General features: G+C 38.3%; 1 long non-coding RNA gene across 1 annotated transcript; it reads right to left on the reverse strand.

Moving 5' to 3' along the window:
* Nucleotides 1-17,619: 17,619 nt before the first annotated feature.
* Nucleotides 17,620-55,742, reverse strand: LOC142100060 (uncharacterized). Its single transcript, XR_012678679.1, has 3 exons — nt 55,663-55,742; nt 21,701-21,762; nt 17,620-19,324 (listed from the first exon to the last, which is right to left on the reverse strand). It is a non-coding gene; the product is annotated as an uncharacterized LOC142100060 (long non-coding RNA).
* Nucleotides 55,743-72,089: the final 16,347 nt, after the last annotated feature.

Below are 72,089 nucleotides of genomic sequence, written 5' to 3' on the forward strand. Positions count from 1 at the left end.
TTAATGGATATAGCCATGGCCCATCCAGTGGCATAGGGAAGGCCACAATGGATATTGCACAGGACCTTGTATTTGGCTGTTCCTGCAGATAATCTTCTCACATTATTAATGCTTATACTATCTTAGGGTCATGGCCTAATGGCAAGGGATGTGTGTGACATAATTGAGCAGGGAAATATGTCAATGGGGGTGTGGTGAGATCTGGAAATATCAAAATAATTAACAGAAAGTAGGCAATGAGATAGAAAACACAACCCCTAAGCATAACCCGTACAGAGTGATAAAATTAAACTATATCTAGTATATACATCACACTCTCCCCTATGCTTAGTTATTGTTCTATTAATCACTTTCCCTAGTCATTGTCACTTAATATACCAAGAATGATCACAATGACAATAACCCTAATATCAGAAACCCATCCTAGATGACCCTATATTTATATCAAATCTCTCCAACCATGTTCTGCCTAGTTTAATTATATTGCCCTTATTTCAAGTCTAATGTAAAAACTACACCCACCATTATAGCTGACCACCCATAGAATAATTTAAATGTCTTTCCTGTGTTCCCCATTTGAATAGAATATTAATCGTTACATTATGACTCAATTGTCTAAAACCATAACAAATTAAACTTAAATATCCCATGTTAAACAAAAGTTCATCTTGATGTCTTTCCAAACATTAGCTATTGAAACACTTCCTCTTTGCTTAACATTTCCTGCAAGTGCTTCCTTGCAACATTTATATTTAATAAACCATTTTTCAATTCAGTTCTTCCAGCCACAAGCTAACAAATACAAAGCTTTGTTTTCAGTGCTGCACAATCTGTTAATGTTTATGTTTTTTAAAAACATTTTTCAGTATCCCTACAAATATTTCTTTGGCATCTACCATAGAGATACTCTGGATACTAATGGTACTCTGAATATAAAGGGTTTTCAACAATATTCAGCTTTTAGCCATACTTTGTGATAAACGCCAATCGCAGATTTTGACAATAAATGTGAAAAAATGTTTTAAAGTGTTCAGTGCCAAAGAATGTGACATCTGTTTATGAGTGATACAATTAATCAGATGCCACCAACTGTTACACTGAATGTGCCCTTCCTCTTCAATGCTCCTCCACAATCACTGTCAAAACCATGATTAGCATTTACATTAAGAGGTGTGTACAACTCCTTTATGATTTAAATAATGTGAGGGGTTTATTTAACATTAGTGGGCAGCACTCTTTGGGAACTAACATTGTGTATCGCAGCATAACGCAGTGATTTATAATGTCGTATTGGCGGTATTTCTCAAATCTTACCTGCCCTCCGATAGTATACGAAGATCTCCCTCCTCTACATTAGAGGATGGGGTTTCGTACTCTGCATAACGTTGGTGCACAGTGCAGGGGCGGATCTAGACTTTATGTTTAGGGGGGCGATTTTGCATAATCACGCCCCTCCTTTGCTCTGATTGGCTGGCCTGCGTTAACCCCGCCTTCCGCCCGTGATTGTCACCGCCCCCTCCCGTTTTAATCGGCGGCTGGGACCTAGCTTTTTGCTGCTAGGGGGGGCGAATGCCCCGATCGCCCCCCCTGGATCCGCCACTGGCACAGTGCTGCAGTGATTCCCTGATCCCTCCTATATCTACTGTGTATGCACCTGCAAACATTCGCACATGTGCAGTTTAATGCTTTAGACTGCGCCACTGACAGTGACTTCTATTATGAGTATATAAAAAAAGCTGTCTAAAAGCTCAAGGAGGACTGGGGGTTAATGACCTCTCATTAGTGTTGCCCTGTCTACTCTCATCCCCTACCGGTATATGACACATACTCTATGTCCCTCTCTTCCAATATTTCCCATTCTAGTATACACTGAAGTTAAAGTTCTATATGCATCAACAGAAAATATCTGTGTTTGTGCAATTGGAAGGGTCATTGGTGAACTCTGTCCAGGATGATATGTAAAAGCTACTTCTTTATTAGCATCTGTAGATCTAAGGGGAGGTGCGTACAGCCAGCTGGGGAGGGAACCAGAGAAGCTCCTACTTCTCTATTTTCTACTCTCTGTGGCAGCCCTGAACTACTAACTTGCTAATGGCATCTTGAGATGGCACTAATTTTTAACTGCTTGCAGAGATAAGCAAAGCTTTTCTCCCCTTGATAAATTGTGTCAGTTCACAGTATCCATAAAGGTAATCTGCGTAAATAGGTTAAGGCAGGAGAAATCTCCAATTTTTCCTGCGTTAACCCTTTGATGAATAAGGAGAAGACTTGTGATAGCAATACTCTTGGCCTATCGCAGTTTGTTAAATAGACAATTGCAATGTACAGGGAAGATTTATTGTATCTAAGACATAAAATATATAGATACAATTCCATTATTCCGACCCCTTCTTCTTAAAATTAAAATAAAAATTCAGATTCTGATCAACAATTGACATTCTTCTGTAAAAAAATATTCACTTCCCTTTCCTAAAATAAGTATCTGGTACATCCCTAGTAAACCTTGAAAGAACATTTTTTTTAGTTATGTGATATTTTAAAATCTAATTATCATTGAGGGTAAAAATGTGTGTAATTGTGGAGAAGTAATTATATCATCACATTTTTAACTCTATGGTCATTTAAAGTTAATCTTTGCCACTACCTCAAAAAGCATCAATATCGTATGTCCTTTATCAAGGTTTTACTTTTTTACTTGTTTTATGCAAAGCCGCAAAAAATTGTATAACGAAAGTTTGTCACTCACAGGGGATGTATATGCAAGAATAGTTCTGGTACCCAAACATAAGGGTAGACAAGTTTCACCAGATAGCCGGCACACTGCCAACCAACCACAAATGACTGCCAACAATTTTTCTGCTATATTTGTTTGATCAGATTTTGACTACATCAGATCAAAGATGTGAGGAACGAGTTCTTCAAACAAGATATATCAAATTTTCATAAAGATTATTTCTGATAAAGACCAGGGCTATGCATGAAACATTGTGTAAGACATAGGTGCTCAAACCCAGTCCTCCAGAGATCCCAAAAGCATGAATTGTTGATAGCTCTTGAGGACTGAGTTTGAGCACCTTTGGTGTAAGGGGTCTTATGTAAAAAAAAGCTGATTAAAAAAGCAGTAAATAAGTGAAGCTATGTATATTTTAAAAGTGTATTTTATTTATTTATAGTAGATGTATCAGGTGCGGGCTGGCAGATGTCAGCCCGGGGGGCGCACGCCACCTGTGCGGCCGCATCACACATATGCATCACATTTATCGCCGGTTTTTACCGGCGATATTGCTTCTGGTGGGCGGCCACCCGGCCTACCGGCCTGCCCTAACAACTGTAATTCTGAGCGGCCCGGGGGGGGGGGGCTGCCCCCCTGCCCCCGGCCCAGCCCGCCCCTGAGATGTCTAAGTGTTCTACAGATACCATATCCTAAAGAACTTGCTTTAATTTATGGGTGAATACCCTGAGTGCCTTCAGCAATCTTTGATTGTGTGCATTGAAATGTCTGTGATGGGGGCTGGATGAGGATATGTACTCAGGCTGAAACCAGTATTTAGCTGTTGATGTTAAACCTTGGAAAAATCCATTATTTAAGAACCAGGGGCCTGGTTCATTAAGGATCTTAACTTGAGAAACTTCTTATTTCAGTCTCCTGGAAAAAACCATGTTACAATACAAGTGGTGCAAATTAGTATTTTGTTAAATACTGACTGTTTTTTCATGTAACACACAAATATCAACTTTAAATTTCAGTGTATGAAATAAGCTATCAAGTATTTGTGTGCTATATGAAAAAACAGCCAGTATTTAACTTATGTGCAAAACAAAATACTAATTTGCACCTCTTGCATTGTAACATGGTTTTGTCCAGGAGACTGAAATAAGAAGTTTCTCAAGTTAAGATCCTTAATGAATCAGGCCACAGGTCATCATTGCACCATAGAACCCTGGTTTAGAGCAATAGACTGTGTGATATTAATTTTGCCTGTACCCACCTCAATTCTAGTATTTATGGGTAGACTTACAGCATCAAGGGGACACATTTACTATGTGATGTAATTGGAGTATGGCTGGAAACACTAAACACTGCCTGTAAAATGTACATTTTACAGTCCAATGTGGAGTATTGTTAATATTTTCTGGGACAGTTTAAAAATGTGAATCATCTCTATTTACCAAACATGCATATTTTCAGCCTTTCAGTATCAATAGTGGATCTAACCATTCTTCAGTAAGAAAGAGGACACCTAGGGGTATATTTACTAAACTGCGTGTTTGAAAAAGTTGCAATGTTGTCTATAGCAACCAATCGGATTCTAGCTGTCATTTTGTAGAATGTACTAGAGAAATCATAACTAGTATCTGATTGGTTGCTATAGGCAACATGTCCACTTTTTCAAGCACGCATTTTAGTAATTCTTTTTAGTACATTTTTCTAGCAAAGCTGCTCTCAGCTGAACTCAGTGCCTCCTTCCTTGAGGACTCCTGCCTCCACAGATGATGACCACATTTCACTCCATACATGGATAGCACATAACAGTTTAACTTTTTCACACTAAAGGTAGCCACTCTTAGATGGGCATGAGGACAAATTGGATATAAATTAGCCATATCCAAAATGATTATTTTATCATCATCTGATGCTGGCTTATGGTTTAGTAATGCAATGAAAATAAATTATTTATATCACAATAGTGTATGTGCAGCTCTTTATAAGTTTAAAATGTAAAATACAGAGTGTAAAAAACAGGTTAAAAAAAGAAAACACACACATCTTTTGTGCTAACAACTTTTCTGCACAATTGCATAGGTTCTCACTAATGTCTAAAAATACGAATAAATCCTTCAATATTAATGCAAATTTTACCATCACTAACTTGAATCTGTTAGCATCTTTTAATACAAATGGAAGAATACTATCCATGCCAGAATCATCTTGTAAGATTTTTGTTTAATTTTCTATTGGCCAAATATCCCAACCTTTAAATGTTTACAGAGTACTTTCCTGGAATGAATACAGTAATAAAAACAAACATTAGAGAATACGTTCCAATTTTGGAGGCTCACTGTCTATTGTCAGTATTGGAACACAAGAATTTGCAATAAACTCATCTTAAATTGATTAAGGTTAAAAATAAACTTTTATTAGTCAATATTAAAAATAGTTGTAATTGATATGTTAGGACCCGAATGAAAATATTAAAACAATGCTATTTGTGGAAAAAGTTAGAAAACTATGTATTAAAGTTATAAAATGAAAATTAAAAGAGGTTCCTCTATTGAATACCCAACACTCTCTCATTATTTATATCTTACTGTTTCATTCACAATATCAATATATGTTATTATCATATACTCCATATCACCAATTGTTTTGTGTTATGGGAATAATGGTTTATTACCAAAAATAGGGCTACACACTACTCATAGATCATTTATGAGTATGCACTTATGTATAGATTTTTTAATTCTCATTTAATGATTTTAGTGGTTTTTATTTATATTGGGATGTCCTGTCTCTCGGCCATCTCATCTTGGATGTTCCAACGCTTCCTTAAACTCAATATTTCCAAGACCGAGCTTATAGTCTTCCCCCCTGCCAGGACTTTCCCACCTCCCCGCCTCTCTATTTCTGTTAATAACACTACCCTCGTTTCTGTCCCCCAAGTCCAATGCCTTGGGGTCATCCTTGCCTTGGGGTAATCCTTGATTCCTCCCTCTCATTCAAGCCTCACATTCTGTCCCTCTCAAAATCCTGCTTCTTCCACCTTCGGAATATATCTAAGATACGTCCCTTTCTCACCAAGGAAGCCACGAAAACCCTTGTTTACTGGCTTGTTATCTCTCGCCTTGACTACTGTAACCTGATTCTCTCTGGCCTACTTGATTCTTGCCTTGACCCTCTTAAGTCTATCCTCAATGCTGCTGCCCGCCTCATTTTTCTCTCCCGCCGCTCTGTATCTGCAGTCTCCCTCCAACAATCACTATATTGGCTCCCCATACCCTACAGAATTAAATTTAAACTCCTCACCCTCACCTTTAAAGCTCTTAGTCAATCTTCCCCTCCCTACATCTCCAATCTCATTTCTACCTATACTCCTACCCGCCCCCTTTGCTCTGCCTGTGACCGCTGCCTCACTACTTCACTGATCACCTCCTCTCACTCTTGTCTTCAGGACTTTGCCCGGGCTGCTCCCCTGCTGTGGAACGATCTTCCACGTTCCATCAGGTTAGCATCTACTCTCAAAGGCTTCAAGCGTGCCCTTAAGACTCATTTCTTTATTCAAGTCTATCAGTCCTCCTCCTGACTTCCTTGCCCTGGCTCTCTCCTCTAGTTAGTACCACCCTATTTGCTTTACCCTGTCACCTGTGTTTGTATATATTTTTGTATCATGTTGTGTCTTGGTTCTGTTTTCTGTATATGTAATGTACGGCGCTTCGGACCCTTTGTGGTGCCTTATAAGTCTAAGATAATAATAATAATAATAATGTTCACAAATCTCAGAAACTCCTCTTATTGTGAAAATCAAAACCTTAACAGGTTTTCTAACACTTTGCTGCTGTAACTAATTGTTCCCACCAGTCCTGAGTTTTTATGCTGTTAATTATATCTAATCTGCATGTGGTTACAATATTTCTGCCTGAAATCTCATCAAACAAGCATGTGTCAAATTTCCATTTATTCTATATTTAGTCTAAATTGGCTGTGCTATTTGTGATTTCAAATTATATGCCGTTGTATTGTAGCTATTATGCAGAGAGGATACTGGCTATATGATATTCATCTACTATGCTATTCCCAATATTATTAGTTTTTATATACAATTCTTATACATTGTAGCTGACAGCTGTTTGTTTTTATTTGTTCATAAATCTCAGCTTGTAACTGCTATATTATAAAAAAAAAACATGCAGCTTTACTTGTGTATTTACTGCTCACAGCTGATTGTTATCAGCAGCCCCACGTCCATGTTATTATAAAATACTCATATCACCAATTGCTTTGTTTTTTGGGAATAACGGTTTATTACCATAAATGTGGCTGCACACTACTCATAGATAGTTTATGAGTACACACTAATGAATTTTAATTTCTTATTTATTGATTTTAGTGGTTTTTATTTATATTGGGTTGTTCACAAATCTCAGCAGTTCCTCTTATTGTGAAAATCAAACCCTTAACAGGTTTTAATACTTTGCTGCTGTCACTAATTGTTTTACACCAGTCCAGAGCTTTTATGCTAATCTGCATGTGGTTGCCAGAAACCTCATCAAACAAGCACGTGTCAAGTCACCATTTATTCTATATTAGTCTAAGTTAGTTGTATTTCTGCTATTTCCAGTATCAAATCATATGCCGTTGAATAGTAGTTATTATGCAGAGAAGATACTGGCTATATATTATTCATCTAATATGCTATACTCCTGAGATTTCTATTCTTATACGTTGTAGGTCATAGCTGTTTGTTTTTATTTGTTCATAAATCTCAGCATTGTAACTGCAATAATGTTAAAAAAATTAAACACACAGCTTTACTTGTGCATACGCTGCTCACAGCTGATTTTTTTAAGCAGCCCCATGTTTCCATGTTGTCACAGTGTTTTCTATCTGAATATGATGTCTCTACTCAGACAATTTTATTCATCAGATTGTTTTATATAAAGTATCCAATTTACCCAGATGGATACATTATCTTTGTTTGTTATCTCTAACCATATACTGCTGAATTAATTTCACTGTGCAGAGAGAATGCTGTAACTGCAGCAATTGCTAGCTAATCTTCAATTGCATTCTGGGGGTAAATGTATCAAGCTGAGAGTTTTCTGGCGGGTTTGAAGAGTGGAGATGTTGCCTATAGCAACCAATCAGATTCTAGCTGTCATTTTGTAGAATGTACTAAATAAATGATAGCTAGAATCTGATTGGCTTTTCAAACCCGCCGGAAAACTCTCAGCTTGATACATTTACCCCCTGGTCTCACTAGCATGTCAGTATGTTTGTTTGTATATTAGCCATTTCCCAATTACTATTGGTGATAGAGGTTATTTTAAAAGAGCATCAGGTATTGAGACTGTGTCCTAAACGACGTGTCCACCCGACGTACGTTTCACAAATGTTCTTTTCCGGGAATCATGAAATTATGAGAGCATTGGGTATTCATTAGAGAAACCTATTTTCCTCTTCATTTTATAACTGTAACACATAGTTTTCTAAGAAATAGCATTGTTGATATTTTATGACCCAAAGGAAATATTACAATTATAACTATTTTTAATATTGACTAATAAAAGTTTATTTTAACGTTAATCAGTTTAAGATGAGTTTATTGCAAATTCTTGTGTTCCAAGACTGGCAATAGACAGTGTGCCTCCCAAAATTGGAATGCTTTTTCTTTTTTTTTTGAGCATCTTTTTATTGATTGACATTTACTTAATCAAGGCCAATTAGAAAATTGGAATTAGAAAATAATCATGCATTTATAAAAATGAACATTTCATGATAGTTCGCCTTTTAAATATTTTCTTTCTTCAAACTATATTCAGCTCAATCACTATAATTTCAGATCAAATTATCTCTCAGATGTGCATTCTCTAACTAGACTATTTACTGTATAGAGACATCTTTCCAGGTTGCAATCCAAAATTCTAAGAAGATAATTATTTAGTATTCATCATCCCTATGATTACATATATACTGTATATATGTGTATATATATATATATATATATATATATATCTATAATATAAAAGCCTAGCGGCGTGTGTTAGTCTGTGTGTGAAAAAAAAAAACAAGCTGCAGCGCCACCTGCTGGGCGGAGTTATACACTGACCTACTAAATTCTTAGTGTGTGTGTGGAAAAAAAACTCAGAAAGGGCTGAAATTTGGTATACTGACATTATTGACAAAAAAAATTAGAATAGTGAAGTCAGTTAACTTCCATCATCCCCCCTTCCCTCCGTGGGAGGGGTAGTAAAGGCTAAATTTACGAGTTGAGGGGTCAAACTCATTTTCGTGAGGTAATTTTACCTCATGAACACACATGTTGTACAGTGGCGGATCCAGGGGGTGCGATCGGGGCAATCGCCCCCCCCCCCCCCCTAGCAGGGGTTTGCTGTCGACGGCTGCACAGTATGTGCAGGTCCGTTTGGCAGTGACAGTGTGCTGCCCGGCTGTTCTGATTGTGTTTTAAACACAATCAGAGCAGCCGGGCAGCACACTGTCCCTGCCTGTCACTGCCGAGCGGACCTGCACATACTGTGCAGCCACCGGCAGCCTCAGAAGTCGGAAAGGGGGCGGGGCCTAAATCACCCCACCCTAACATCGCCCCGGGTACAAAAAATTTCTAGATCCGCCCCTGCATGTGTAGCGGCATGTGTTAGTGTGTGTGTCTGTGGAAAAAACTATTTTCTCAGAAAGGGCTTATCCTATTGACCTGAAATTTGGTATACTGACATTATTTGACAAAAAAATTTAAATAGTGAAGTCAGTTACCAAAACCACGTTAAAAAAGGGCGCTTGCGTCGCGAAGTAACGCTCTTCCCCTGAGGAGGCCTGGCCTAGACCCAAATGCATGACAAAAACCTTTTTAACACCTTAAGTAGCTTGATTTGACTAGAATGCATAAGTATCATGCACGGGTTAACTTGTTTATATATATAATCCTAGTTAATGTTGCATGTGCAGTACCAGAACATATTAATAGTGACTATGTCATATCATGTTCCCAATTTTACTGCCATGGCTTGAATGGCACAGTTCTTCGTTTTGGATGACACATCATTTGAATGTTTTTTAAGTTTGGCTGTTTTCTCTAATTGAGAATAAAAATGATGCAAATCTGGAAATCCCACACTCCAAGTCATATGTTGCTTTTATTGTACAATAGTTATGGGTATTGTAAGTTCAACATGTTTGTATGAAAAATCACTTTTTTACATTCACCACATATAAATGTACTAGCTGAAGTACCCACGTTTAAATCTTCAAGTTATTAAGTTAACAATGAGTTGGATGTAACTGTCAACATTTAAAAAAATTAAAAATAATTAGCAGCTTAGCAGTTCTTCCAATACTCCCATGAGGCGGCTTCCCAGTGGGTTTATTTATATTAAATATTATCCAAATCCATCCAGTGGAAGGCCCAGAACAGGCTTTCTGGGTCAAAGTTCTGGCCAGCATACACAAACAAGGTCTGACCGGGATCTCAACCATTAGTATGTCTTCTAGGAACCAATGTTACCAGTCTGTGATGTTTTTGTCCAAATCCATCCAGTGGAAGGCTCAGAACAGGCTTCCTGGGTCAAAGTTCTGCCCAGTGTACACCAACGGGAGGTCTGACCGGGACCCTATTACCCCCAAACACTTTGCCAGGATCCAACTGGACCACCTTGAGCTGGTTTCATTCCAATTGGTGCAGGGGTGTTTGAATGCATTACTGGACAGACAAACAAACCAAATCCATCCAGTGGATGGCCCAGAACAGGTTCCCCAGGTCATAGTTGTGGCCAGCGTACACCAACGGCAGGTCCGACCGGGACCCTAACCCCCTTAAAACCTGGTCAGGATCCAATTGGATTACCTAGCATTGGTTTCATCCCAATCAGTGCAGGGGTGTCGAAGATATTCGTCTACAAACAAACAAACAAACAAACATCTTCTTTTATATATATATATATATATATATATATATATATATATATATATAAAGACGGTGAATTTTCCAAACAAAGAAATGTGTCCATAATAAACTGCACATATTTTATTGCTAAGTTGTAATTAGAGGGGAATATGGGTCGATAGTGAGCAGAGATCAGGTGACATAGTTATCTGAAAGGTGGCATCACTGTGAGTCCTTTATTGGACGAACGCCACATATAATCTAAACAGGATGGAGGTAACCTACATATGGCTCTAGCCTACCATTTTATAACGAAATGCCTCCATCCACATCAAGTGGTAACATCCTACAAAGATGAGCAATACACTTGTTGAATAAATCCACATGGAAACATTTCCATTGCATTCATGTATAATGTTTAAAATTGTGTTTTAGGTAATGTTTTGAATTTACCAATATTAGTTAATGGTGTTTAAATCTGGAGATTTGGGTGGAGTAGTTTGCAAGTATTTACTTTGATGTTCTAGGTTTATTAAGTGATTGGCCCTTTATGTTGTGATTTAAGAAAGTTTTATCTAAATTGTCTTAAAATACAATCAGTGGCCCTGGACATCACAGAGAGATATTGCACCACATGCATGGTCTGTGCAGGAATGTGTATGTTTTGGCTAATGTTTTTTTCTTTTAAAAGCAAAAGTGAAAATTGCATCATGGAAAAATTGAGACATTGTTTGCCTGAATCACTATTTTCTTCTTTATAACCATCCCTAACCAAACTAATACTGGTTTTACACAAATACTCGTTATACACTGCACATTGTTATTTTCACCTCGGCTCAAGGAACTAAACATATACAAAGACTGACCACTCAAGTAATAGCTCTGGGCACAAGTGACACAGCACAATGCCTCATAACATGCTTATTTATGTTGTTACTGGGACAGCTAAGCACCACTATTGTAATGGGAGGGTTTCATCTGTTCACACCATATATGGAAAATGGGAATGAAATGTCCAGTAATATACCTATTCATGAATATGTTTATTGAAACTCATTGAGCTGTAGTGGGATCTATACATAGAACAAACATTTCTATTTGTACTTGATAGCCAAAACACTGCCTAATACCAGGGACAATAAGAAGTATCTACAGTAAAACACCCAGTAAAGTGTGTATGTCAGCAAAGCCAAGAGCGAAACAATCAGCAAATTTTCAGCCTATGACATGATTTTCGCAAAAAAAACCACCTGAACAACCAAAATATCTCACAGCATGAATTGTCTGAAATCCTGCACGTTTTTCCACCATGAAAATCCATGAATCCTCTTCCACAAGCAACCAACCATGTAAACTGGCCAAAAAGGATGGTATGGATGTGAAAAAACAAATTATGCTCTAACTCAAGAGGTACACGTCCTGAAAAATAATATCTAACATATCTTGAGAGGTACTGTATGAACCTGCAAGATGATAAAACAGCAAGAACAGCAAAACAGCAAGAACAAGGCAAGCAGACAACTTTCCCAACAGTAGACTGTATTACTGAGGTCACTGAACATTCTTGATGATGAGAAATTTTGTTACCCTTACAAAAAATCTTCCACAATGCCATGGCAATATAGGACAATATTCCTCCTGAGGAAGATGTAACTGACCAGCATATAATAACTAACACTCCAATGCCACCAGCAAGTAAAACATGACACAAATATCAACAGTAGCTACAGCAGTGGTGAACTCACTAGGTGAATGCAAGCAATGTCCCAGACACTGACATGTCTATAAAGTGCTAATAAATGTATTCCTCATAAAGTAGTATTGAAGTCTGTAAGAGTTTGTAGTTAGATCTCTTTATCCTTCAGTTTCCAAGTGATGTATCAAGCATGTACCCTTACACACACTACATTCCTACAGGGTGAATCAATATTGTAGAACTCATATTTTATTATTCAACAAGAAAATTGCAGTCATGGAAAATAGTGATATGTTCACAGCTTAACTATTATTAGATTTGGATCTGGTTAACTGACATACAAAACAGCAGCTACAAATCATAAGACCGTCCACAATCTTAAACATATAACAAAAAATACAGATTTAGTGCTCACGTGTAATCTCTAGTTGACATCACTTGGTTCTGTGTCCAGAAGGAAATGTCCTTCCTATCTGGATACAGAACCAAGCATTATACACTAGATACTACACGTGAGCGTTGAAAAGGAAATTTGCCCCTACAAAAATTGCCTGTACCACCACAGTAAGTTATAAAAAGTATACAAATAAAACATTACTTAAAATGAACATGATTAGTGTATAGAATACATTCCAATAATTAGATGCATGACAAAAAATAAAAGTCAGCGGTTTTCTAAAGAGCACATTATAGAAAAAAATAATATATATAAAATGTTAAAGGTTATATGTATGTAAGACGTATTAAAATATTGGGCCTTCTGTGTATCAGGTACAAATACATTTATTTTGCACGATATGCACTCCTAAAAACATTTGTGAAATAAACGTTTTTATCTTTTCAAGTTATGTTTTCAACAAAAATAACGTATAACAAGTGACTTCAAAAAAGTATATTTGGCACAAATCAGGCGCCAAAAAATTAATCCATAAATATATATAAAAGAAGAAGTTTGTTTGCTTGTTTGTTTGTAGGCAAATATCTTCCACACCCCTGCACCGATTGGGATGAGACCAACGCGAGGTGGTCCAGTTGGAATCTGGGCAGGTTTTAAGAGGGTTATGGTCCCGGTCGAACCTCCTGTTGGTGTACACTGGACAGATCTTTGAAGCGAAAAGCCTGTTCTGAGCCTTCTACTGGATGGATTTGGTTTGTTTGTCTGTCTGGATATGCATTCGGACTCTTCATGCACTGACAGGGGTGAAACCAATACAAGGTGGTCCAGTTGGAATCTGGGCAGGTTTTAAGGGGGTTAGGGTCCCGATGGAACCTCCTGTTGGTGTACACTGGGCAGATCTTTGACCCGGAAAGCCTGTTCTGAGCCTTCTACTGGATGGATGGATTTGGACAAAAACTTCAGAGACTGGTAACATTGGAACCCAGAAGACATACTAAGGATTGAGATCCCGGTCAGACTTCTTGTTTGTGTACGCGGGCCAGAACTTTGACCCAGAAAGCCTGTTCTGGGCCTTCCACTGGATGGATTTGGATAATATTCAATATAAATAAACACACTGGGAAGCTATCTCATGGGAGTGGTGGAAGAACTGCTAAGCTGCTAATTATTTTTACATTTTTAAAATGTTGACAGTTACATCGTTAACTTAATAACTTGAAGATTTAAACCTGGATACTTCAGCTAATACATGTTTATGTGGTGAATGTGAAAAAGTGATTTTTCATACAAACATCTTGAATTTAAAATACCCATAACTATTGTACAATAAAAGCAACATATGACTTGGAGTGTGGGATTTCCAGATTTGCATCAGTTTTATTCTCAATTAGAGAAAAACAGCCAAACTTAAAAAACATTCAAATGATATGTCATCCAAAACTAACAACTGTACCATTCAAGCCATAGCAGTAAAATTGGTAACATGATATGACATAATCACTATTAATATGTTCTGGTACTGCACATGTAACATTAACTAGGAAATTATATATATATGTGAACAAGCCTTAAGCGAAACGTATGTCGGGTGTGGACGTCACAGACCGGGCTGCTCAGCCGCGACTCTCGGTAACTGATGTTACTTATTTAAGCCATATATTAGATTTAAGGGAGCTATTATGCAGTACAGTATAAGGGACTCAGGGTTGCACGCATGGGGGGTTTTTGGTTCTCCAGAAACCCCTCCTCTCCGCGAACGATCGGGCAATAAACATTGCCCTGTACTGTACAGCAGCTGCGGCTCTGTCACAGAAGCTTTCGCGGCAGTGCTGTATTGTACAGCATTGCCGCAGACGCTTCTTTGACAGCGCCGCGGCTGCTGTACAGTACAGCAGCGCTAAAAATGGAGCTGCTGTGCATGCGCGGCACATGCTCTCTCTCCCTCTTTATTTTTTTTTGGGGGGGGAGAGGAAACCCCCCCTTAAAAATCCTGCGTTTACCCCTGGGACTAGTAGGTGGAATAATTTGTAGTGGGAATCTGCCACACTATTGCACGATAGGGCCCCACGGGGAAATATTAATGCGCTGTTACTGTAATAAAGCCAGATACATGCAGCTGATATACAGCATATAGAAATACAGCGTGGTGTCATTATAGCCAGCAGATATATAGCTGCAGGGCCATCTTTTCCATTGGGCACGATGGGCAGCTGCCCGGGGGCCCCACGTACAAGGGGGCCCCATAGGCATGGCTCTTAATGAGAATAAATAATCCTGCAAAAGAAAAAAACCTGTAAAAAAAAACCTACAAGTGTCACTAAGCAAGTACATCTATCTATCTCTAACTCTATATATCTATATCTATATCTGTATCTGTATACATCTATATATCTATATCTATATCTATATCTAGAGGCCCCGGTGCACTGCTTTGCCCGGGGGCCCATAATGTTGTTAAGATGGCCCTGTATAGCTGGAGTTTTCAGAGATGCAAAGGATAGAGGCTAAACTGTCACATAGATTATAAAGACGGTATTATATCATAATGCTAATATGTTAACATAATTATAATACTATCAGATGAGTAATAAGACATGTTTGGATCTGTGACATAAACAGTAACAAAGTGGCAGGATTAACATATTGATAGATATATACTCCACTGGGGATTATTACCCCTAATCCATCTTATATTCAGATATCAATTATCTGTGACAAATTGAACACTACTATTAAAAATCTATATATGATTTACTAATACAGATATAGTAAGAATGTTCCTTACCTGTAAATGATGCATTGAATATATTAACTTTCATCTAATTGTCTACATCTCTAACTGATATATATCCCTTTGAGATAACATTTGGCTCTAAACATATAATGAGGTTCTAATATGGGCATAAATTTGATGAGACATACATAATTTGAGAGATATTTGAGTATACCAAGGTGTACCAAGTTTGATACATCTAATCATTATATGTCTCAACATTTGATATAATATGTATCAGGATCGGCCAATTATTTTAACACTTTCTTTCTATACTTTTCACCTCTTTATGTTTTTAAATATTTTGCTTATTTGTGATCTGTAAAATAAAGGCTTATTTTGCTCAATAATATGAATTACAAAGGATCATTTAGTTGGGAACATTGTATATAAAAATATTTTTTTTTTTCCCCATATTGTATTCAGTGAACTGGAGTGCCTTCAATACATATACTGTGACCATACTTTGTTTTTTTTTTGTAAGAGTTTGATCTTATATTGGATGGGCACCCCCTCTGGACATATTTCTGATGTAATATTAGATTGGTTTATAATGAGGATGGTTCTGATCCTAGTGCAATAACTTCCTTTTTTCTGTACAAACCCAGAAGACATACCAGGGGCTTGAGCTCCCGGTCAGACCTCCCATTGGTGAACCCTGGGCGGAGCCTGTTCTTCACCTTCCACTAAATGGATTTGGAAATATATATATATATATATATATATATATATATATATATATATATATTTATATATATAGTTTGTTTGTCTCTTTGCTTGTTTGTTGGCAAATATCTTCAACACCCCTGAACCGATTCTGATGAAACCAACACAATGTGGTCGGCTGGATCCTGGCCAGGTTTTAAGGGGGTTAGAATACATGTCGGACTTTCCGTTGGTGTACGCTGGGCAGAACTTTGAACCAGGGAGCCTGTTCTGAGCCTTTCACTGGATTGATTTAGACAAAACTTTCACAGACTGGTAACATTGGATCCCAGGAGACATATGAGGCTGTTGAGGTTCCGGTTGGACCTCCCATCAGTGTGTCCTGACCAGAATTTTGATGTGGGGAGTCTGTTCTGGGCCTTTGTTTGACTGTCCAGTTATCCATTCGAACACCCCTGTTCTGATTGGGATGAAACCAATGCAAGGTAGTCCAGTTGGATCCTGGCCAGGTATTAGGAGGTTTCGGGTCCAGGTCGGACCTCCCTTTGGTGTATGCTGGGCAAATATTTAACTCAAGGAGCCTGCTCTTGGCCTTCCACTGGATGGATTACGGTAACATATAACATAAAAACAAAAACTACACTGGGCAGCCCCCTAATGGGTGTGTTGGAAGAGCTTCTAAACTGCTAATTATTTTTAAAATGTTGACACTTACATCCAACTTATTGTTAACTTAAAAACTTGAAGATTCAAACACGGGCAACGCCGGGTACTTCAGTTAGTTATATACATATGAAATGGTGAAAGAAGTGTTTAAATCATTTGGGGGTTTTTTAAAAAAAAAAAAAGCTGTTTGTTTCAAGAATTATTCTGATGATACTAATTTATTTATATCAATCACAAGACTCAGTTTTTAAAGATGCAATTTCATATTTATATATTGTTTCCATTGTGGGTAGTTAAATGTGGTAATGTTTATATATTAACTTAGTTTCTAATTTGCAGGTGGTTACAGTAAACAGCTGTGACAGCACCATGGACAGGGATTGAAACATGCTGAGCAAGCTCGGGGAGGATTAATTGTAATGTAGTGTAACTGTACATAGATGCAGGCCTGATGTTGACTCTTAACATCTTACAGCTCAATTTAAAAGCAGATATAGATCATGTCTTTCAGATAATACAGATAAGTACTTTGCTGTATGTAAAAGCTCCCCTGTCCAGAAGTTTTCTTCCACTGTTGCCACCAGAGATACAAATGCAAAAGTACCCTATTGCTTTAGTAACTTTGTTTGATAGCGCATAACTCTCACTGATAACAGTCTATTATATGTTCTGTATTATATATGTATTGTATATGTATTGTATATGTTCTGTATCTTGTATTTATTGAAAAGCATTTTATAGTTAAAGCAATGTGCCAGACAGATCTGCAAAAGAGAAGAAATGAGATAGTACTCAGATGACACTTGTTTAAATTTAGCTGAGTACTGCATTAAGTCTCCCCATGTTTATTTATTAAAACTTTACAATGTTTGACCACCCAAACACAACTTGTAAACAACTTGGAGCCCCTTACATTCTGATTCAGTTAACTTTATTACTGATAAAAAAAAAAAAGATAAATGATCAAACTACTAACGCACTGAGGATTAATGCAAAGAAAGGGTACACTAAGTGGCTAACAGCACAATTTAAAACAGCAGAAAATTTGATTGCTGTTCACTTAAACAGGTGCACAATTAGTTTCTGCTAATGTGCCAATGTAACTCTGAGTACAATCATTTTCAGACTTGTGGTCTCAGATAGGAATGTGTATGCTCACAAAATATGTTCCATTTTTCTTCTAAAATGTTGCTTAAATAAGTCATGAAAGTCATGGGACATCATAATGGTTTTCAATTCTTGTGTCACATTATAAATTTGTAATTTCTTTTCCCTTTCTTATAATTTTTCTTCAAGAAGTGCCCCTATTTAATGCACATTGTGTTGCATTTAAATTAGAGGGTGATGCTTGAGCTTTGCAGATGGATTAAATAAAGTGTTTTATGTGAAGAGGGGCCTTGCTTAGCAGAGCAAAGAGTTATCTGTCAGGGTGAGAGCTGTGTATAGTTGTACCAAAGAGAACTAAAATAAAATAACTGTAAGATTATTGCTAACAATTTGACTTGAATTTGTGAGGACTGTGAACTGAGCATGGTGATCACTAGGATACTCACTGCATTGTATGGCACTTAGTTGGATGCTCAATGTATTGTATAATGGTCACTAGGATGCTCTCTGTATTGTGTGGCAGTAACTAGGATTGCTCTCTGTACTGTTTGATGTCACTTGGGTACTCTCTGTATTGTATGTTGTCACTTGGATGCTCTCTGTATTATTTGGTGGTCACTTGGATGCTATCTGCATTGTATAGTGGTCATGGGTGATATCTGTATTGTATAGTGGTCACTGGGATGATATATTGTACGGCAGTCACTAAACATAATCTCAGCAATGCTAACCTTGATAATGTTCTGCTGTTGCCTTGAATCCATCTAACCTTGCATATTGCATTGGCCTCACCTACCATGTATGTGGCTAGGGCTAATGGTGTGCCTTAAATATAATAACAGGAATGATAATGAACAGCGCTAATGGTGTGCTAACCCGGCCTATAGTCGGTTTGCTCCTATCTACATGAGGCCACTTTCAGATTTTTCTCCAGGTTCATTTTATGTTCCTAATCCACACCTAGATCCCATGCCAGACAATGAAACAAAATATAGCATTGGTTGCTCTAGTTCTTTGTACACGTTGGCACTGTGTTTGTAAAAATCCATATTTATTGGTAAGGAAAACACTAAAGTGGCTTTACTGCTACCAAGAACCAGCACACACTTTATATCTTCTATTTATCTAATTTAAAAAATCAGTTTCCTTGTTGATGAACACTGCCTTTATATATTAAAATAACCCCCTAAAAAGTTTTATTTTTCTTATTTACCCACAGACAAGAAATAATGGTACCGCTAATGAACACAGTTCATGCTAAAGCATTATACATCGTATTCTACATTTTGCCCCATGTTTTATTCTGCATCAAATCGAGAATATTGAAATGAGTGTTGTTTCCTCTTGAGTGGGCTGTTATCATGGTTTATCTAGCGAACAAAATAGGAATATTGATGTGTCGGTTTCTGAAATGACATTTAACAGTGAATTGAGTATTATAACATATTTTTTTTTTTTTTTTATTCATTACAGCCTCTAAAGAAAGAATTTCTCTCAGCAGATTATACACCTTGTAAGTATCACAATGTTATATATTTTCTCTCTATTACAAGTCAATCAAATCACTTTCCTTTGCATTCACTTCTTCCTTAACCTCATGATGGCACTAAAGTGATAAATTCCTTCTCTGTCAGATATGTACTTATACTTATGCTACCATCTTTAGTGTATATTGTTTTTATATGTGTGTCACAGCAATATCACTCATTCAGTTCAATTCAGTATATATCTAATAGGTTAGAAAACTGAGATAATTGTCAAATGATCCAAATATTCTGAACAAAACAGGCCAGTTTATTATTTTTTTATTCATAAAAATTAAAACAAACAACACATGTGGAGCATTGAATTGATCCACAAATTAAAACATAGTAGTTGTGTTCAACCCAAGATGTGCAGAGAAACATTAAGGGCCTGATTCATCTTCGAACACAACCTGCATACAACTTGCGTTTATAAAATCAGCACAGTAATTGAGCCGAGTTCCGACCGTAATCAAATTCAAGTGGATCTCAATATACATTTCCATTTGAATCTGGGTACAAGTTTGTTCTAGCTAAGTGTTACTTGCCATATGTAGACAGACTGAACAGAGTGCAGGATACCCACATGCATATGAGTAATATAAAGGCACATCAGCACTCATGCACACAAAAAAATACATATACAAGTTCTGTGCTTGCTAGTGACACATATTTGTATTTAAAACAAAGAATGCTCCATGACAGTCATCACTATCAGTCAGCACTTACAGCTAATCTGTAGCTGGTGCCAATGAAATGGCTAAAAAACATGTACTTAAGAGAAACCCAGGAATTGAATCGGCTGCATTTGCGTTGGTACATCCTTGACCCTTACTGTACATTGCCTACGTTTTACCGTCCCTTCCAGTGCCACATGGTCCAAGGGCTGAAAAGGCCCAATTGTGAGAAGTGCTATCCTGCCAGAGGTGTCGCCAGTGATGTGTGGGTGTGACCAGTTGTGTGTGGGCATGGCCAGCACCATTGAGGGCATAGCTTGCAATTCCCTTCAACTACCTACATCTCCCTCCCATCTACCCTTATATAAAGAGTGCACCACTAACTGGTTCACACAGCATGTATGTAAAGTGAAGAGTGGAAATACGTCTTAGCTGTCCCTCATGCCAGGACAAGCTTCTGGTTGATCAGGATAGTCTCCTAAATCAGGACTATTTTAATCTAATTGGGACCATAAAAGTAAATTTTTTTAATTGACCATTGAAGACAAAAATAGTTGAACAGAAATATACATGAAAAATGCTAATTTTTAGGCTATTAACAGTGAACAAAGAACAGGCTGCATAAGATGAAAACTTAATCCAAATAAATAAATAAATAAATAAATAAAACTTAATTCTATGTGTGTACATATATATAATGTTCATTGTCCATATCTGAACACCTGCAAACATCTAAGCAGCCAATCGATGCATGAAAGCATGCAGACATGGTCAAATATGACAATTGTTGTTGAAACCAAACAGAGATCTAAGAGACTTTTACTGTGTAATGATTGTTGGTGACAGACGGGTTGGTTTGAAACTGCTGATTTCCTGGGATTTTTACACACAGCAGTCTCTAGAATTTAAATAGAATGGTGCTCAAAACAGAAAAACATCCAGTGAGCGGCAGTTCTGTAGGTGGAAACGTCTTGTTAATGAGAGAGGAGAATGGCCAGCCTGGTTCCAGCTGACAGGCGGGCGACAGTAACTCAACCATTGGTGGTATGCAGAAGAGCATATCTGAATGCACAGCACATCCAACCTTAAAGTGTATGAGCTACAGCAGCAGAAGACCACACCAGGTTTCACTCATGTCAGCTAAGAACAGGAAACTGAGGCTACAGTGGACACATTGCACACAAAGTGCATTCTACAGCACTCCTCTCCCAGTACAGAAGTACGCTTAGGGAGGGAGAGTGGCCAGCATGTAGGGGCAAGTTGAACTGGGAAAAAATATTATTTGTTCTTTAGGAAACCTGAAAAAAAATAATAAGTTTTCACTTACGTCAAGCTGATTCTCACTGTCCTGAAAGTCTGTGAAGAGAGGATAAGATTGGAGAGGATGAGGAGGAGTGATGGTGGCTGGGAGTAGATGAGTAAGATGTTAGGTAGAAACACAGCTCGGGAATGGACAGGACATTGAGACGGGTGAGAGATGGATTACAGTAAGGGAGAGGGGGAGAAAAAGTGCAAAAGAGAGAAATAAACTTAGAAGGGCTTAAGAGCAAGATTGTTGATGGACTGTGTCATTTTCTCCTACCTGTTATTACAGCTTGTACAACATTCTGCAGATTTATTGTTTGGGTCCCAGGATGTTGGGGCCTGTTTTAAAAAAATATAGGTACATGAAATATGAAAAGCTGAGTATTAAGTAAACAAAAAATACATCCAACCTTCAAATAGGCCGCACATTTACCTGAATTTTGAGAATGAAAAAAACTGTCTGAAAACAAGGCCACATTATGCACATAGATAGAGCATTACACACACCAGGAACAGTCTTTTTATGTCCTATTGGATAGGAGTTATTATGCAGGAGACAGGGTGAATATATGATATGACTCAATTGTATGTAGTTTAAAAGGGTAATAATAAAGAATAATAATCACATTATTATTATTATTATTATTATTAGTAGTAGTATTAGTATTAATAATAATAATATTTGGGGAGATAATCACTGAATGCATATATATATTACCACGTATATATTAACACTTCATTATACTGTACCCCTTTCATCAAACTGTGCCCCCATCATCACATGGTGCACCCTTCATCAAACGGTGCCCCCTTCATCACATGGTGCCCCTTCATCATATTGTGGCCCTTCATCATACAGTGCCACCTTCATCACTGTGCCCCCTATCACATTATGCCCCCTTTTCACACTGTGTCCCTTCATAAAAAATGGAGCTGTGGCTTTTTTTTATTTATTTTTTTTAAATCCAGTATTTTTATTGACATTTTTTAAGATATAAACATACTAAACAACAAAAAGAAAAGAAAAACAATCGCATACATATCGGAATTAAATGACGGAATTTACAAGATTACATTAAAGCATAATAATAATAAATGTGCTATATTCGTTCAAGATCATACATCGTAAATGCTTATACATAAGTATGTTACACATGCAGGGTATTATAAGAACTGCGGTAGCCATACATTTAAGTAGATAGAGCATCTGTACTAGATGACATAGGATAGAATGGAGACTCTAACCATCTGTACCATATATTCTCAAATTCCTTCAGAGCCTGTCTGCTAGTATAAACAAATCTCTCATGCCTTATGGTGGTATTGACCAGTGCCTTCCAATTTTTAACCGTGGGACTCGTCGGGGCCAACCACAGCCTCGCTATACAGACCTTAGCCAACATCAATAACTGTGAAATGTACCTTTTTGTCAGTTTATTAACTTTCCCCTTCAATCGGAGCCCAAAGAGACAAGTGGCCGGTGAACTAAGAGACACTTCAATTCCAGTAACCTGAATACATCTCCTGATCCTTCGCCAGAAGATTTGTATACATGAACACTCCCATAGAAGGTGCCAAAAGTTAGCATTGATCGAATTGCATTTCGGACAGTTAGGGGTAGCATCCCGGCGAAATTTTGCCAATCTAATAGGGGTAAAGTAGGCCCTGTGTAAGATAAACACCTGTATTTGTTGAAATTTTAATGATGAAGTATAACCTTTAGTACTGTCTGTAACCATTTCCCACTCCTTGTCTGATAAAGGGCCAATATCTATTTCCCACTGATTCCTCAAACCATCCAAATCATCTGCAGTGGATTCATAGAGAAGACATGAATACATTCGAGAGATCAGACCTCTATAACCCAAGGCCTGTAATTGTTTCCTCAGTGGATCCACCCCAAACACCAAAGTCTCCCCTTTAAATTGTGTGCTTAGGGCGTGTCGTAACTGAAGGTAAGAATAAAACATTGTTCTGGGTAGAAAATTCCCCAACCAACAGTTCGAAGGATTTAAGTACATTTGTATCATAAAGCTGACCTACCGACACCACACCCAACGGAGACCACTCCCTGGCCCTCTTCACTGTATTCAACTTCTCAAATTTCTTTGCCCCCCAGATAGGAGTATATGGATCAATGTCAGTTTGTTTCATTATTTTATTACAGATTGTCCAAATCTTAACTGCCTGAATCAGGAGCGGAGGAGCCCGCATACCAAGCCGCCCCGCCAGCAGTGACTGTAAGGGAGTGTGATTAGGATTAAATTGGTGTACCAACACCCAATGTAGCTCATGGTAATCGGGGTCCGAAACCCATGCCTTAAGGTGGACCAATTGAGAGGCAAAATAATATAATTTCAAGTTAGGAAGTGCAAATCCACCAGAAGATCTGGATCTATACAGCGAGCTGAGCTTGACCTTAGCCCTTCCCCCTCCCCAAACCAATGAAATCAAATAGCTATCAATGCATCGGAAAATGGAGGGTGGAATATATACAGGTGACTGCTGGAGTATATATAAAAACTTTGGCTGCACCATCATCTTAATTAAATTTATCCTACCGGAGACAGAAAGTGGGAGCTTCTTCCAAACATGAGTTTTTTCTTTAATGTATTTGATCTGGGGCCGCAAATTAAGTTCTACATATTCAGCGGGGGTATTAGAGATCCATATTCCCAAGTATTTGAATTTCGATGCCCATTTTAACTGTAAGCCTTCTGGCATTGTCACGGGACACTCCCATCCCAGAGGGAACACGCTAGATTTATCCCAATTAATTTTTAGGCCGGAAAAAAACCCAAATCCATCAACCACCCACAGCAAATGTTTTAGGGAAGTGTCGTGATCTGAAAGGAACAACAGCATATCATCTGCATATAATGCCACCTTATCCTCTCTGTGCTCTGATCTAAGTCCCACAATTTCTCTATCATGCCGGATCTTACAGGCCAGTGGCTCTATTGCTAATGCAAACAGGGCCAGAGACAACGGGCATCCCTGTCTAGTACCCCGCTCTAATTGAAATTGTTGAGAAAGATGCCCATTGACACAGACCCGCGCCACTGGATGTGAATACAAAAGTTTAACCCATTTTATAAATTCCGGGCCCACTCCAAATCGGGACAATACCTCCCACAGGTATGGCCACTCCACCGAGTCAAACGCCTTGGCTGCGTCCAAGGACACCACAACTTCGCTCTCAGAAGAGGGTGACCGCACCTGCAGGAGAGTATACAGCCTTCTAAGATTGATAGACGTGGACTTGCCCGGCATAAATCCCGTCTGATCCGGATGAATTAATTCCAGCACCACTCTACTTAACCTCAAAGCCAGTAATTTTGCTAGAATCTTAACATCATTTGACAAAAGTGAAATCGGGCGGTAGGACTCAGGGTACAACAAATCTTTCCCTGACTTAGGCAGCACCACCACTATTGCCTCTGCCATTGAAGGGGAAAGAGCGCCAATCTCACCCAGCTCACTGAATGTATCCAACAACCTAGACACAAAAAAGTGCCGGTGTTTTTTATATGATTCAATTGGGATTCCATCTACTCCAGGGGCTTTACCATTAGGGAATGACATAATAGCTATATCAATCTCTTCAAGAGTAAAGGGTGAGTCCAAAAACTCCCTACTATCATCGGAGAGGACAGGAAGGGAGATACCATTCAAATACTGCTGTAACGTATCCATGTCATATCTGACCTGTGACTTATATGTATTTGTGTAATATTTATGAAATACCTCAACAATATCAGGCATCAGATACTTCTTAACCCCACTGTCATCACAGATAACCGGTACTGCTGCATCTGCCCTCTCCGTCCTTGTCAGATAAGCCAGGAAGCTACCATTTCTACCGTCCTCTGCATATCGTACATGCTTAGAAAACAGAAATTTACGTTTGGATTTCTCAAATACATACTCTACCCACTCTCTCTGGGCCAACTGCCATGTTCCCCTTGCAACCTCAGTTTTGTCCGCAATGTATTGTGCTTCTAAGGATTTACACTTTTCCTCTAATATCTGTTCTTTTTGTCTGGACAACTTTTTAATTTCAGCTATGCCAGCAATTAATGTCCCCCTTAGGAAAGCCTTAAAAGCGTCCCAAACTATAGGTGGCCTTGCTGTTACCAGATTATCTACAAAGAAGCCTTCCCACTGTGTCACCAAGGTCACTCCTGTACCCATCAAGGAGAGCCAGAAGGGATTTAATTTCCAAAAGGACTGGCCTCTATCAATTGCAAAATCAATAGATAGGCAGAGGGGCCAGTGGTCAGAAATTCCCCTAGCCCTATATTCCACGCTCCTTACCAGCGGTACCAGAGAGTGTGACAGCAGAGCCAGATCAATTCTTGAAAATGCATTATGTGATGTAGAAAAGCAGGAGAATTGGACATCTTCTGAGTGCCTCAAACGCCATACATCTACTAACCCCATTTCCTCAATGGCTTTTTTTTATTACATTATAAAAAAAATAATAATAATAATAATAATAATAATAATAATAATAATAATCCCCAAATCAAGAAGAATTTGATGGTTCAGGCTGCATCTTCTTCACTTCTTTGCACGAACGATAGACTATGGAAGACCCTGACGCATGGATTGCCCTGCCGATGCCTACACTGCAATTAAACCCACCCCCTGCCAGTTCTGGCAATTCACCCTGTGTGAATCCAGCCAGCCAACCAGACCAGGGCGCATATGTTATGAGTCATATGACTCATAACTATGGGAACTACGGGGCCTGCCAGGCCGGAGAGTTGCTTTCTCTTCTCCATTCCCACTTGCCAGGTCTCTGGTCTGGGTGTGCCGCAGTGACTGATGAGCAAAAAAAAAAAAACAACGACAATGGCCTGCTGCTTATTTGGGGAGGTCTGGGGTTGCAGCTCTATCCTATTAGTTCTATTGTTCAACTGGCCATGGCCCCTTCCCTCCCACAACTTTCAAGTCGTAGGTAGTTGTAAGTGTCATTTGAATTCAGACATGAATTGTATATAAGATACGTCTCACTAATGGACTTAAGTCTGAAGATGAATCAGGCCAGAAATGTGGATCAATGATGTCTGCAACCTATATACAAAAAAGATAAGAACTATGTTCAAATAAATGTTACATACAAAGTTGTGGTTAGTGCCTGATGTAAATATTATAATGTATTGAGTGCCTGATCTAAATCAGGCTAATGTATAAGTGTCTGATGTAATTAGGTTAATGTGATGACTGTCTGATGTAGTGGTGCTCAAGCAATGTTATGTAGATGTAGAAAAGCCGATGTTTTGCCGACACAGTGACTCATGTTTCCAAACCCACAGTCTCTAGCAGTACTACATAAATTATGTTGCTTGTGGTCTACTAACTACTGAATTCCAAAATATCATACAGCCATATCAAAAAACACACACGTATATATATATATATATATATATAAAATCACTGAACTTCAAACATAAGTGATAACTTCCCCACTCCATATTGTACTATACAAATAATGTATGATTGTAAATTGTGAAATTGTCAATTATAGACTTATACATTTAGAAAATTATATATATATATATATATATATATATATATATATATATATATATATATATATATATATATTTGCATATATGTATATATGGCTATTCGGTGGTAGTCTTTGGTGCGGTAAACAGATTTCTGACATCAGTAACTGCGACAAAAGAATGTCAATAGCTCTAATTTAGACAAAGAGGAAATAGCAACTTACTGAAAAAGTGAGGCAGAGCAATTCCGACAACCCTGTACCCAACTGTACAACCTGCCGGCACTCTGAGTAACATCACTTTAAATAACGATAATTACATTACTAGTATTAGAGGGTGAATGCGAGGACCCTTAAGTATTCTGCCTGCTCAGCTTCTGCTACCTGCTCCTATACCTTCTGACATATATACCACCACTAAAATGTGCTGACAATAGAGTGGGGTCCCCCTGCTAAAGTGTTAACCAGTACCAGGCTAGAAAGGTTTTGCTGGTCACACTATAATACACAATAATAGTTAAAAAGATCTGTGGGCTATTCCCTGCACTCCTGACCTATGGATAACAGGGATCTGGAAAAAAAAATGTCACCCTGTCACTAATACACTCACACAAAAAACTGCATTCATCTGTCCTAGTTTATGTGAAGGATTCAAAGTGCCAATTTTAGATGTTATTTAAAATAAAGAATTTGTTTGGCTCTGTGTCTATTTCAGAGTTTGCTGACAGATGTCATTTAAAATATTATTATGATGATTTTTATCTTTTATTTACTAACCACCACAAATGGTCAGCGTCATTGAACAGAGAGCATACAGTCAAACAGTTCATGACATAACAGAGCAAACAAGTGCAATACACAGCTACAGAACCTGAGCCAACAGCAATGAGGTGCTAGATAGGGTATAACCTCTCACTATATAACTTAAGGAAATAGGCATGAGAAGTGGGGGAATTTGGTGCCAGAATAGGGAGCAAATCAGCAAAAGCTAAGCTTGTATCCAGGAGTTTGGCTGCAGCAAACAGAAAAAGAGACACTGAGTGAGCAAAGGAGAGAAGACACAGGTGTGCTGTTGACATAGGTATTTAAAGGAGGACAAGGGGAAAGATGGCCCTACTCGTGAGAGCATACAATCTACACAGGAGGGGAAGATAAAGAGGGTGATACAGTGTGATGGGGGTAGTAGGGGTTTGTTAGGAGGAGAGCTGGTAGACTTTGATTAAGTAGTGGGTGTTGAAAGCCCTTTTGAAGCCATGGAGAATGGTGGTAAGCTGGATAGGGAGAGGGAGTAAGTTGCAGAGTTGGGGCAGATTGGGAGAAGTCATGGAGGTGGCAGTGAGAGGAGGTGATGAGTGACAAGTACAGGCCGGGGTCATCGGCTGAATGTAGAGGGTGGGAGGGAGTGTGGAGTGAGATGATGATGGAGAGGATGGGTGAGGGTAAGGCATTTGAACTGGACTCTGAAGGGGAAAGGTTGCAAGTGTATGGAGTAGTATAGAGAGAAGGAAAATGCAGAGTGGCAGGAAAGAAATATAAAATGAGCATCAGTGTTGAGGATAGATTGGAGTGGGGAGAGGTGGGAGGAAATGCCATGGAGAATGAGGTTGATACTGACAAGTTTTACAGCTGTATAGTTGTTTAGATAAAAAAGAGATAGTCTACTGAGTTCAATCCTTTATCCTAAAAAGAAAAAAATCCCAGTTTATCTAGATGAAGAAAAGTAGACTGTTGGTGGAAGCACACAACTATCACTGTGTGTGTCACTGTGCACTTCTTCCATGTCATTGTGTACTTCTTCCTGTAGTGAGGGTTTAATGAGGGTGTGAGTGTGAGTGTGGTACTGGGGGTTCAGTTTGGGGGGATGGTTGCAAGATGAGGTAAAGTGTTCAGTAGCAAATATGTGTTTTAGAATTCTGAAAAGATAACCTATCTTTCTTGCTCCTTATATATTTCAGTCTTTGCTGTCATTGAAATTTAATTATTATTTTTATTCTTTAGCACCTGATGCATCCACGAACTGCACAAAAATTATGGTGACGAAACTAGATGGCAATATGATTGTACAAAATTGCTCAATAGTTATCAAATTAACTGGATACTACTTTGTGTACATCCAAGGTTTGGTGAAAGACAAAGAAAAAACAGGAGAAATCACGTTCTACTTTAACTACACAGGCAATGGGGTTGACTCATGGAAGGAACAAGTAGAGAATGGCAACGTCAGAGCTATACTGCTTAAAAAACTGTTTTATGGTACAGAAGTTTACATTAAGACTACAAGCACTCTTAAATTCGACCAATTTCATTTAACTGTGTATCCTGCCTAAATGCACATTTGTACCATGAAGATGGAAACAGAAGAAGATGCCCACTAAATAATTACATTTTATTCCCAGTGCCTGAACTGAGCAATGTGGTTGACAGTCTGGATACAGTTATGAAATAATGTATGGCTAACTCTAACATATTCATGTTTGAAAAACCATCTAAAGGAGTATTTCAAGATGTTATTCCTGAAGTTGACAAGTTATACAATCATCATGGTAAATTTAGCTCAGAAACAGAACGCTAAGTGTTACTACATTGACCTAAAATTGTGGTTTTCAATTATTACAAATCCCATAGCTGTTTCATGCCCTAACATTGTCTTACCACATGTGGAAGTAGGAAGGTCATAAAATTTCCAGTCTAAGGGGCAAATGTATTAAGCTGCAGGTTTTCAGCAGGTTTGAAAAGTGGAGATGTTGCCTATAGCAACCAATCGGATTCTAGCTATCATTTTGTAGCCAGAAACTCGCAGCTGGATAGATTTACTCCTAAATCACATATGCAGTATTCGTACACTTCAATCAGGGGACCCAGATTATGTCTGTGAATCAGCTTAGCAAACTGTTCGTTTGTTTTTCATGAATAATGTACTTCCTACTTTATTGTTGTCTACAAATTCAACTTAGTATATTTATTGTTACAAATATATTAGTATAGTATTATAGTAATAAGTATATATGTTGAAAGTACACAGTAGGTTTAAAAAGAAAAATAAGGATTCAAAATACATGGCCTGGTGACCCATGTTTTTAGTATTGACTCAAATAATAGCCGACGACTTGAATTAGCTCAACCAGATTACTGGTTGTAGGGTAAGAGCTAACACAAATTACCTTTTATATATTGTCTGTACCAGTTTAGTAGGAAAAGTATTTTAAAAATACAATTCATACTCTTTCTGAAATGATTCATTAGGGGAAAGCTACCATCAGTTTTTAGTATGAAAAACATCCCTCCCTCTTATATGGGATAATGGAAGGCAATCTCATAGCAAATTATTACATTTTGCTACAACATGGTCAAATTAAGTTAATATTCAGCACAAAAAGAACAGCTCCATGATTACCAGTTTCTTTGTTGTTAAAAATTAAAAAGAATAAAGTAATAAAAAAGAATACATTTCATCAAAAAGAAGAACTCTAGTCACAATGTACAATTTCACAAAGATATAATAAAATGCAAAGTTGGACTTATCTGTAATATAGTGATGTATAACTGAGTTATGTTCTCGACACCGCACCTCTGTGAACTTTGCATTCATAAAAACAGGACTTACTATATTGCAGAATCTTTGCACTAAATTTACATTATGTGAACTCCACTCAAAACTAAGTTTAACATTTTGGCAGGGGTTCCCTTTTAATGGGTTTTATCTCATCTCTAACTCTTTGAATATGGGTAACATTATTCTGCTGTGATCCAATAGTTGTTCTGTGTTATTGAATAGCGTGGAACAGATATGGCTTTATAGCTTTCCATTTTTTTTTATGATCTTAACCATGATAAAAAAAACATAGTACAACTTAATACTTGTGGCAGGAAATGACATGAGTCATTTTTAATGAGCAAAATTGCAAACTTTTGAAAATATTTTTGAAAAATGAAAGTAGAAACATCTAGAGAACAAACGTAGGAGGGCTTGAAAAAGGAAGTTTAATGAATCTTTTCAGACCTACTCAAAATAATTTGATGCAGTGCATGATATGTGTAATTGAGAAGTGTCAACAAGGTGCTGTATTTTTTTTACTGAACTCTACATTTTTATTACTGCCTGACAAAAATTTTACATATTTTTAACTGACTATATGCAAATTTACTGATGAACCCTGCACTCACTTAGTCACACTTTTAATGAGATCATTTATTTAATAATATACAAAAACTGTTTATATATATATATTTAACTTTTTATACTTTCTAAAGTGCCTATATAGCAATTTATATTATATATTTAATAAAGATGTTCTCATTATTAATATGAATGACATGACAGGTATGTATCTATTAATGTGTGGACACAACATTTAAAAGCTGTCAATTAAACTTAAAGTCAGGATGTAAAACTGTTACTTTATTTGCTTTATTTAATAAAAATTTAATGTTTGAATAATGTGGACTTTTTTTTAAGGAATACTCAATATAAATATTAAATAATTTCTTATGTTGCTTTTTCCTATCTTCTGCCTTATTGTAGAAGCTTAGCCACAATTCCTCACTTATTTATAATATAACTGTGCATAGTGTAATATTGGAATAAGTCTTTCTGTGGCAACCACTGACAAAAGAATGGAACTTCACATGCTGATGCTCAGTACGCCCTTTAATCTATGAGACAAGGATTTCTATGGAGATTTACAGTATGACAGCCAACCAAGAAAGGGGAAAGTGTAAAATTACCTTTTGATCAATAGTTTTGTGCAGCTGGCAAGCCAGTGCCCCAGAGCAAGCAGTCATGCAGCTCAGCTCTTGGGGCAGTAGCAGGACTGTTCGCAAGCAACAGAGGGGAGATCCCCATCCCCTCACACAGCTTTCTCTTGCAGTCAGACTGTGGCACAAGCAGTACCCCCACCCAGGGCCAACTGGGACTAAAAATCAGCCCTGGCATTTCAAGCATACAGGCCCACCTCTGTTGGTGCCGCTGCGCAGCGGCGGCTGCGCCAAGGGAGTGGCCACATTATGTTGGAGACATGGTATGTTTAAATAGGCAATGTCTGTGTAGTACATGACTGATTACTACCCTAATTATGCAATGGACCTTCATAAATTCAGGTAAGCAAGGAGAACGAGGTGTAGCAAAATTTCCACTGTAAATGTGCAATTAACCATGAAGGATCAAACTTTGTTTAGTAAATAATGCTGTGGGCCTCATGTTGAGTCAAGCATAAGTCCGAAACGAAAGTGCAAAAATGCCCTGTTCCCTACTGCACACGTGCAGTAAAAAGAAGTATGTTTCAGCCAGTATGCAGACTAAGATGTATCTCCCCATTGTACCTCTCTAGGTGAAGAGAGGGGAATGGGGGAGAAAAGGGGCGGGTTGAAGTGGCTCAAGTACAATAAGAGCTACCATGTGGCTTAGTACCTATGTAGCTTATGAAGCAGGTGCAAATAAGCTTCTTAAGTGTATTTTACAGAAATGTACGCATTTTGTGTACTATTCAGAATAGTTGCTCTGAATAGCAAGTAAATTGCATCTTTTAGCATGCAATTTACACTTATGTTTTAAGCGTAAAATGCATCCAACTCTCCATTCTTTACACTGGTCGCCTGTAAGGTGAAGAATCCATTTTAAGTTTGGCTTACTATCATCCCCACACAACCTGGGTCCTGAGTACTTGAAGCAACTTCTGGTTCCCTATAATCTCACTCACTCACTTCTATCCACAGATGCATAGATTCTCCCATACTTCATTGAAGGCTCTAGCTTTGAACTTTGCTGCTCCTACTCTATGGAACTCACTGCCATGTACAATCTTAGGCCCCTGTTTGCTCAAGCATTTCAATAGTGCCTCTTGATTTTCTAAATAATACAAATGCTTAGCTCTCTCTTCTTTTCTCATTTGTATGTTTATTTTGTGTTAAGTGTTTTTTAATCCACAAATGCAAAGCGCTTAGAGTCGTACTGGGAGAAAATCACTATGTAAATAAAATTATTAGTATTAATAATAATAATAATAATAATAATAATAATAATGATAATAATTATTTATTATTATTATTATTATTATTATTATTATTTTAATTAATAATAATGACAAAGGAGGCCCTACAGATGAACACACTTAAATGCAGTATGTTTGTGTGTGTACTATGCACTTACATATTAAGGGTTAAAATTGCCATGGCAACTACAGTCCATTTTGTGCAGCTGGCAGCCAGTGCCCCAGAGCAAGCAGTCATGCAGCTTAGCTCTTGGGGCAGTAGCAGGACTGTTCGCAAGCAGCAGAGGGGAGATCCCCATCCCCTCACACAGCTTGCTCTTGCAGTCAGACTGTGACACAAGCAGGGACAGTCACCCACCAAATTCAGGACAGTTGGCAGACTGTCTTGCTCTCTCCTACCTGACTTGAGGCTGCTGGTGTCTTTAGATCAGTTGCTACTTGTCTGGATTCTGGAATATTGGGGGCCCTATTTGGAAAAAAAATGGGTACATGAAATTTAGAAAACTCCAACCAGCAACGCTGTTAAATCAATATAGCACCCATGTTTTAAAATTAGGCCTTACTACAGCCTCATGTCTAAGGTCCGAAAATGTTTTAGAATGAACTTAAATGAAAACTGAAATAATTATGAATGTTTTAATGACAGAACCTTTTGTTTATAATTAAATTGGGAGTCAAGAATTAAATGAATTATGGTGTAATATCCTTTTGTGGCAGATAGGGGCACTCTAACAGCTTAACTGAGGTTTGGTCTATGGTTGATTTTTTTTTCAACAACTCTCTACTAACGGACCTGGGAAATTCGATTTACCAGCAGAGAGTGGTAATGTGTCACATAGAGTAAGAACATTTGGTTCTTTAATATGTAATACCTATATTATGCTGGTAAGACAATATTCCTGCCTTTTAATTGGAGAGATCAAAATGTGTCGCAATTTTTTTTTTTTTATTATTATTATTGCAGCACCATGTTAGCCAGAAAAATCTATGTGATGCTAAAATGTTAAATACTTTTGTGTCAAAAAAGACAAATGTATTATAGGAGTGATACCTTTATTGGCTAAAGTGGAGAGTTCAAAAAGGAATTGGAGCGTAATGTAAAGTGTAGTCTGATTGTTTTATTAGTACAATTTAGAAATACATTTTCAAAGATAATTGTTATTAGGTATGATTATACACTTGCTCAAATTTTTGTCTTTATTATCAAGTTGTCCACTTTATTAGGAAGTGCAGGCCCTGTAGATGCGCAGACGTGAGTTAAAACTGTATTGGCTGATAGTTAGGCAGCACAGTGGCCTAGTGGCTAGCACTTCTGCCTCACAGCACTGGGGTCATGAGTTTGATTCCCAACCATCGCCTTATCTGTATGGAGTTAGCATTTCTCCCCGTGTTTGCGTGGGTTTGCTCCGGTTTCCTCTCACATTCCAAAAACATACTAGTAGGTTAATTGGCTGCTTTCAAATTGACCCTAGTCTCTGTGTCTCTCGCTCTCTGTCTGTGTGTGTATGTTAGGAAATTTAGACTGTAAACTCCAATGGGGCAGTGACTGATGTGAGTGAGTTCTCTGTACAGCACAGCGGAATTAGTAGCGCTATATAAAAATAGCTGCTGATGATGATACATTGTTCTGGGATGAGTATAGTATTGGTGTCTGGTGTAGGGTGTGAGAAATGTGCATAGGTCCCAAACTGACACATTTCACTCAAGGCACAGTGGTCTATTACCACTTGTTTTGCAAGCTGAATATTTGGCTGAATTAAATCATTGAAATTTGTTTCCAAAACATTATAAAACCAATATTCTAGGTTAAGTTAATTGAAAAAATTGAAAATAAGTGGCAAAAAGGATAAAAGCATTGTATTACAAGTGAAATGGGTTACGTTTAGAGGTGTGTATGTTTTGGAGCACCATATAGAGTAAAGATATTTTCATCGATTTACTGTACAATAATCTGAATTTAAGACAATTTGTTTAATCTGGTCAGTTTATGAATTTGGATAGCCCAGCCCTTCCCCCAACTCCTACTGACTGTTGTGTATAAGTGATTATCAATTATCTTATCATTGTCTTAATTTGCAAGGACTTAAAGATGAAAAAACAATCCAAGAACAACTCTTCCCCAGTAGTAGTGGGCCAGCTGCCAAACAGATGTTTAGAAATTATTACATTAGGAGACACATGCCTTATTGGATATTTAGAAACATCCACTAACCACTTGCCAACCATCTGTTATATAATGATGGGGACACTGTAGCCTCCTAAGCCTGCACAACAAGGCTGTCATTGACAGTGAGGGGATCCCCTGACAGCAATTTATAGACTTGACTAGTGGTGACGTCTGTCTATCACAATCACATTGTGAGCAAAGTTAGCACTATGTGCTTCCGATGCAGAAGCACAAGGTACTTCCATATTTTAAGAGAAAATATTGAGATTTTACTGCAGTGATGTCACCCACCAGAGTACACTATAGGAAGTTTATTCTGCGTTTAGATCCTTATACACAAGAGTTAGCAGCAGCAGATGTATTTAGTCATTCCACAAATTCTTTATGTGTGCTTGCAAAAAGGGAGACCCATCAAACTTAAATGTGAAAAATATAAATAAATTATATAATCACAACCTTATTACATGTTATAAATTATAAACTGCACATTTGATATCTCTACTGGGTTGTCTGAGTAAACTAAATTAAGGAGCTTCCACTAATTTTGTAAATGTCACAATGAGAATATTAAAAAAGTGTTATTTATTTTATATGTTTTGCTATATATACTTAGATTATTGCTTAGGTATAACTTAATCATATATACTTTGATATTTTATTGAAATAATTGTTCTGTTAGGTCTTATATTGTTAGTCATTTGCAGACTGCTTTGCAATGGAGATCCCACTGAATGCTACTACAGTATGCAAAGTTTACAGAAAAAATATATAATTGTTCAAATTAAAGAGAAAGCTCCACGCATAGTGTAAACCTTGAAACATAAATTTGACAGCAGTAAGAGTTCCAGCAGTCCGTCTGCACTGTGTACCACGTGACTGCTGTAGCCATATGACCTGGTGATGTCACAGTAACTTTGCTTAGCAACATTTACACTGAAGAAAAAAAACAAAACTGTAAGTCGGACGGAACAAACGGGACAGGGACTGTCCCGCTGAAAATGGGACAGTTGGGAGGTATGTATTACTTGATATGAGTTTACCCGTATTATATTGTGTGAAGATACCGGGATTATCTGGCCCAATGCTACCCACTTCACACTGGCTGAAAACCCACGGGTGCCTTCCTATGCCAGGGAAGTCTACACAGTACCTTCTAGGATTCGTATGGTCACTCAGGCAAAATGCAGTTATAAAAATACAACAGTATATTTATTGTCATACAAACAACACTAGAATCTTATGTACACACAGTAAATAAATGCCAGGCAGATTTACCACTTTATCCTTCCCTTACCCCACTAGCTTAAGGATTTATAGTCACCTGGCTGTCCAGACTTCACGACACATGGATCTCTCTCAGCTGCATATATAGACTCTAGTTAGAGAACAACAACTCAAAACCTAGATCTTGCACCTTCATGAATGAAATCCCAGAATGAACACTCTTCCCCCCTGGAGTCGTTCCTTATATCCCAGGTCTAATTTCCACAGTCTTTCCCCTTCCTGGGTCTATTCTTCTTAACCATTGGTCAGTGCAGGACTAGGGGGTTTATACAGGGCAGTGAAGATGAGCTGTCCTTTCAAAGAAGCCCCCTGCTGGGATGCAAACAGAACATCTGGACTAGTCCTAAGGAGAACAATTGATGCCAATTGGCTTTCCCTACTTCCAAGGATAAGGTAGCAGTGTGCCCCTCCTAAAATTACCCCCTTACACTACTTTGTGATGTCACAGGGTCCCCAGCTGTTCCATGCTTCCTGTAGAGGAAGGAGGGGGGAGAATGAATGTATTGTGGACACCACCTGATCTTTACCCATAACCCTCCTAGCTTCAGTTTAAGGACAATGAATAACATTACTGCAAGTCATCAATATATAATACACAATATACATATTTACATTGAACTACAATGTCCCCTTAACCACATGTAATTGGACAATGCAGTTGTAGTCTGGTGAGCTGGGGAACAAAAGCAAGGGCTATAAAAAGTACTATAATCTACATCATGTGAGAAACGAGACCCAGAATGGTTAGCGTATCACTCCTTTCGTCACATGTTGCTTCAAGGTTCTCCCCTTGCCCCCACCCCTTATCCTGTACTCCCTCCCACCTTTTCAGTATCATTTCTTAATAATGGTATATTATTGTTGATTGTAAACCTTTAAAATATGGTCTTCTGCTATGACTTTAAAATCTTGCAATATTTTCTATGTGTTATTTGAATTTTCTACCTTATTTATTTTTGTTTTATCTCTTTTCTATTTGTATTTTCTACTGACCACTCAAAGATAAAGAATTATTAAAAAAAAAAAACAACAATGTCCCAAGGTCAGACTAATTCCTTGGATCTCAGTATAAGTGTTCTCTCCGCAGTGCCAATATGAGAGCAATACTCCCTACGGGGTGAGGTTACAGTCTCCAGTGTGTATTGTTTGTTTGCACTCTACTGTGGAACGTACAGCTGTTTCCAGATGCTGGTATCTTCAATGTAGAAGTTTCTTAATGCTTCCTATTTCTAGGTTTAGAACTGTTTCCGTGTAAAGTTGAAGTTACTGGTTAGTGTCTAAACCCAATGCGTTTCAGATGCTTGACAGCTTTCTTCAGGGATAAATTACAAAGTCTGTCTAGATAATTTGCCCTGTTATAGGGTCCAGGGGGTAAATGTATCAATCTGCGGGTTCTTCAACACCCGCGTGTTCAGCCTCTTCTGCGATTAAATTTCAAGCGGCGCTGCATTGTAAAGGGAAGTTAACCCTTTACAATGCAGCGCCGCTTGAAATTTAATTGCGAAAGAGGCTGAACACACGGGTGTTGAAGAACCCGCAGATTGATACATTTACCCCCAGGTGTTGCTTTTCTTCTTTGATTGGTATTGTGTCTGTATCAATGACCCTTAGTGGTTTGTGTCATGATCTGCTTTAATCTTTATTTATTTGTAAAATTGAAAATAAAAAATGTAATGCAATTCTTTTGATCTTTTATTTATTCCACTATGCTAACTAAAAAACATCACGTGAGAAATAAAATATAAGATTCACTTTAAAGCATTCTTGCCCATTTTTAAAACTTCCCCTCCAGGAGATCCCAGATGAGTGGTCATGTGACGTGTATGAGAGGGTGTGGCGGCACCATTATGTCACCATGGCTCTACCCTCTGCTATGAAATGCTGAAATGCACGGCATTGAATAGTGGGGGGTGGGGCTTGATGATGTGAAATCCCACCTCAACCACATCCCGAGAGGTTTTCTACTCTTCCGAAAGGACTCCCATTCTGTAGAGTAGGTAACTGTTTAAATTTAACCATGTAAATATAACAAAATAAAGTTATTTCTTATGAAAGGCTAAACCCCAAATCTGCAAATTGGATTGGTCAATAAGGATGTGGGGATGGGTGTCCCCAGATAAAAATGGATCTATGGTTCTACTGAAGTATCCAAGAATCAATGATTATTTGGTTTCTGGCTCCCTAACTGCTGTATACTGTTTAAACATCTATTAGAGGTGCAAGTGGTCTGTTACCCATTGAAATATTTCAATAATAATAGTAATAATAATAATAGTTTCAATATTAGACTGGGGGCTCTGTGCATATTAACCTGGGGTTCTCCATCAATACAGAATCAAGCAGGTCTAATTTCAATATCTGCCAATTTTTCCTAATAATTTAATCCATTTACCTGTGATCTTTATTATATCCAGAGGTGATGCTAAATGTATGAAAAAAGCCAGATTTCTTAATTGGTGTTCTGAATAGAGAACCTCTATCATACTTATCCATGTCATCTTTGAGCTTTGATAAAAGGGAGGCATCATATTTATTTTCCGTAAATCTCTAAATCAAGGGTATAATTCTTTTTAATCCTCAAAATCTGAATTTTGTGGATTGATGTAAGCTAATACTTCCTGTGGTTACTTTGTGCATCCAAGTATGTGTTTTCATCCACATATTTTAAGAGGTTGTGAAAAGTTAAAAGAGACCCAAAGGGTTTGATGAAAAGATCTAAAAGAAACAATAAAAATATTACTAACTGTATGTGTAAAAAAATAAAAGAAAATTGATATATTGCCTAAAAATGTTATTGGACCAGATGTGGAAATGTTCCCATAAGGAAGTTTTCTTGGCTCAGAGCCACAGAAGTCATAGTAATATAGTAACATAGTTGATATGGTTGAAAAAAGACATCAGTCCATCTCCTGCAATCCCTCTCTTATATTTGAAATTGATCCAGATAAAGCAACCACCAATTTATGTCCTGCATTTTGATTAACGTCGTAACTCTGGATACCTTCTTTAGCTAAAAATTTGTCTCACCCTTTCGTAAACATTTATATTGTATCTGCCATCACAACTTTGCCTGGTAGTGAATTTCATATGTTGACAGTCCTTACTGCAAAGAACCCCTTCCTTTGCTGGTTGTGAAACCTCCTCTCTTCTAACCCTAGGGGGTGACCGCGTGTCCTATGTACAGTCCTTGGCATAAAAAGTTACCATGAAAGTTCTCTGTATTGACCATTAATATATTTGTACATAGTTATCATGACCCCTCTTAGATGCTTTTTTTCTAAAGTAAACATGCCTAAGCTGGCTAACCTTTTTTAATAACTTAATGACTCCATACCCTTTATCAATTTTAGTAGACATCATACACGAAGCACTTCCAGCAACTTGAATGTAAAAGGAAAAGAAAAACAAAAAGGGAGGCCAGAATAGCCTATAGACTTATGATGCGCATCAATGCCAGCAAATCAGCAGTCCACCGCACAAGAAGTATACATTTACACCAAGAAAAAGAAGGAAACAGAGAGGAGAGCAGAAGCACAAACGAAGGTAAACCCATAAAACCTCATGGTGCCAAGTGCCAATCAAGCACACTTTATAAAGGAAAAAATAGACAAATCCCTTCGCGCCCTACTTCCAAAAGCACAAGCAACCGAAACCTTGTGCCACCATAGCAGCGAGAGTCAGTTGGGAAGAAAAGTCAAGGAAGAAGAGAGGGTCATACATAAAGTTTATACACATCAGTTTTCCACCTGCCTAGCTCCTTTATAGCGGGCCCTGACGCCACAGCAACCGCAGCAGATGTGGCAGCCTCGATGCGGAACGAATTCATGCCAAACTGAGAACCATCCATACCCACAGCCGCTAGGGCACGTTTAAACACCACTGAAAATTGGTACCTAGTGAGGGGAGAACCATCACCATGCACCAGCCAAGAGAGTGCCCCACTCGGCCTTAGAGAAGCGAATTGACTGATTATTGCAATTGGGCAAACAGAGAACCCCACCTTGAGGACCATTGTAATCCAGCGCCCTCGCCCCAGCTGATTTTATTTAGACTTTCTCACCTTGCAACACACCAAATTGCCAGATACTACCACGTGTTGCCCCAGCATTCCTGACAAGGGGGAGGACCTGGAGGACGCAACTAACTCGGCAAAGTATTACATAACTAAAGCCACGCGAAACTAAGCCACCTCATAGTTGTTCCGTGCCACTCTTGGGATTGCAGCCAAAAGGCTGCCTAACAAGGAATCACTAATGGGCCTCCTCTGATCCGGAGGTACCGGTCGCTCTCTTGCCCAACCCCTGAGCGCTCTGGAGATCAAGAAACTTTTTGTGTAGTCCATCTCCCCCCTCAACCTAGTGAAGAACGATATCCTGTCTAGTGTCTAGTGTCTAGTGGCCTTGGATCCGGAAAGTGCACCACTCGTTACAAATAGCTTCATACTTCTTCCGAGTCGAAGGAGCCAGGGAGGATTTAGTCAGTCCCTCTATGTCGGCTTGACAATCTGCCATGTGTAAGAGAGACAGGGTAAACCCACTAGGAATGCCCCAAGTACCAAAGCCCTAAAACTCTCCATCTGCCCCCTGGACAACGCCTTCTCCAACTAATTCTCCTCCCCAACATGTGCCGATCTTGAAAACATATGTTGCAGGTCAGGCAGCGCCAAACCAACCTCCACAAGAGTGCAATCACCAGAGGGGACGTGGCCCTTTGCCTATTGATCGCCTGCACTACCCTGAGATTGTCACACCAAAACACTATTTGCTTCCCAACAAACCTGCCTGCCCAAAGCTCTACCACCACTATGATAGGGAAAATCTCAAGGAGTGTCAAGTTAGGCATTCAGCCGGACAGTACCCATTCCTCAGGCCACGAGGCAGCACGCCACTCCCCAATGCAATAGGCCCCAATGCCCACCGCCCCCGACGCATCCGTAAAGAGCTCAAGCTCTTGGCTAGACACTGGAGGTACAGGCCACAACCGCACTCCATTAAACTCTTGAAGGAACAGGTCCCAAACCTCAAATCCTCCTGGATTTCCTCTGAGAGCAGATACGAACATGCGGGCGCCTGTTCCCGGCCATCGTCATCTCAAGCTTCTGACAAAATTCCTGTCGGAAGGGGAACTGGGTATCACTTGGCAGGTGAAATTAAAACACCCCAATAACGCCTGAGCCTGCCGCAACGTCACTCCTCTTGGCCCTAGCACTTCCTTTATCATCCCACGCAACTTACTCACGGTAACCGACTAAGGCCCAAGACAGTATCTATCTCGATTCCCAGGTACGATAACCGGGTTGTGGAGCCCTCCGTTTTTTCTCCTGCGACTGGCACGCCCAATGAATGGAAAAGAATCCTAACTGCAAGCAACATAGCCATGCAAGTATCGACACCTCCGGGCTCGACCACCAAGAAATCATCCAGGTAATGGGTGACTACCTGATGTCCCGTGCTCACGCAGATACACCAGTGCAAGAACGAACTGAAGCCCTTGAAGAATGCACAGGACACCGCACATCTCAAAGGAAGGCATCTGTCTACATAATAGCCCTCATCCAACCCGAAGCCCATAATGGGAAAAGAATCCGGATGAAGAGACAGCAAACAAAAAGCCGACTCAACGTCGACTTTCACCAGCAACGCCCGTTCACCTAACCGCAGCACCATATCAAGGGCCGACTCGAAGGACTGATAAGTGACGGTGTTAGGAGTCGCGGCTCCCCGACGGGCTGCCGCGACTCACTTCCGACTATCTTGGTCGTCCCGGCCGTCTCCATGACGACCGGGACGTCACTTCTGCTCCCCATGTCCCGGTTGCCTGGGTAACAACCGGGACGCTCTGTCTCGCTTGCAGCAGCGCCCGGCCAGCTGTCCTACAGCCGGGCGCATGCAAGCAGAAGACATGAAACTGTGAGCTAATATTATCAAAATTTATTTGGACAGATTAACAGCCATATTATTGCCAGAGTAAAATAACATTCATCACACATTGGCATTGAATTGCTTATTACATACTGTGATTAATGTAATTGGGAGGAGTCTCGCTGCACACTGCTCCTATTGGTTCTTCTCACTATTTAAGGCAGTGAGACAGAGCCTCACTGCCAGTTATAGCTCTCAGTGTAGGTAGGCTACCTGTTCCCGGTTTTCTGCACCTGTGCTGTGTTCTAGTTCTGATTTCCCGTGTATGACCCCTGGCTTGTTTCTGGACCCTGTTGTATTGCCTGTGACATCTGACCTCGGCTTGTTATCTGGATACATTATCTGCTGCTGGCCCTCGACCCTTGCCTTGATTTCACTCTGCTGTCTGCTATTACACTCTATTCCTGGGTTCTCTCCAGTCAGTGCACATCTCATGACCCTCTGTTTGTCTGCAGCCAAGTCTGTCCCCACCACTAGGGGCTCCAATGAACACCAGACTTTCGGAGCAGACTCCGGGTTTTGTTGTACTGGCTGGAGGGGTCCCTAACAGACGGTACAAAATTTCTCCAGGATCGCATTGTTCACCGAAGAGCCCTGAGGGAATGAAAAGTGCTGAATGAGTCGGAACTTCCCAGCAACCTTCTTAGGAACCACCCCTACCGGGGAGACTACCAAGTCCCGGTATGGTGGGTTCTGAAATGGTCTGCTCATGCACCCGAGTGCAACTTCTTTGTTTAACATAGGTGCCAACACCTCTGGGAACAATCTGGCCGATTTCAAATTCCCTCCCGTACCTGAATGAAACGGCAACCCAATAGGTACCCAAAACCCATACAGAAAGCCTCCCTCAAAATTCCATCTGCGCGGGTAGCGACTGAGCCATCGGCTCAGGCTAACCACATTAATCGGCGATCCTGCTTTCCGCGGCGCCAGTGCCACGCTGACCACTTGGTCCTCTTCTTTTGTGCTGCTTATCACATGACTTAGCCAGGGTGACCTCCACATCTAATGCAAGTGTGAGAGAACTTACTTCCTGGCCCATGCGGGCATCTTGCCCGGTTAAAAGAGTAACAGTGACCCTTGCTGAGAAAGGACGAACTACCCCTACCTTGCCCCGGCTGCCGCCACCACGTTGTGGCCACAGCACTGGCCCCTCAACCATCCGTTGATACCTTCAGCCACGTTTCCACATCCTGATAACCCAGCATCAGGCTAACACAGGGGTGGGAGGACATATACATCTCATGCACCATTTGCAGGTAGTTCAACATGTCCATCCATTCTCCTGGGTGGGTCTCCAAGTAAAAGGCGGCAAAAGGTACGTGCCTGTAAGCCAGTTCTTATAATACTTATAGCTAGGTTTATCCCTGCCCCCCCCTAGACATTGCTGCCGCCACAACTTCTTTGCCATGCTTGGACATGGCAAACATATCCACATACCGTCCCATATCAATTTTGCTCCTTACAGACCTCCTGACTTCTTGAAATATTGCCATGCTAGCACAGCGCACCATTTCCTCTCCTGTGAGTCGGGAGACCCCGTACCGTACGTACCTTCTTTCCGCAGCGGACTCGCCTGGTGGGGAATGAAATGCTTCTGCAAGCGCTTAACTAGCCGCTGGAGTCCGAAGATGCAATGCTAGAACTACCACTGTCCAACCACAAAGCTTGTCTATCCACAACATCATACATGTTCATCTCACCATGCAGCACGGAACCACCCTCAGAGAGCGGGGCACTCTGCTAGAGACAACAAGGGAACCTAAAGCAGAGTGGGGGGCGAGAAGGAACCAGTTGGGTAAGCCATCAGTGGAGGGGAAGAGGAAAGACACGGGGAACGAAGGTAAGGGGAGAATATACGGGGATAGTAGGGGACAAACAAAGGGAGGGGGAAGAGGGGGGGGAGGGACAGAGGGAGAACGGGTAAATGGCAATACAAACAGACACGGAGGGGGGAAGGAGCATGAGGACTAAGAAAAAAAAGGGGGGGGGGAGTTCAGGCAATATAAAAAACAATAAAGGGAATTTAGACCAGAAAAGAAATATAGTGAGAGAAATACAGGTAAAAGAAAGGAAAGACAAGAGAGAAAACCAATGAAAATTATGCACTAAGGGACAGCAAGGAGAGCAAGGGGGAAGCGATACTTATCCATCCAACTTCCAACTGCACAAGAGTCTGCTTTACCTCCGCCCATCCAATGTATAACTTCCACTATCCCTCCCCATGACTCAGATGGGCGTACTTCCTCAGAGAAATTATTAACACTCAGAGTACGCAATACGGTCCAATTACAGCATTAGCTTTTAAAATCCTTCAAGCTTAAGTTCAGCCCTCAGTTCCTAAAAACCTTTTTAGGTTTTGTCTTACTTTCTTTTGCAACTCGTTTTCATTTTCTAATTTAGCCAATCTGATTTCCTTTTTGCATGTTTTATTACACTCATTGTAATACGCAAAGATTCCTCAGTTACCTCAGACTTAAACAATTGAAATGCCCGCCTCTTTCTTTAACACTTTAAGACTTAATTCTTTTACATTTGTTTCCCATAGGAATGAACTTATACGTGTATTTTTCTAACAACATTTTAAAGACAACCCACTTTTCTTCTGTATCTTTTCCTTAAAAAAATGTGTCTTAGTTTATGCACTTTATGGACTCCTTTAGCATATTAAAATTTGTCTTCCTATAGTTTAAAGTCCTAGTTGATCCCTAATACTGTTGCTTCTGGAAACTAGTTTCAAATGAGACCATATTTTTAACGCTCTTTCCCAAGTACTCGCTTACTTGAATATAAGATATTATGTCTACATTATTTGTTATTACCAGATCCTATATATTCCGGTTTCTGGTTGGTTCGTCTGCTATTTGGGACATGTAATGATCTTTTAGCGTGCTCAGAAACCTGTTTCCCCTAGCTATACCACAAGTCTTAGTACTGCAATCAATGTCCAGATAATTAAAACATCCCATAATTATAACTGGACCTAGTTGTGTAGCCTTTTCAATTTGCTGTACAAGTTGGGCTTCCTCAAATATGCTAATATCTGTCAGTTTCTAGCATGTCCCTATTAGTAACTTCTCTGAACTTAAGTTCATTGCTTCCCTTCGGTATTCCTTTTGGCTTTGATATCACAGTTTTTCTTATTGACTTTAACAAGGGCCTCTTCCTAATGGCTATGCTTCCCTTTCCCCTCTCTCCATCCCCTTGACTCTTGCTAAATTCCCCCTTACTACTCTCAATGTCTATGCTGCAAATACTTGCTTTCCCCTCCGCTTCAAGCTTCTAACCATCCTCTCCACTAGCACAGCAGCCCTCTCCTCATTCTGGTGCAATCCATCTTGACAATAAAGATGGCAACTGACTGATACATCAGCCCAGTGCTCTAAGAATCCAACACCCTCCTTCCTATACCAATTTCTTAGCCACGCATTAACCTCTCTAATCTCCCTCTGTCTCCCTGGAGCAGCACTTGACACAGGTATTATTTCCAAAAATACTACCTTGGATGTCCTTTCCTCAAGTTTTCTGCCCAGGTCCCTGAAATCATTCTTTAGTAAAACCCATCTTACTCTAAGTCGGTCATTGGTGCTAACATACACCAAAACAGCTGGGTCATTCCCAGCCCCTCCAAACAATCTGTCCACCTGATCCATAATATGTTGAGCCTGAGCATCAGGGTGACAACACACTGTTCGGCATGCATGGTCGCAGTAACAGATTGCCCTATTTACATTCCTAATAATTGAGTCCCCTACCACCACAATCTGCCTAGGTCCCTGAGTAACTTAGGTCCCCTTTATGCTGGAGAGACCGTTCCCCTGGTTGCTAGTGGAAGCAGTCTCACCCAACTCTACCAATTATGAACTGCCTTCCACAGTATCTTCATCCAATCTGATAAATCTACTGAGATTGCTCAGCTCAGAACTGGCCTGCTACCCCTAGTAACTGTTACCCAGCTGCCTACCTGTGCATCCTGCTCTGTCTCTGCTCCTCCCAGGCTTCTAACGCATCAACTTTGAGCTGTAATCTCTGCTCCAGATTGACAATCTTGCTCAATGTTGCAATTGTCTGCTTTAGATCAGTTACCTGGGATTTCCAAGAGACCAATTGTTTACATTTCTCACATAGGTATATACCTTGGAACAATTGTTCCAAATGTGCCTAAGTACGACAAGATATGTATTGAGTGAGATCTTTAATCCTGCTACCACTCATCTTTTTATAGCTAACTTAAATCCTTATAATCTACATTGGATTCGAACCACTAACCTTTGCTAGCCACTTAAAAGACTTAAACCCTTCCTGGATTGAACTCCTTACTGGATATAACTCCATACTTTAAACAGAATGCACTTCAAATCACAATGCAGTTGAAATCACAGGCTCAGTGAAATACCACCTCTTGTTAAATAAAGCTTGCACTAGAAACTAGTGAGCTGTTCCCTCCTCCCCACTTCCCTGCATCGGGGCCCACAGCTTGCTAGTTCCGCCTTTGTGTTGGTATGATTAAGATTGTTGTTCAGAGGTAATTTCATTATTTTAATCCTGTACACTTGCTTTATAAAATGTGTATATTTTTGTTCCCTGGGCATGCATGGGGTTAAATGTAGAACTATGAAGTTCCAACTTACAGTTAAAGGATCCCTCCTCACGGTTATCACTTATAACCCTAATATCACAAAACCCAAACTTTTTGTTCCTACTTAAAAAACACTTAAATGTTAACTTGAATTTATTCACACTAATAAAGTTTTTAAATTTGTCAAAGATTTTAGTAGGCGCACAAAGAAAAAAACACAATGCTGGTGCTATAGGATTTTAAAAAATGATATTATACATGGCTTATCCCCCTTGTACTCTCCTCAGGATATGTCATTTCTGATAACGCCACCAATATTGTGAGAGCATCACAGCTGGGTGAATTCCATCACAATCCCTGTTTTGCTTACACAATAAACTTAGTGGTGCAGAGCTTTTTAAAAAATGACAGGGACGTGCAGGAGATGCTGTCTGTGGCCCACAAAAAATCTGGACATTTCCAGCATTCGGCAACAGCATGTAGGAGATTGCAGCAGCTACAAGAGCAATTTAATTTGCCCTGCCACCAACTGAAGCAAGAAGTGACGAGGTGGAATTCCACCCTGTATATGCTTCTGCAGATGGAGGAACAGCGAAAAGCCATCCACGCTTACTCCACAAGCCATGACATTGGGAAATTAGGGGGGATGTATTTTACTCAAGCGCAGTGGAGAATCCTTTCCGTGTTGTGCAATGTGCTGAAACCATTCAAAGTAGTCACCTGTGAAGTCAGTTCAGACATTGCTAGCTCGAGTCAAGTGATTCCCTTAATTAGACTTTTGGAAAAGCAGCTTGAGAAACTGAAGGAGGATATTAAACAAAGCAATTACGCTAAGTGTGTCGGACTTGTAGATCAAGTACTTTATTCGCTTCGCCAGGATCCAAGAGTTATCAAAATCTTGAAATTGGATCACTACATTTTGGTGACTGTGCTTAATCCTCGGTTTAAGAGCTATGTCTTCTCTTTGTCTCCATCTGACCCAGATCTGAAGAAATGCAATTAGCTTCTGGTGAGCCAGATGACAGCTCAAGTGTTACTTGACAGGAAGGCATCTCCCCCTTCAGTTTTTCACTCAACTGCTGCTAGGAAAAAAACTTAGCTTTCCCAAGAGACCCAGGGATGATGAACATGACTCAGCACAACATTTTGACACATGGTCTAAAAGAATTGACCAAAAAAAGTGACAACTCTGCCGTAACTTCACCTGATCCTACTATCAACATCAGAAGAATGGTAGAGGGTTATTTTCATGACAGCATAGAAATAGACATATCAGACAGTCCCTTTACATACTGGGAGGAAAAAAAGGGAATTTGGAGACCCATGTACCAACTTGCTTTCCACTGCCTAAGCTGCACACCCTCCAGTGTGTACTCGGAAAGAGTTTTCAGCATAGCCGGGAACCTTGTCAGCGATCGGCATAGGAGGCTACTTCCTCAAAATGTGGAGAAGATGATGTTCATAAAAATTAACTTCAATTTCATCAAAATACTGAGACTTCTGTAATGGTTGATTCCAGTGGTGACGAATTAAAAATGTGTGAGAATGATGTACAAACTGATGAGGGTGAGGATGATGACATTCAACTCTACATTTCTTTTTCTGATCTCTCTTCCTCCCTCCTCTCTCAAGTTTCCGACTGCCTCTCAGCCATCTCCTCCTGGATGTCTTCCCGCTTTCTCAAAATTAACATTTCTAAAACCAAATTCATTGTCTTTCCTCCCCCTAGACTCCCTTCTTACCACAACCTCTCTATCGTTGTTAATAACACCACCATCTCCTCTGTCACCCAACTCCGCTGCCTGGGTGTCACCTTCGACTCCTCTCTCTCTATTGACCCCCATGTCCAATCCCTTGCTCAAGCCTGTCGCTTTCAACTGCGCAACATCGCCCGCATCCGACCCTTCCTCTCACATGACGCCACCAAAATCATCCACACACTCATCGTCCCCCGCCTCGACTACTGCAACCTTCTTCTCACTGGTCTCCCCCTCTCTCATCTCGCCCCCCTCCGCTCTGTAATCAATGCGGCTGCTAGACTCATTTTTCTCTCACACCACTCCTCCTCTGCCTCCCCTCTCTGCACCTCCTTACACTGGCTCCCCATCCCCTACAGAATCCTCTTCAAACTCCTCATAACCACTTACAAGACTCTCTCCCAGTCTACTGCTCCCTATATGTCTAACCTCCTCACCATTCACACTCCTGTCCGATCCCTGCACTCTGCTAATGACCGTCGCCTCTCCTCCACTCTACTTACCACTTCCCACGCCAGAATCCAAGACTTCACCCGAACTGCCCCCCTGCACTGGAATGACCTTCCTCGTTCCATCCGTCTCGCTCCCAATCTGTGCTCCTTCAAACGTGCACTTAAAACTCACCTGTTCCTCATAGCTTATCAGCCATCCACTTAACCCTCATCTACTCTGCTCACCATTCCCTCTCTCCCCTGGCATCACCAGCTCCCTCTCGTACCTGATTTGTCCACCCTCCCTTAGGATGTAAGCTCGTAAGAGCAGGGCTCGTCTTCCCTCGTGTCTCCATACCTGTTCTTCTGATCTGTCCTTACTCCATAGGTCTGTCCCGGAGTTACTGAAGCATTGGTACATTGTGTTTATCGTTCTGTACTGTTTAACCCTGTATGGTCTACTGTTTGTACTATGTACGGCGCTGCAGAAACCTGGTGGCGCCCAACAAATAAATGATAATAATAATAATAATGACAACAACATCTTGCCACAGTAGAGTTCATTAACAGCACTGTTACTTTAGGTGCCTTAAGCCCATTGTTAGCTTGTTTTGTGGGGGCCCTAGCAAACCAAACACATCAGCCTCAAAAGTGGCACTCCTTGTCGCTGAAGTGCTTGGCTAGGTAAAGTGTGTATGTCCTTTTTCAGATCCAACATAACGGTGGGTGGAAGGGCCCAAGGACAATTCCATCTTGCACCACTTTTCCATTCAGCTACCGCTATGTGCCAATGTTACCTACATGTGCTATATACTGTTCTGTGCTTTGCAAAAATCTTAGACACCCATTGATGATGCAGATGACTCAGCACAACATTTTGACATCTGGTCTTGTCTACTGTAAAAGAATTGACCAGAATTAGTGACACCTCTGCTGTAACTGCACCTGATCCTATTATCAACAACCAAAGAATGGTGGAGGATTATTTTTTATTTTTTTGAACTGTATAAAGACAACAGTTTTATTAACAAAGAAGAACATTGCTTGCAGAAGTAATGTAAGCATAAATGTCTAAATAGACGTGTATATGTATTACCTTCCACATTGCTGCTGTGTCATCAGTATTGCACAAAGTGTTTGTAATCTGCACTTTACGTCAACGGTATCTAGCTATATTATTATTTTTGGAATTTGGGGCCGATTCGAAGCTCAGTGATGAACTTACTTTTTGCTGTGAATTACAATGGCTCTTTTTAGTGCATTGTCTGGCACCCTGGATTGGTCTGGGTCTAATAAAAGCACGCATCCCTGGGAGAGGAGGGGGGAAGCGCTCGTTGCCATGTATTAGCTATAGATTTACCACAGTTATCCAAGGAACGGGTGGAGCGATCAAATGAACCATAACTGATTTCATGACCCAAAGACAACTGCATCTTGCACCACTTTTCTTTACTGACACTGCAGTGTGGCAATGTTTCCTAGATGTGCTAGGAACTGCCGTTTGTTTGAGTCATTGCCCTGTCGCTTAGCATCCAGCCAGGTCGCTGCAGTCTTTATTTGAAAGTGTATGAAAATAATATTGTGACCTGTGAGGTGGTCAAAATTGACTGAAAATGACTGGAAATTAATGTTATTGAGGTTAATAATAATGTACAGGGGAAAAAAGCAAAAATATGTTATTTTAGGAAAAAAATAGGGATTTTAGAAAAACATCAGGATCCAAAACCAAAACCAAAACACACAAGGGCGGTTTTGCCATTTTGTTAAAGCCAATACCAAAACATGAAGTTAATTCAGATCCAAAACCAGAACACGGGGGTCAGTGAATATCTCTAGTTTTGACATAAATAGTAGCTATTTCAATTTGTTTGAATGGAAGAAAAAGCATATAAAATAACATTTGTCGAAACTATAGCTTTAGAGCCATGTATTTTTCTTTGTACATGTGTTTTAATTCTTTGGATTGTATACAAATTGCCATTTGCACTAGAAGCAGGTCATCCCAAATATAAAGTACCACGGAATATGCTGGTGCTGTATAAATAAATGATTGACGATGATTTTTAAGGAACCACATAGCGCAGGAGCATTATATATATATATATGTATATATATATATATATATATATATATATATATATATATATATATATATATACATATATTTATACACAAAAAATTATTAGATCAGACGCTTTATATTTGCAATAACACTATAAAATGCTGCTGGATATGGGCAAGATTAAATCCACAACATGAGAGTAAACATAAAAAACAACCAGTACAAAATTAACACCAGAAAAAAGTTTAAATGAAGAGTATAAAAATATGAATAATAAATAAAGATATGCTGAGTAAATATAAATATAAGATTCAAGCCGGCATGTAAAACAAAAACATTTATTAATTGACAGTGAGCAATGCCCTATAGAAATAGCAAATATTTCAAATATTCGCACATATATAACATATATAACATGTAACCATGAATGAAACAGTTTCTATGATAGACACCATAAAATTAAACCATTAACCCATATATTATATGAATGGGAAAGGCTTATATAAGATGAATCCGATAAGATTGCGCCAATAGGCACTAAGTAGATCCAGACCATAAATTATGCCACGATATTATAGGACTTAGGGAACTAAGTCCCAACCGTGTGAATGTCCAGGAACCAAAGCCAATCACTGTGGTCCGAGTGGAACAGTCAGTATATACTCATATGGAACTCACGGTCTCCCCGCTGGTAGTGCAAATAGAAAGGTGGTGAATTGAGGTCTGTCGGATCTCCAGTAGGATAAAAGGTACACTTTCTGTCTGTTTCATCTGTCCACAGCAGACTTTTTCAAAGCAATATAATTACATCTGAAATATCAAGCTATATAAAGCTGAAGTCCTTCTTGTGATTGGTCAACTATAAATGATAAATTGAAAACCTCTGAGAGTACTTGCATGGCACCTGAAAATTAACCCTTTGTTGGTACATTTACCCAGATGGATAAATCACAGAGGCATGCAAGTGAAAAATAACACATAAAACAAAGAGCAAATATAGAATATAAACAATGTCGGCTGAAATTTCAAATTACAAAGAAATTTTCTTCTTTTCCTTTCATACTGTTCTGACTTCTCCCATATAAACACTCATAAAATACCATAAACAATATAAAATAACTCATAGCCATGCGTAAACATAAATTAGAACATAACTAATAATACCAACACAGGAAATGTAATTGATCAAAAATAATGAAAAAATAAATAAATAATAACTAAATACAATAACTATAATAAATGTGCTCCAAACTAATCTGGTTGTATAAAATGCATAATAACCACCAAGAGTGGAAAATACAGATGTATAAGCATATGCATACAAACATATAAACATATGTATATAAATGAATATACACACACACGACCATTTATCTTATTTATAAACCATTAAATTGGCAAATAGACCATTTATTAAATTCAGAGTGTGATCCCTTTCCAATAATATAATCTATAGACATGAATATCTCAAGTCTATGACAGAGAACATATCTACAAATACCAATCCTTAAATTCGATAGTATCATTTAATCCATCGGGTGATAAGGTCTGTAATTTAAAAATCCAAGAGGCTTCTCCTCGACATAGATTTTTATATTTATCACCCCTCTATGAGTTTGTTCAAATTTCTCCACTCCTATAACACTTAGCCCCAATGGAGAACTATTATGCTTATAATGGAAATGTCAAGAATCACTATGTGTGTGCAGCCCTGTAAAATATTTAATCATGGTACATGTAATAAGTACTAGCAAAATATATATCATAGACTCTAAACTGAAGGATGCATGCTGCGCTGGCTTAAGAGCTAAGTGCTCCATAGTGATACAAATATGAGTAAGCAGGATGCTCATAAGCTTTATATTATATTTTTAGATGGTTTTTCTTACCTTAGCGCGACAGCGATAACGAGGACAAGAAGTTCCCTGACATAAAAACTCTGAAGCTGTCATTCGCGACAGACTTGAAAGACCGAATGTTTGGAAAATAGAAGGGGGTATAAGGGTCTATCCCATTACCTCCCAACACTGTTTAAACAGCAGATCATATGTCAACTTCCTATCTTATGTTAGGGTTCTGTTCACAACCACTTCCTTAATCACAGCCATGGAACCAGACACGTGATATAAACGTTTTAAACTATTTATTGCAGAAAAGTATAGTCCAAGTAAGGCAAAAATAAACAGTAACAGTTCAGGCTGAATGGAACAATGGATTTCCAGATCTTGGCAAACAAGCAGTAAATAATAAAGAAATGCAGCAGATGACTTAACTGAAACCAGTTTGCAGCAGTAGTCAGAAACATGCAGGTAAATCAGGAACAGAGAACCACATGAGCAGGCTAGGACTATCAATGACCAGCAAAGGCTTCTGGAACAAGCAGGCATAAATAGGCCACAGACAGGTGTGGCTGATAACTAGCAGTGGTAGTTAACCCCTGATAGTAGGAAAAAGCCGAACAGCAGCACCTCTGGAGGATCACAGGTACTGCAGGGTAATATACACACAGGGAAACAAGGCAAATAATAACACAGGGTAAAATGCACACAAAGATATAAGGCAGATCATAACATCTTACAATGGAAACCAGCTTTGCATATTTAGGACCAATAGTGCAGAGGGGAGAGGACAAAAAATTATAATATTGGAAAAAAGACAAAAAGAAAGGGATAAATACAACAGAAGTCTAAGTCACAGATTTGTATATCCTCAAAATCTTATAGATGTATCTTCCCTAGTATAAGAATAATTTTCAATTTTTATTCATCATGTATTCTTTATATAATTTTTACCTAAGGAAAGTTGCCTTTCCTTATGACTATTTTGTTTATGCTCAAAAAAGGTAAAAAAGGGGAAAGAAAGTCATTTAAACAGAAATCACTATCTATAGTATATAGACCTAAAGTATATATATTATTACCAAATAATTAAAAACACCCAGAGCAAAATTCCAAGACATTGAATATAAAAGATAGTAAAGTTGTATTGGTGCTTATAAAGTTATAGAAATAAGTGATTAAAATTAGTTCTGTGGTTGTGAGTTTTTAACAATCACATTTAGTCTGATTTTATTTCTCCTCAATTGCACCGTTAGGGAGGTTATAAAGTAACATAATTGTTTTTATCCATTGTTTCTTATGGTTCTTATTTACCAAAAATAATTATGGCTCAATTATTTAATCCAGATATGTTATTTCTTAATGTATTGTTCGCTTGTCTCATATTTGTCACTAGATACCAAGCCGTGCACTTAAGACACAGTATCATTCATTTGCGGAGAGTGACACTGTTGTCTTCAAGAGACTTGTGATTGGGAATTGACGGCCACTATTAGTCTACTGCGAGGAATGTGTTTGATATATTGAAGTGGATATTAGTTCTATTAGTGGAGATATCAGCAATGGTTATCATTGGTGTGGCCACACCGTTTTAATAATTTTTCCACTTCGGATTTGTATTTCATCGGGTCATTAGACAGTGTGATTCACATGCTGTGGGACATTTGTTTATGTCTCATCAATTATTTATTGATCATTCAGTATCTCTACTATTTCTATTGAAGGTCTAACTCTTTTCACGCTACAGCGTGTTTATGTGATACTCATTTTTTTGCATGTTATTATTCCACACTCCATTGGTTGCCTCATGTTTAGAATTCTTTTTTATCAATAAATTGTTTTATATTCTCACTTCACGGATCTAGTAGTGGATGATGTGTGTTCCAGTGGTCAGCTGCAGACACTGTTTTCACCCACATCCTGCATTTAATCGTCATATCTCTGTGCGCCAGGTTTTGTTTTTCTTTCACATATGATCTTTCCTTCATTAATAATGGAAACATTTCTATTGCCTGACTCATCTTTGGCTAACCAGTCCATATAACTACCAGTAGTATATAAATCAGCCTAAATTTCTAAGGGACAATATACAATTATCTACTTTACATTAAAGGTAGACTTAGTCCCTAGGCACTTAATAAAAAATGATCAATATTATTAAATCAATTAAATCTCCACTGAGCAGCTATCTTCAGAGGTTAGTGCATAACCTCACATAAGTGTAAAGACATGTGGTTTGGTGGGATCTATATTTTTTATCCCTAAAATAGGGTATAGTGTTATCACCAAATAATTAAAATAACATAAGTTTTCATCACTCCTTAATAAAAAAAACCAAAAATATTATATATATTATTTTCTTAGAATGTAATAACAATTAACATGCATATAATATAAAATAAAAATCCAGTTTAAAATACCAATTAGTATATGTAATATAAATATATCTCAATGATTGTACTCTGTTAGATTAGAGGTTAGCATACAAGTATCCCAATCTACATAAACGGTTGTTCATTCAAATGTTAATGTATAGGATTTGGTAATTACCATTTTCATGGCTTAGAGACAAACATGCTGTTTAACATTTGTAACCTCCTCTTGAACAATTAGCATTCTGAATAGTATGAGGAGAATCTTAGCCTGAATCAAGATAATGTTAAGAATAGTTGAACAGTTTAAGTTCCTCAGTAAATACCTTTACTTTAGATGGATCCTTGGAGATAGTTCTATAGTTCAGCTTAATGTTAGTCTGGACATCTGCAGTTTATTAGCCGGCTTGCTACTTTCGTTTTAGCTGTTTCCTGTAGCAGATGGTTTCAGTTTCTGCTGGTCTCTGTGTAAGACACCAATCTTACTTGTGATGGACAAGTTATTTTGTAACACAGAATAGAATAGATTGTGCCTGCATAATGCTCTTGAGCAGTCAGATGAATTGTTCACTTATATTTCAGTGAGAAATGAAAGAGTTATTTTGGTTTGTTCAGAAAAATATTGTTCAGGGTTCAGGTCTACAGTTTTGCAAGTCACAATAGGCTTTAGTTTTATTAACAAGTTCCAAGGACATGTAAGCACTGTAACTATGATTTGTAACAGCTATGTCCAGTTTCCCAGGACATGTATATCTTTCTTTGTTCTTTGTAACATTTGCTCATGCTGACTTTTATGTTTTACACAATGTTAAATGTTAAACTGTCTACATGACTAAAACATTATAAATATATGATGTTTTGTCTTGATAAGCTCAGAGCATATACTACACCCCACCTGTGCGTGTAATCAATGTCTCTCCAATATATCTTATTTGGTCACTGACGTCTTAAGAAATGTCGCGATCAGCAACTAGAGCACCTCTCAGGTGCAGAGTTCTTTTGTAGCAGTCAGCATGTGAGGCTTTAAGTGAATCCTTGGCACATAACTGAAATTAGGGAAGGGAAGTTTAGACCAAAGAAAGGTGTCTACCAAGTATGCTCTGGGGGAAACTAGCACAGATTTTGTCTATTTGTAAAACCAAACAGATAGCTAAAACTATAGAAAGATGTCCGAAAAGCTCTGGGAAAGGTCTCTTTAGATGCACAAACTGTTTTAAATGAACTAATCACACAAAATGTTTATATAGTTGTGAATTATTGTTTAAGTATGCAGAGATTTTCTCCATGGTTGCCAAGTATCATATGTTATTGAATAGCTACTGTCAGGAAGGGTGGTTTGGACATTTACAGATGTTTATGACTAAGCATTTGGCCAAATCATGTTCCCAACTGGTTTCATGTTCCCGGGTCAGAGGCTTGTTTGGCAGTGATGAGTGGGGTTTAGAGCACAGAGAAAATGCTTTCGGGTGGGGATTGTGCGCACAGGGAAACTCAAGCAGGGTCCAGGACCTTGTTATGTTAGCCTTAGGGAGGGAGTTAATCTAGCGTTTCAACTGTACATATGCAAAGAGAGAAACTCTTCCTTTGCATATTTCCCTAAAGGAAAATCATTTTTTTTTCTTGCAGGATAGCCAGCATGATTCATTGACCATATTCACACATTCAAAACCATTCTGATACCTCTTTTATGCCAGGATAGAAAGCAGAACAAACATTGCACTGGGGGAAAAAAACTCAGTATTATTCCAGAAGGCAATGATAAGGAAGGAAAAGTGAAGTGTTCACAAAATATGATTTACAATGATCCCAAATGTAACTTGTAAAGGCACTGACTGGATGAGACTTTACAAGAGGGGGTCTGTCTTTAGCTTGAAGACCCAATACTGATGCCAAAGAGAAAATTTAATAGGTTTACAGCCCCCTCACCCCATCTCGGATCATGCTTGTTTGCAAATCAGGCTACAGTGTGACTGAGGTGAGTTGCAAGGTAGTAGAAACAGATATCCATAAAGCCCCTTCCGCAATTAGAATAGCTCCTTATTCTTCCACATAAATTAGATAAGCCAACAATGTAATTGTAAATATTTTAACTTGGAGGGTCTGTAACAGATAGAGCAAGCGAGACAAAAAATTAATCTTAAACACTGCAATCCTACCCAACCATGATATACCGTAATTATTTTTTGCCACCTGAGCACATCCATCTGTATTGATTTTATTTGATTTGGAGAAAAATTTCTAAATATAGAGTTTCATACCACGAAGTAATATAAATACCCAGATATTTAATTTTGGTGTGCCTCCATGACACATTGCAATTACTGTTCAGAAACTCCAGGGGAGTAAATGAAGCAGACTTTTAATTAAGCTGTATTTAATGGGTGGCATGGCATGGCCAAGCAACCCAAGGTTTCTTAAGGGTGACGACTCTACTTCCCATAAGATGTTTTTTGACTAAGTAAAGTAAGTCTGAATCATATTTTTTAGATTGACACATCACTATTGACCTGTAAACACTGTCACTTAAGTCTCTAACGTTCCAGGCAAGCAGACGGAGCCCTTTCCATACAGAACTACTCACGGCCATGTTGAATTCATTAAAAAGGAGTAGAGTTTGCATCCTAAAGAGTATTCCCAGCCTATCTGAAGGAGCAACCTCTTGTGTGGCACTGTATCAAAGGCCTTTGCAAAATCTAAGTAGACCACATCTACTGTGCTGCCCTGGCCTAAGTTCCCACTAACTTCCTCGTAGAAACTAATTCGATTAGTTTGACATGACCTATCCCTCACAAATCCATGTTGATTCCCACTAATAATTTTATTGCATAACAAGTAATCCTGAATACTCTCCCTTAAAATACCTTCCAGTAGTTTCCCCATTAATGATGTTAGGATTACAGGTTGTGATCTCGTCCCCTTTTTAAACAACGGCACCACATCTGCTATTTGCCAATCCCTTGGTGCTGAGCCTGATGAGATTGAATCTCTGAAAATTAAGAATAGCAGTCTAGCTATTTCCGAGTTTAACTCCATAAGGACCCTTGGGTGTATGCCACCTGGACCTGGAGCTTTATTTATCTTAACATTCTTCAGTCGCCTTTGGACTTCTTCCTCTGCCAGCCAAGTATTAATTAATGGCATGGTTTTATTTTCATTTTTATGTATTACTCCTACCATTTGTTCCTCTCTGGTTAATACTGAAAAAAAAAAAAGTGTTTAGTACCTCTGCTTTTTCCTTAGTATCATTTATCAATTCACCCATCTCACTTCTTAGGGGTCCTATATTATCTTTTTTAATCCTTTTGCCATTTATATTCTTAAAAAACTTTTTGGGGTTTGTCTTACTTTCTTTTGCAACGTGCCTTTCATTTTCTAATTTAGCCAATCTAAATGTAATGCATTTAGATGTGTAACTTTGCTTTCTGGGCATGTGCAGAGTGAAATCACGCAAGATACGTTACTCAGAGAGTCGTATGTGTGGCTTAGATATGTCTAAACCATCATGTGAGTGATGGTTTAGAAAAAACTCTTTTTCTTGAAAAAGTAATCCATTGTCAACTAGGACATTGTGTGTAATATCAGTAACATACATCAATAAATCCAAATACATTTGAAGGTTTCAGAACATTTTGATACAAGTATACGACATCAAATGTCATCACAATCAAACTAATTGTACTGGTTATGTTATAAAAAAAGTGTAAGTAACCTTAAGAATATTTATTTGTTAATGCAACCATCCGGTAACAACAATTAATTTAAGGGATACAAACATAGAATTGTGGGAAGGGGGAGGGTGGTAGTTGTCTGTATGTGTGAAAGGAGTGAGGGGGTGTAGACCAGCCTTTTGTGTACCCAAAGATGTTCATTTTCACCAAGGGACATAAAGAGAGCCGGGTGGGGGAGTGGTCTGGACAGCGTTTATCATATGACAATTTTTAGAATGTTTAGGTATGTCATATTTGCTAATCTGAGTTAACTTAATTGCCTGAGTAGGTATCAAGTATTACATTCAAATGATATGAAGATTTTGTTGAGCTGAACCCCCATTTCTTCTAAAATGTTATTCCGTATTTTTCTATATCAGGGAGTGTGGCTCTCTTGTCTAAATATATAATATCTAGTATCTCAATTGTAAGCATTCCCAGGGTTGGGGGGATTGGTGATGTTCATTGTCGTTTTATCAGCTGCTTGGCTACAGTAATTATTACTGTCAGAGCAGCTAACACATCAGAAAAGGGTAATGGGTCTTTCCATACATTGAAATCAGCTAGTAAAAGTGGTTCTGCAGCTAAGGTAACATGTATCTTGAAACTATAATTAATAAAATCAACAATTTTATATCAATATTTATTAACCTTTCTGCAGTCCCAAAAGTTTTGCAGCCAATCTGCCTTTTGGGTTTTGCAATTTGAACAGAACCCTGTTTCCCCTTCAACCATAAAGCAACATCTTGCCTGTGGAATATATGATCTATGAATCACCTTTAAATGTATTTCCTGAAGGCGAGCAGTAGTTAGTGATTTCCAGATAGATTTAAAATGACAAGTTAAAATATCTGGTGTGTTTATACTGGCAACTGTTAGGAAACCCTCCAGCCAGTACAGCAAAACCTGGAGTTTGCTCCGAAAGTCTGGTGTTCACTGTTGCCCCTAGTGGTGGGGACAGACTTGCCTGCAGACAAACAGAGGGTCGTGAGATGTGTACCAGCTAGGGAGAACCCAGGAATAGAGTGTTATGGCAGACAGCAGAGTGAAGTCCAGACAAGGGTCGAGGGATGGCAGCAGACAAGGTATCCAAAGAACAAGCCGAGGTCAGAGGTCACAGGCAAAACAACAGGATCCAGAAACAAGCCAGGGGTCGTACACGGGATAGTTTGCTATAACTATTAGGCTTTAATCTTTATCCCAAATACGACATATCCTGTTTTGACAGTGTTCAAAAACAGTTTATTTTTAGTTACCAATGTTCTACCTGTAAGAAATTCCATTTGATGTATGTGTTTGTGGTTTAACAGTCAGTGCCAAAACCCCAGTTTTGAGGTTTGGAATCATCGAATTTTAACTTCTGTCTATTGCACAAAATATTCACTGTAAACACTTTATAATTTCTTTGCCAGCATTTCATTTTGATGCAAACTTTAGAATTATTCATAGTAACCAGTAAGATATTAGCTTTTATCTGTCTAGTGAAAGTTAGCTAATGAATGCAAATATCTGGTTGCTATGGTTTAGTGCAAATTCTGCACCTAAATGCGATGTTAGTTAAAGATTCCTTTGTAAGTTCCTGAAACACTTGTTTTTCACCAACTAATGGCAATAAAATAATAAAACAAATCTATTCCAATATGCTTCCACAAGAAAATATTGTGTGACCTAAAAATAATTAAAAAAAAGATTTGATTGAATAGATTGAATAATACAGTAAATAATGTATACCTTGTGCAAACAGTGTAGTGCAATTCTAAACAGTTTGCATTATTTCTAGCTTGTGATATTTTCTTGCTTCGTCATTAGATACTACAAAAGTGAACAAGGATTATCTTGCAGTCATCTTTCGGAACGAACTATAAATTGTCAATTCATACCCACAGACAAACCCAGTGATTTCACAGCAAGCAGTAAGGAAATGTTTAACAATAACATGCAAACAATTAAAATCTGAGCTTTTGAGTCTTTTGGGACAATCTCTTGTTCTTTCCAGAGACAGCTGCCTCATTTATGTAACACAGAAAGTAAGGGAAATTACAGCGCTCATCTATGTCAGCTCTCCAAGTGCTGAAATTAGTTTATCAGAGCAGCATCCATTTATCACTCGACTTTCCTTTACAAAATTATACTTGAAATTTGTATGTAGAGGATAGAGGAAACTACACCAAAGTATAAGCTATTGGAAGTTGACAGAAACACAGCCTAGTACCATAACAACTTAATTAGTCAGATGTTCTTATGTATTGCATATTTAAGTGTTTTCGGGTGTTATTTAATAGAGATTGAAAAATGTGTTTATTGCTTTTTATATTATTCACTGTTTACAGCACCAAAAATGACTTTCTTAATTTTGCCTATTTAAGAAGCAATTTAACTTTTTTTTCAGTGAAACCAAAAGAAATCATTAAAAAAAAATGCTTGGAAACAGATGTTTTTTTTCTTTTTTTTACAGCAGATTAAACTTCTTTTTGCTGTCAGTGTTAAGTGAAGCAAAAATGTGCCTAGTGAATAATATTTTTTTAATAAAAATACATAAAAAATGAATAAAACACAATACATTCTTTTACATTCTACAGTGAAAGTTTTTTTCATTGACTTTAATTATATCTCCTTCTCCAATCCTTCATTATAGCAATGTTCCCACAGAAAGTAGAAATGTTAAACACAAGGGGGTAAATGTAATAATCTACTTCTAGCAAATCACTGATTTTGTATTTAATGAATATGATATATAGTAGGTATAACACCACAAAAGCATTATCCTGGGAATAAACAACAAATACTGAAGAAATAAAACAGTGCAACACATTTTTTTTCTAATAATTTCTATAATTTTAAATAGTACAGTCCTGTTTTAGAGATTCTTTATTAATTAGAAAGTTATACATTTCCTGTACAGCTGCCGGATCAGCCAGCTACTACTCAATGGGCTACATGTACTGTAAACCACTAGGAGTTTATTGCTAAATTATTATAACATTATTATTAGTGCTGTAGAGTTTTTTTTAAATGAGAATCAAATTGTCTGATTTTCTTATTTGTACTTTTTTATTAGTATACAGTATTTTGTAGCACTGTCCCACGTATTTTCATACCTTCTTTCACCTCACTTCCTCATGATGGAGCAGTAGCTCCATCACGAGGAGAATCACAAACTACAAAAAGTGCGGTTTGTTCATCTTCTGTTAAATGGTGTGCACATTTACAAGCACTATTTCACAAAACAGCATAACCATTATCATGAGCGTTGTTATTGTCAAAAGAATATTTAAATTAAGTAGTGTACACTTATTTTGCCTGACAGGAAAATATGTTTAATTTGCATTTTCATTCATTAATTTCAGTGAGCCATATTTTTGGCAAATTTATATTTATCAACATGAATACTATCTTTCAATTCAATTTAAAAACACATATGTATGGCCCAAATATATGGGACTCTCATTGTTTAGAGTAGGACCACCCTATTAGCAAAATCACAGTGGAGTGGTGGGTGGCTTCAACATACATTTGCAAATGTGTGCAACTAAGACTTTTGCCTTTTTATCTACAGTAGAAATAGCAGATCTGTTGCTGGCTATAGCAGTGTGCTGGGGGGATTTGTCTGTGTTTGTTCCTTTCAGGATGACCCCACCCTTTCATGCACCTGATATAGCCTATAAATTGATTTGAGCAACTTCCATTTTCTTTATTTGTCTGAGAGGCATGTTGATGTCAGTAGCTGAGGGGGAGTGCTGACATTGGATTGCTATTTGGAGGCTTCTGGGGTACCTCTTTGGTAAGTTAGCTCTCAATTTAAAAACACATATGTATGGCCCAAATATATGGGACTCTCATTGTTTAGAGTAGGACCACCCTATTAGCAAAAGCACCGTGGAGTGGGGGGTGGCTTCAACATACATTTGCAAATGTGTGCAACTAAGACTTTTGCATTTTTATCTACAGTAGAAATAGCAGATCTGTTGCTAGCTATAGCAGTGTGCTGGGGGGATTTGTCTGTGTTTGTTCCTTTTAGGATAACCCCACCCTTTCATGCACCTGATATAGCCTATAAATTGATTTGAGCAACTTCCATTTTCTTTATGAATACTATCTTGCATATTCGTGTGGAAAAAAAAGAGTATAATAATGCTTCATAAATAAATAAAGCATCAAGTCACCAAACTATGAAAAACCCTTAGTGGTAATGAGAGACAGCAAATCTTCTGTAAGAGAGGACAGGAGTTGATTATCTATTTGCAATTGGAACAGTATGCAAACAACATTTATTATCTCTCTGTAACCATTTCATCTGACTTTGAGAATATGTTTCCCTTAATATAAGAGATTGTGAATGAGGCAATTTTTCATATATGTTGGTGCTTTTTTCTGTGCTGTGGTATCTGTGACTAAACTGCTTAGACCTTCTTCTTATAGGCTAGATAGCTCAGACTGCATACATCTTTAAATACTAAGTGTTGCCTCCATCATAAATAATAACAAATAGTATTGACCCTTAATATAATTATATGTTCATATTGCCACATAAAACAATAGTACTCTAATATTGCCATCTTAATATAATGAAAAATTTAATTTGCATCAATAAGTTAATTATAAATTAATTTTGTCCCTTCAATAAACAATGATTGCCCCCATAATTCATTAAACAATGGTGCCTCATCTTATGTTCCGAATGGCAAGATAACTGAAACAATGCTGTTTCAGCTATTTCACCTCTCAGAACCAACTCTTTTTTATGGTTTTTTTCTCAAGTGGTTTTTCTGGCACTTTGTCAAACCGCAGCTTAATAAATCTGATGTTTTATATTCATGTTAAAAATTGGAATGAAAATTTGTAATGTGGTGTTTTGTAAAATTATGTGCTTTGTCTTTAGTAAATCTGATGGTTTCAAGACTGCACAAAAACCCCACCCTAAATCTAGCCCTAGGAATTTATTGTCTGGACTGTCTCAAAGGCTGCCCTGTCTATTGCAATACATGGACTGCAATTACAAAAGAGTTGCCTCCATCATATGGCTAGTTCTTTGAAATATTAATTTTATTATTTGTTACAAGGTGACAAATTTGTGATAATTTGGGCCTTACTACATGTTATTAATGTTGTTGTATATATTTATAGTTGTTAATAACAAACTATTGGTATATACATAGGAGACGTCCAAAAATTGAATGGAAAGCATATGGATGTGTCCCTGTTTGCCTATCCTCTGATACGTTCTACCTGTTATGCTGTTATATTTTGTCTCCCTTTTCTTTGAATTATATTATTGGCACAAACTAGGTTATATTTTATAATTCTTTAGCATTTGGCTCACAATGGATACAATAACCAACCCCTTTTATGCAGTGTTAAGTTTTCCAATCCAGGAAATGCCTCTTTTGGCAGTGGTGCTTTTCTATGTTATTAAGTTATTCATGACATAATATTTGGAGAGCACCAGGATACACGAACAATCTCTATTGTAATCAGGGTGTGCTGATTTAAATCAACTTGATTTTAATCACGATTTAAATTGTGAATTAATCACATGATTTTTTTAAAAAAAAAATCATTGATTTATATCAGCATTAAAAAACTCCAGGGTTTTAAGAAACTTTTAATGGTAATTAGATATATAATTGAATGTTTCATAAAAATGCAATAAATGCTAAAATTAATAAAATACACAAAATGTTAATTTTGCTGTATGGGCACCTATTAAAATGACAAAAAAAGTAAATTAATAAATACAAAAAGTGGTCAACAATCACTTTGTATGCTCAGGACCATTAGCAGCATTAATAAACTTTAAGCAAAATACGATAATGTATAAAATGGGACACAAATCACAATATTTCAATACTCCTCAACCATAGTGGAAAAGTTCAGTGTTCCTCCTTTAATATCTCCAGATGATAGTAAGACGAGGATAAGGGGAACTCCTTTATCAGATGTAATAGGATTAATAATACGCTGAATATATAAACTGTGCACTACAGAACCCTCAAGAATGCGAAAACAATCCAAAGTAAAGGTGATTGAGAGGTGATTGAGAAAAGTCAGCTTGTTAATTATCCATCCTGAATCCGATTCAATAGGTATATTGAAGGGAACAGACTTGTCTAGAGTGAAACGTGTGCTCAGTGCCAATCGAATGTAACAGACCCTGGGGTCCTCGATATTCAGCAAATGGTCTCGAATGCGCAGAGCCCAACTCAGCGCCATCTGATGCTTTTCTCAGCCTGATTGGCTGTTTCATCAGAGGTAGAATGAATGAACTCTTCTGAAGCACTGGTTTATAGATCAGAAAAACGGTCACATGATTCTAATTATCCAATCCGTAAAGTCTCCATTCATAGTAATCAGGTCATTGGCATAGAAACCAGAATAAAAAAATCTTGCAGGACAGCGGTCATGTGACTTGCATTGTCCAATTAGCAAGCTTCCTTCATTTAGGGAAATTAAGCCTGTTATTTTAAGGATCGGGGACAGGGTAGATGAACTCTGATCATGTGATATATTCATAACAATAATAGCGAATGCGGTCTCCATTGTCTTAACAAATTTAAACCCACTTAACCTATACAGAGCAAAACGAATGAGCTAGTATTTATATCAATAGTATATAGCAATAATGCTATCCATTTTTTGGATATAATCGAAACAAAACATGCTTTGCTAATAAGCCCATATCTATTATTAAATCAATTAAAATTACCAAAGCCTAACATCATAAGCAGAAATACAAATGAAACAAATTACATATAGTATTATCTTTTATTAGTATGGCTCATATATTTCAGTGCAACCAAATCAAATCAAATTATTGTAAAAATTAAAAATGAGTAAAAAATTTGAAAATTAAAAAAGTTAAAAATGTCAACATTAATCAATTGAATTCTATAACAAGCTTAACTAGATATAATGCGTAATTTTGATTTTGGTGACTTCCTTAAGATGCGTGGCAGACAACAAAATAAAAGGATATGTCAAATTTGACAAAAATAAAAAACAAAAAAGAGAAAGAAAACAATAAATTACTGCTAGGTAATAATACTAATAATATTGCAACTAAAGAATTACTATTTCAATTTTTCATGGCTCAAGATCTGAAGATAAATATAATATGTTCAATCATGATAATACTTCTTCCTCAAGATGTAAGGTGGAACACAATGGTTGACTGTCTGAATTCTTACATTAAGCATTGGTCAACTCTTATGAAAGTGTGTGAAGAAATGGGAACAAATTGATGAGATTGTTTGTAACAAACTTATCAACATAAGGCTAAAAAGAAATGCAGAGTAATTATTTAACCGCTTAAAGCCCATCTAAATATCCCTTGATACCGCTTAAAAAGATAGCAGCACCATTTCCAGTGCTGTACATGTGTGGAAAGAATTAGAGGAATTAAATCTGGACAAACCAAGCATGAAGAAATTTTTGGACCGCTATAATCAAGCATTGGGACACGCTCATTTTCTCGCTTACTTGATGAACCCACATTACTGTGGTAGTTGTTAAACTGCATAAGAAAAGTTAAAAGCTCTTAAGTTTGCAAAAGAAAAATATCCCCATTCAAATAGCCTTCTACAAACACTAATCAAGTTCCAAGCAAAAGCAATTAGTTTAATGATCTTGTTTGACCACAATATTGTGTCAACAGTGGCTCCAATAGACTGGTGGAAAATTTACATTGGGTCAGAAACTGTTGCTGGTAATGAAAATATCATGGTAGCAGTAGAGCAATTGCTAACAGCTGCAGAATCATCAGCTTCAGTAGAAAGAATATTTTCCACATTTGGTTTGGTTCAGTCAAAATTGAGAAACCGCTTGGGTACTGACAAAGCTGCAAAACTTGTATTTCTTTTTAAGGCGTTCAATAAATCTTATGTGTAGGCTCATTCAGATTTACAAAACAGGCAAGGCATTTGCCAACTATTGTAACTTTTAACATCATTGCTGTTCCTTTCCTTTCGCAGTTTGTGTTGTAATTTGTGTGTAGTTTGCTGTGCCATGCCATGACTGGTGACACAATCAAGTCATTTAAATTGAATATATTAAAGATACAGCATTTTAAAATAACTTTGTACTATTGTTTTTACTTGGCTTATTTGTTTACTTGATCATTTTTTTAAAAATCCCCCAAAAATCTGATTTAAATAAAAAAATCAGTTTTTTGTTATTTTTGTTTAAAAAAAGAAAGATTTTTTTCACACTCTGATTATAATTAGTGTATCTACTGGTCAGTCTCAGATCTAAACTCTTGTGGTGCTGTGGTTTTCTTCTTCTATTTCAATCTGTCTCAAAGCTGTTCTATTTCCCCAGAAGGGGGCTCACAATAGGTAAGATATAGTCGTAAGTTCGATCAGGTTTTTCGAGTTGCTACAGCAGTATTCCGTTTCCCAAGTTTTGAGGGTAGCCTTGGCGGTCTGGGACATTTTCTCTGGGGTTTTCACAGGGTGCGCTTATTTCCCAAGCACCACCCTACCCTTGTCCAGTGGAATTGGTCAACTGTGCATGACTGAGGCGGGGGCTGTCATGTTGGGTGCCTATTTTGCCGGTCACTGGTGCATCTGGTCATGGATGGTAAGTTCCGGTTTGACTAGTGCTCTTGTCCTGCTGGACCTTTCCCTGTTGTGTGACAGTTAAATTGTGGGCTCCTGGACTTTATGGTGTGCAGGTCACTTTCAGGGTGTAATGCCCTGGGCTTTGTGGGGCCATTACTGAGCAGAATATGCCTTCCCCCCTTATAACTAGCTTGCTGCTTGGGCTGGTTTGGCATGCCTGTATGTTTCATTAACCAATGAGGATCTGGGTTTGGTTATTTAACAGATTTGTAGGAGTTTAGTTACTGTAGGTTTAGGTATGGTGAAGGACCTCGATTCTTGAGGAATCAGGCGTGGTCGAAAAACACTGTGCAGCCCTTGACTAATGCTTGATGGGCGCACATTACTTTTGTTTGGGTCATTGTAAACCCTTTGAAGAGTCGGCTTTGGTCTGGTGCAAGTACCTCCCTTAAAGGCCAGCTTCTTGCTTACGTTCCTTTCAGCCCAGAGAGGATTCTGCTTCTGGAATGCCTAGGATAAATGATTCCCAAGTTAATGGTTTTTTTTTCTGTTTTTTTTTAAATAAAACTTTATTGAAATTTCACTAAAATCAAGGGTGTGAGGGAGGGGTATAAAAAGAAAAAGGGGGACGGGGATTGGGAGTGGAATCTTAACATATACATATCAGAACATCCATAAATACACCCATCTGACATGTTTCAATCTTAATATAATGGTCTTTTTCAAGGCTAAATCCTTGAAAAAGACTGCTGTCTTAAGGTCGAAAGGCATAGGGTGAGTGTATGTATGGAAAAAACAATGCTCCTACCATTTCCTGGTTTACCATTATAAGGAGAAGGAGCACAGTTTTACCTGTAGGATTTATGTTTTATGCTGTCCAACTCTGGGACTCTGGTAGGCTTAACTGCTATTCCCTAACACAAAGTGCTTTTTTAACATTGTTTAATTGTATGTGTTTACACATACAATAAAAGGGTAATACATATTGTGTTGAACTTATTACATTATTTTAGTTTTTTCTCTTTTGTTTTGAGAAACTTCTGGATTCGTGTTGAAGAATCATATGTGGAGGACACTTCACTTTCGCTTTGACAATGATATAAACTGTGAACTGTATCTGTGTGCAGAAGGTCAGCACCTTTTTGTCTGTTTATACCTTTTCTAACTTACAGTTCTTAGGTGGTTAACATGTTTACAGTTATAGAATATAATTTTTCTTATGCCTCCACAAGAGTGCAATAGTTTAGTGGCAAATATCACAATCAACATATATGTTAATAGGACAGTCACAGTTAAAATTGTGCCCAAGCACAAATCTATTCCCTCTCACCAATGTGTCACTCAGCCCTCTTCTGTGGGGGTAATATCACTCACTAGGCTCTGGCGCCATCTCTGGTGCACTCTCAGCCACAACTCACCCTACTCTGCAGGGGTGACTTTTCCAATTATTTGAGACTTATTCTTTCTCTTGCTTCAAACCCAGTGCTTTGACACTTGTTCAGGGTAGCTCTCAGATCTTTCAACACCCAAAGCTACCATTCTGCTCCCAGCAGCACTTCCCTATCCATAGGGTCTCTCTCTCTGTCTTTCTCTATTTCTAGTTTATAAGGGCTTCTTGATTTGAGGCTATCTTCCCATTGGGTCACTGTACTGGGGTCTAATCCAAAAAGGTACTTGTGCTTTTACTTTTAATGTTTGATGTATTAAATAAATTACAATTTCATAATATTTAGAATAATTATCTATGTATACAATATAATGTGTGTGTTGCCAGTAATTTGATATACTAAATATGACTGTAGAAAACTGTAATTAATTAGCTTTCTGTAATAATTATTTATTAAACTGCCTTTTATTATTCCAATCATATCTCAGTCAGACATATTATCCACTGACCGAGCTTTCCTCTGTGTTATACAATTATATTCTGGCATAACTCAGCATACTACCCCCTCACTGAGCTCTCCCTTGTATTATACAGTTATATTCTGAGGTAATTTTTCCCTCAAATTCCGCTGTCTATTTTGTCTCATTTCACTCTTATTCTTTATGTCAAAATGTACTTTGACCTTTGTGGCAGTAAGACACGGATCTGCTCCACAGATTGCGACGGGAACCTGGGACCTCCTACCCTCCATTGAGTGTCCCCAGCTTTCATTATACCATTTCTGTTGTGATCAGCTCATGCCAGACTTCCGTTGCTTAGCAATTGTCTACTTGTGTCTCTCCTTTTCTTAATGTTGGGACCACACATTCAGTCATGAGAAAGTGTGAATAACAATACTGGAGGAGGAATTGCAGAAAATTTAGAATCAATAAGCATTAGGCTGACTTTTTTCTAGGTATTTTTTCTTTATATATTATTATATACTGATCTACTTATACTAATAGGCTTTGCATTTTGTCACCTCTATTTATTGTTATATTACATATAATCCATTGGAATAATACTAACAAAATAGTGATGTGTGTTATATTTTGCTAAATGACCAAACTAGCATGAAAAATGGCAGAACAGCGGTTTGGCATAGCTGGCTACTGAATACATACTCCCACGAGATTACGGCACTAGGAGAAAAACTCAAACAATGTGAGAACTTAGATCAGTTCCAGAAAGCATATGATAGGTTTAAACAGGAACTAGACCAATTTAAAAGGGTGATCATTGATAAAAAACGAGTAAATTTTCAAGGGATAAAAATTATTATTCTAACAATAAGATATTTAGATGAAACGTCCAGAGAGCTAAAAGATCTGCATCAGGCTATAGTACATCTGAAGTACAATCGTCTGTAAATGAGACCTCTGATTACTCTAAAAAAAACTGAGAGGAACGAACATCAGTATGGGATTTTTTAGGCTCCAGTCTACGATGAAGGGAAGGTGGAGGAGGTCTAAAACCAAACCGATACGAAGGGGGGAATGGAATACAAAAGTAAAAAAAAGGGAGGCTACGGAGGAACAAGAGCTCCCAATACAACCCATTTGAAGAAACAACAGGAGAGCACGCTATTAGAAGATGCTATGAGGGTCATTAATTTGTCTGATAGACCCATCAGTCCTGATCAGATCTCTCTTCTCAGTAAAGGTTTATCATTCTTACCTATCCAACATTTTAACAGATTTGAATGGGAGAAAGACCTAATGCTCTTCTCCACAAAACTTTTACTGAAAAAAGTATTTTTTTGACAAGACAAGAGAACATGCAACCACTATTGATTTGTATTTAAACCCATAAAGTTTGAATTTTGATTTGGCAAAGGAGTCTGTGGCATTACAAATCTTGGAGGAATTAGATACATTCAATTGCTCTACTACCTGTGAAATAGAGCCCATGGAGACAATACCTACATACAAATATAAGAGGAAATGGACCTTCACTCCTGATGTCTTCATATGCCCCCAGGTCAAGACCTACAGGGATCTAGTGTCCAAAGATTTGTACGGTCTATATCACCGAAATCAATATAGTTGTAGGATAAAAAATAATCTTACTAAGGGGGAACGGGAGGCTCTAAAAGAGATTGACAGCTGGGATGACATCATAATGAAACCATCGGACAAGGGTGAAAATGGGGTGTTATGGCCATGTACCAAATATCTGTGTGAAGTGTATCGCCAACTTAACAATACTGACTGTTACAAATGACTTATTTTCAATCCAACGGGCAATTAGCAGTCACAATATCACATTATGATACGGGAGGCACTTGCGATGGGAGTAATCTCACAGTCTAATTTTGATTTCCAAGGATAGCGACATTCTAAATCCTACTCAAGGTGCATAAGGATGACAACAACATACCTGGAAGACCCATAGTCTCGGGTGTCGGCAGCCTCACAATGCAGGCCAGTAGATTTATTGACAAACACCTTCGTCACTATGTTACCAGCATTGATTCATATGTTAAGGACACATCTGATGCACTAGCAAAACTTAATAACATCACGGTTGACCAAACAACTGAGCTAGCGTCATTTGATGTGAAATCCCTTTATTCGAACGTAATACATGAACAAGGTATACATGCGGTGAAATATTTCCTCGATATGGGACAAAGGGATGATCTAAGCAATTTCATTTTAATGTTATCGAAATTTGTGCTATCGAACAAATACGAAGAAAAATTCTATTTACAAATTAGAGGGACCGCAATGGGTACTGCCTGTGTGCCCACATATGCCAATCTCTTCTTGGGATGGTGAGAAAGGGAGAGAGTCTTTATTGAAACCTATGCTCTATATACTAGCCACATTATTATGTGGCTTAGATATATAGATGATATATTAGTTCTGTGGGATGGAGAAGAAACTCTCTTCCATGAATTCACCCAGGTCCTCAATTCCAATGACCTAAATCTAAAACTGACTTCTGAGATCCATGATGAAAGGATCATTTTTTTGGACTGGATGATTTTAAAAACGTCGGGAGGTCAACTTAGCACAGATATAAATCGTAAGAATACGGTCACCAACAGCCTACTGCAGGCC

The sequence above is a fragment of the Mixophyes fleayi genome, chromosome 8 (genome assembly GCF_038048845.1).
Source record: "Mixophyes fleayi isolate aMixFle1 chromosome 8, aMixFle1.hap1, whole genome shotgun sequence".
NCBI classification, from domain to species: Eukaryota; Metazoa; Chordata; class Amphibia; order Anura; family Limnodynastidae; genus Mixophyes; species Mixophyes fleayi.